Source organism: Schistosoma mansoni, assembly GCF_000237925.1.
Source record: "Schistosoma mansoni, WGS project CABG00000000 data, chromosome 1 unplaced supercontig 0010, strain Puerto Rico, whole genome shotgun sequence".
Taxonomy (NCBI): domain Eukaryota; kingdom Metazoa; phylum Platyhelminthes; class Trematoda; order Strigeidida; family Schistosomatidae; genus Schistosoma; species Schistosoma mansoni.
This window is the reverse complement of record NW_017385987.1, coordinates 285,560-357,648: the sequence shown is the minus strand read 5'-3', so window position 1 is coordinate 357,648 and position 72,089 is coordinate 285,560. Positions and strand designations below refer to the sequence as shown.

The 72,089-nt window shown below is 33.7% G+C and overlaps 5 protein-coding genes across 5 annotated transcripts; 4 read left to right on the top strand and 1 right to left on the bottom strand.

The window, feature by feature from the left end:
- Positions 1-17,846: 17,846 nt before the first annotated feature.
- On the top strand, positions 17,847-17,879 carry Smp_084690 (DEAD box ATP-dependent RNA helicase, putative; the record flags this gene model as incomplete). The annotated part of the gene is made up of 1 exon (XM_018791935.1): positions 17,847-17,879. The coding sequence occupies one exon, from the start codon at positions 17,847-17,849 to the stop codon at positions 17,877-17,879; it is 33 nt and encodes a 10-aa protein (XP_018644845.1).
- Positions 17,880-19,321: 1,442 nt separating this feature from the next.
- Smp_168070 (tumor necrosis factor receptor related) lies at positions 19,322-46,597 on the top strand (the record flags this gene model as incomplete). The annotated part of the gene is made up of 8 exons (XM_018791933.1): positions 19,322-19,324; positions 20,838-21,044; positions 21,397-21,539; positions 24,007-24,212; positions 43,030-43,470; positions 43,856-43,957; positions 45,074-45,178; positions 46,575-46,597. The coding sequence occupies 8 exons, from the start codon at positions 19,322-19,324 to the stop codon at positions 46,595-46,597; spliced, it is 1,230 nt and encodes a 409-aa protein (XP_018644843.1).
- On the top strand, positions 33,729-33,998 carry Smp_188320 (hypothetical protein; the record flags this gene model as incomplete). The annotated part of the gene is made up of 1 exon (XM_018791934.1): positions 33,729-33,998. One exon carries the CDS (start codon positions 33,729-33,731, stop codon positions 33,996-33,998), a length of 270 nt encoding a protein of 89 aa, XP_018644844.1.
- Positions 46,598-52,469: 5,872 nt separating the features above from the next.
- On the bottom strand, positions 52,470-54,667 carry Smp_168080 (hypothetical protein; the record flags this gene model as incomplete). The annotated part of the gene is made up of 3 exons (XM_018791930.1): positions 52,470-52,960; positions 53,035-53,121; positions 54,545-54,667. 3 exons carry the CDS (start codon positions 54,665-54,667, stop codon positions 52,727-52,729), a joined length of 444 nt encoding a protein of 147 aa, XP_018644842.1. The 3' UTR covers positions 52,470-52,726.
- Positions 54,668-62,081: 7,414 nt separating this feature from the next.
- On the top strand, positions 62,082-65,801 carry Smp_195140 (KRAB-A domain-containing protein; the record flags this gene model as incomplete). Its single annotated transcript, XM_018791929.1, has 1 exon — positions 62,082-65,801. The coding sequence occupies one exon, from the start codon at positions 62,082-62,084 to the stop codon at positions 65,799-65,801; it is 3,720 nt and encodes a 1,239-aa protein (XP_018644841.1).
- Positions 65,802-72,089: the final 6,288 nt, after the last annotated feature.

Sequence of the window (72,089 nt, the reverse complement as noted above, 5' to 3'; positions counted from 1 at the left end):
CAGATTAGTGGCGACAAGTTCAATATGAATAGTAAAAACGACAAATTGATATTATTAATCTTGGTGGTGAAAGAGATGGTAGGGTAGAAGTAGGAATGAAAATACGATCAGTGATCATTGTCACTATGATCAATCATTAACAATAACATAATGGTAGGAAAGTGAGTCTGGAGAAGTTGAGAGAGTATTTGTTTGAAAAAAAAGTCCAAATAATTTATTCCAAAGTTAGTTTTACCATTACTACTAATGCTGTTTAATATTGTTTTATTCAACACTAAAAACGCATAATAAAGGCTAAATAAATTAATTCTCAAATTGGCTAATGATAGTGCCACATCAAAGCGGCATATATAAATCTATATTTCGTGAATCAATTACTTTAAATTCGTTTCTGTTTTGTTTTCGTTTTTATTTCCGAAACGGAAATAATCCATTCTTTGCATAAATTTCTATCTTCAGTACTTTTTTCTCCTGAACTTTGTCGGTAAATAATTAGATAAAATAAATTGTAGCTACTATCATGAAATTATTATGATCTATGGAAAGGGGGACTGACAATATCGACTAGTGATACTCATTTGAAAGTATTCAATTTTCAAAAATCTTCAAGATGGAAATTTCCATTGTTAGTGATAAATAAATGGCTTAATGAGAGCCAAAACTCGAATTGTAACTAGTTACTTAATAGTAATTTTGACTAATTGGTTTGTAATAATCTCACACTGAAATTTGTAAGTTTTAAATTGATTATTATATAGTATTCAATAGATCTTTTTGTGGTATTGTCGAATTTTTTAATAACATAGTAGAAGTCTGATGTTTTCATCAATTCCAGAAAATTGTCTTTGGGAAGATAATCACCGTCGATTCATGTTTAAAATTATCTTGAAACTAGCCTATATATTACTGTTATGTGATGTTTACTAGTATAGAGTAATTTAAAAATAGTCGTCGTTATATTCAAACTTTTTCAGTGGGAATTATTTTTGATTTCTAAAGTTGTCCTTTAATATTGTTATTCATCGGCAGTACTTACATATGATTGTTATATTGAATGGTGAATAGAGTTAAAAACATAATTCTTCACTAGTTGAGATCATGAATCAACTGACGTTAGACCACAATGGAAAACCTGGAAGCACTGGACGGTCGTTCCATCCTGTTGCGGGACTCCTCAGCAGTGAGCATCCACGATCCCGCCTCGCGAGATTCGAACCCAGGATATAATTCCTTAACAAAATAACTTAAAACAACCAATGAGATACTGTTTACTATTATTTCTCTGAAAAATACTGTAAAGAATATTCTACGAATTGCGACAATAAATAGTCTTCAAAGTAACCTAGAAATTTTAAACAAGAGAGCTAGAAATAATGATATTGGTTGAGAAATGTCAACAATGTTATTTTATTCTTTATCTGTATATACCTTAATCATATATATTATTCTTATCTTTTAGAAGCTGATTTTGAGAGTTCTCTTTGATAAAATAAAAATTAACCTGAATTTTATTGAATTACTTTCGGTAAAGTTAATCAATGATATGAATAGAGATTACATGTTTATCTCACAACAATTTATGATAAACTGTTTTATATTGCTTATTTATATCAATTGGATTTTGTATTAGGCCATACAGTCTAAAGACTATGTCCCCACCTTCGCTTCAAATAATGCCCTTCTGGTCAGACAACATCGAAGCCTGGTTCTGCTACGCAGAAGCCGACTTCTATGAGCACGGCATGACGGATCCACGTGCACAATTCCTCGCAGTAGTTAAGGCACTATCACACGAATTCAACAGGTACGCCACACCTAGTATGTTTACTAGTGATATTTCGGAACAGTATGAAACCTTGAAACGGTCCATTCTGAAACGCAGAGATCGAAAAGATCGAAAAAGAGTAGATCAACTCCTTAATATAATAATCATCACTCCCTTCGGTCTCTACGAATTTTCGTGAATGCCTTCCGGCCTAAGAAGTGCTGCCCAGACTTTCCAAAGGTTAATAGGTGACGTTTTTCGAGGTCTCAACTTTGTTAGTGTATATGTTGATGAATGCTTGATAGCAAGTCCGGACAGAGAATCCTATCTCCAGCATCTGGACATTGTGTTCAGTCTAAATAATGTCCTATCACCTGTTTAACACTAATCTAGAATTTAATTCTCAACTTTGCCCAATACATCAGGAAATTATCCAAATAACTCAATAAATAAGTCAATATTCACATGGTTAACAAGCTATACACTACAGAATACATACATATCTATTTGTGAAATAAATTTTTTAATGCACTTTCTAGTGACTATATATATAATTCTTCCACTGATGAACAAAATTTTAGATCGGATTAAATTAACATTCCTTAATGAAAATATTATATAATTATATTTATCAACTATCTTAGACCCTGATTGTGAAGATGAACTCAGGCTGTAATCGTGATTAAGATTTAAAATGTAATGACAAGTATCAATTGAATGTATACTTATCAATTTGGAATTATTAGTGTGAGATTAATTGTTTCTATACTAAGTCTATTAGGATATTCAACAACTATATGGATTTTTCATTTTTACTTCAATAAATAAGAAAGTTCTTGTTTTAGTGGCTAGCAGTGGAATCCAAGACGCGCGTTTCCTTCTATTTGGGACTCGTCAGCTGGATGTATATGCATTTCAGAGTTGATGTTCACTCTAGGACTTGAACCCAGTACCTTTCGCGTCAAATGCCATCGCGTTATCCACTCGGCCACTGAGTCCTGATAGCCACTTGCTTGTGCAATGGGGTGAAGTTTAAATTCACTTAGTATTGTTTGTGAATTTAGACTATATCGAGGCAATACGCACAGTATGCATATATGCCAATTAGTGACTGACCAGTTACAGTCCTAAAACATCAATGGGAAGATTCAAACAAACAATACTAAGTGAATTTAAGTTCTTGTTTTGTTTTTTTCTAGGGACAAATATGTGATTTATGATCTCGTGTAATTTTCATGATTAGATAAAGTATTCCATTTTATTCTATACGTTGAAAATAAGTCAATTGTAAAATGGAATATTATATTTAATTTCATTCATTCATTAAATTTGTAACAATAGCTCACATTAATTAGTTCTTACAAAAACAATAAAAGATTTACTATTTATTGTAAACTGGATGGCCATTTTGTCCTAGAGTGAGTCTCCTCAGCAAAGCGCATCTACGATCTTGCATGCAAGACTCGAACTCAGGACCTTCGGTTTCGCGTGTAGGATTATGGATGCTCACTGCTGAGAAGTCCCACATACTAGGACTAAACAGGCATCCAGTGCTTCCAGGTTTTTAATAGTGGTCTATCTTAAATCGATTCATGAATTCAACAATTAAATTACTACAATCTCCACAAACCTCTATTCTGATAATATTTATTGTAAGTAAATTTAACTTGTAAGAATGTTGAAAACATAAAAATACATAAATAGGAACTGGTATTTCATAATGAAAGGAACGATAATTACAATTATAAGAAAATTATAACTTCATTTTAATTTACTAAAATATAAATGCCTATAATAAACTTTGGGCATTGTTTACTTATGTATCGTATGCCATTTGACCCTGAAGTTTTTACAATAAATAAACCATTATTTATTGTATTGTATTGCGGTTAAATGAAATTAAATATTTTGTAGACAGTTTTCTACTATCATTGCCAATTTCCTGATTTTTGTTTTTGTTCCTTAAAATGATTGATTTGATAAGCAATTTTAGTTATCAAATTCATACATATTCGGCGTATCTTATCTTTTGTAAAGGAACCTTCATGTTCAGTGAATCGGAATGATCGATCATATATGTACTTACCCTATTTAATAAATTCGTGAATATGTCAATTAACATTGCTATTTGTTTATAGTATTAGAGTATTTGCCAATTTTTTAATTTAAAGAATCCTATAACTCTAAAGTGGAAATATCAACAGGCTGTCCAAAAGACGGTTCGTTGTAATTTAAAACAGATCGACATTACTCATATCTTGTGGGGCGTCCGACTCTATGATCACCACATACTGAAGACAAGGATTTAAACTCAGTTGGTTTCAGTGTATTGAGTATTAATTAGATGAAACTAATATAAGTGATTGATTTATAGTTAAATATTTATAGTTATTTGATTTCCGTTAACTAGGATTATTATAACTTAATATAAGAACAAATTAGGTAAAAACGTCAGTTAAATGTCATAATCTGTGGTAATTCTGTAAAATATTCCCATCCTTGACGAATGCTTCCAATTTTTGTCATAAGAATAAAAGACTGTCTAGTTCCTCTTTGAACAAACTACAACTAACATGATTTTGATCATGTAAGAATTGTTCTGTCACATAAAAATGAAGCGCGCTTATGATGTTGAGAACCTTCAATAATCATAGCATAGTTTATGAAATATTCACCTACTTCATTAATAAACAATTTATAATCTTCTTTCGTTGTTTAGTAGGACTTATCTGTAATGTAAGATTGTTAGACATTGATAAACATATATATATATATATATATATCAGGAGGGGGTTTTGTTGAGATTTAAGTAATTTAATGGTTGAACTCATGGATCGATTAAAGCTAGACTACCATAGTAAACGTGGAAGCAATGAATTGTCTCGTCCTAGCATGGGACTCCACAGTAGTGCTCACACACGGTTTCGCGCGCGAACGCTTAACCCATAGACTACTGAGACGGCATCCAACAGTATTAATATCTAACTTCAACCAATCCACGAAATCGCGTCAACGTGAATGAGTGCTGCTGAGGAGTCCCATACTAGGACAAAATGGCCATCCAGTGCTTCTAAGTTTTCCATGGTGGTCTAGCTTTAATTGACTCATGAATCCAAATATTTATATATACTCTTATGAAGATAGTATAGGCTAATAACACACCTAAAATACTATATATATATATATATACTTCCTAAAATGTTGGAAACAAAGTGAATCACTAGAAATGGTTTATTCGAAATAAAAATTATTTATGTTTGAATAATACAATTTACTTGTACTAAGCTCTTAAGGTGATCAATTAGGAATAACTAATTGAAGATTTAACCTGTAATTGTTCACTAATAAATAAACCATTTATAAGTAGTAGTAGTAGTAGTAGTGGTAGTAGTAGTATTAATAATAGTAATAATGGTAAAGAACTTCACAACAACAACATAAAGGTTTCGTGCATTTACTATCTCCACTGTAACTGTATAAAGATGAACTTGATTAAATATTTTAACTTCAAATAGAATAATTTGATTCATATGATAAATTCAACATGATATTAGATTGATTTTATATTGAAACAGTTTTTTTTTCTTTTTCCAACCATATTTATCGACTAAATCCTTCGAAAATATTCAGTACTCATTGATCAACGATATATTTCCAAAGAAAAAAATTGATGGGAAGTTTATAAATGAGTAACTATCATTGTGTTGCTATGTTATGTTCATTTCTTAATGATAGTTTTGAAATAATTACCTACCTCTAAAATGTACAAATTTATAACTATTCATCCGTTCTTTTATTCGCCTCGCTTACATCTCTCTCGTTTTTACATACTCACTTCCAAACTCACTTACTTACTTAGACACACACACACATTCTCTCTTTCCAATATTCATCGTCATCAAAAAAATTTGGCGGTTTTTGTTATTTGATCGTTATTATTATTTTATATTTTTAAGTAAAGAGACTAAAAGAAAAAACACATTCATAATATTAATAGTAAAATAAGAAGAAATAATCACTTGGGGGAATAAGTGAATAGTTTTAGTCAAATATTAAGTATTGTATAGACAGATATGCATGCATAATATTAGAAAAAGATAAAACTTAGTTACTAAGAGAATGATATACAAACGATAGAAATAAATTTAGATAATGCATTGTGAATGAAGTAAAAAGAAATAATTTTGATAGGGGGGGTAGAAGAAGTAAATACTACTATCGTCCTTTAGTTTTTTTAATCCTCAAAGATTGAAACAAGAGACGAAATGAGGATATTTAAAAATTAATCAAAAAAAAACAAACAAAAAACACATCTTTGAATAAAACTATTGATACTACTATCAATGGGTTATTTTTTCTTACTTTGAAAACTTTTATATTCGATCGGAAATTTGGTTTATTTAACATCAAATAAAATTTGAAAGAAACAGGAAAAAACATATACTTGGTAAATATATTGATTGTATTCCTTGGTTTATACATAAATATAATTAAATAAATACCGGTAATAGAAAAGTTTAGAAAGAAATAGTAAATTTTATTTAGTTGAGATCATGAGTCAATTGAAGTTAGATCACCATCGAAAACCTGGAAGCACTGGACGGCCATTTCGTTCTATTATGGGACTCCTCAGCAGTGCGCAGCCATGATACCACAATAGGACGAAACGGCCGTCCAGTACTTCCAGGATTTCCATGATGGTCTAGCTTCAATTGACTCATGATCTCAACTACATAAAAATTACTAAAATCTCCATAAAACCCCCTTCTGAAAATGATAAATTGCTTTAATTTATTTTTATTTGGTTAATATTACTGAAATTTATAAGTAGTCAAGTCTATAAGTAAATTTATTGTTTGAAACTTATCAAGTCAGACAATTCCTATTTTTTAACTAAAAAATTCAAAAAATGGTAACTAGGATTTCTTTGACAGTTAGGACATTATTACTATAAGGAACAGACGTCTAGAGATCTTATATATTTAGAAAGCAATTTCAACTAATTATTGGAACCATTTGTAAGTTGTCAGTTTCATCTAGTGCATAATATTGAGTCAACACTTCAGTGAAGACCTAAACTAGGACATGACACCTATCCACTACTCTGTGGTTTATAGTACCTCTACAGATATACCATTCAGCGATGAAATGAGGGAATTCCCAATTTGTAACAACCTTTAGTTAAACGGAAAAAATTATTCAAGTGTTGCAAAAATATGGAATTATGAATGATTTCTGTGAGTCCTTGTTTATGCTGATTTGAGTTCAAGAGCAAAACACACAGATAAAGACACCATGAAATCGACAGTAACCAAAGTATTATTTATTTGCTACAATTTTTCGATAAAAGATTCTGACTTCCCCTCAAACATCCATAGATTAGTTATTATCTGATTACTAATATTGAGAATACAAATTAAAAACAAACTTGGAACGTTAGGATAATGTTTACAAAGTAGTATCAGAAAAGAATACATGTTATATAAGCTATTTTCATTAATTACTTAGTCTATCCAACAAATACACAAACTGGGTTATCTAAATAAAATATATAAACTATTTTCAAGAAGTCTACAAAATGATGAGGGTTATTTATATAAACACAAAACTGAAGAAAACAGCACATTTCAGATACACCACTGTTCGGATGACTGTTGTTAAAATCAATTCACGAGAGTCATCTGCGTAAATGATCCTAACATTTAAATCATATAAAGACAATAAGACATAAAGAAAAAAGACCAACAGTCAGTCTGAATTTTAAGTCCTTCTGGGGATATCTTGAACAACGGGAACATAAGCAAATGAGAAGTATTTGAAAAGGAATAATAACGAATTCAAATAAATACCGATAAACTCAATGATGCATTGAATTCTTTGTTATTACATCCATAAATTATAATATTACTGATATTTTGCCTCTATTACTGTTATTATTATCAGTATTGTGAAACACATATTGTTTTGTCTGCTGATCTTTTCTTCTTAATTCTTTGTTTATTTATGCGGTCCCACTTTATCAAAAACATGTATACATATATATATATATATATATATATAAACATGCACACAAGAGGACCCATCTAATTTACCTCAATTTATGTTTACCAAATCGAATAAATATCTGAACTGTATGTACTACTACTCTTTCTTTCTTTTTTCTTTTGCAAAAAAAAAACATTCACAAAGACATATCATTTGATTTATAGAACCATATGCTTGTGTGGGTGTGCTCTATTTTCATTTTATTTTTCTCGTCATTGTTTCCTTTTTCTTTCAGATTTATTTTTCACCGCCTTATCTTCACTTTTTTAAATTTATTCATTGTTCAATACATTCCATATTGTTATGATTCTATTGTTTCTTATTTCTATCTTCTACAATATTTATATATTAGTTTGCTTTCTGCTTTTTCTCTACCAACCTTGTTCTTTATCTTAATACTACCATTAAAACTATTATTACTGATTGTACTTAATGTAATACTACTATGATGAACTGTTCAATCAAAATTCATTTCAAGTATGAAGCACACCTGTTTCGTAGTTGAACTAAAAGACTGACCATGTATATATATATATATATATATATATATATATATCATCACCAATAAGATGACTGGGAGATTAGAGCAGTTCCCCTTCACTTATTACACCTGATATGCAACCAGTAATCTTTGAGTGCTTTTGTTTCATTGAAAACTTGAAGCCATTGAATTTTTCTGTCATCTTTTGTTTAAATTTTGTTGATTTTTAGTGAGGTACATCTCTGTATATAAAGAAGAAGAAAAAGGATAATTATAATAATAAAATCACATGTAATAAATAAAGTTGAATAGTGGTTATAAGTAGAATCTAAGATGTCTGTTTCATCTTGTTTCGGACTCATCAGCCAAATATACCTATATCTATATTGATGTTCACAACGGGAATTGAACGCAGTAGGTTTTGCTTCATTCACACAACGTATTATCTACTTAGCTACTGTATCTAGATAACCACTCACTTTTACAACGGAAACGAATGTAATGTGTAACTAGGTACCCTAAATGGGACAAAACTGGCATCTTAGATTCCATTACGCAACTGTACTAAGATGAACATGAATATATGGGAATATAAAGGCAAACCACTGAGAATGCACTCATGTCAAAATCAAGAGACTAAGTCTAGTTCTTAATATACCGATTAGAAGATATAAAGACCTACAAACTAAAGAGAATTAAAATGAAAATACTAAACTACATAAAGTTATATATATCAACAATGCATATTTTCTTCGTAAAATTAAAGGAAGGAACAATTTTCGGCATCATTCACGGTATTAAAGTTAGAAAGAGTCAGAATATGTTTAAAAGGAGAAATAATTCTTGTATATATATAAATTATTGAAATTTTCTTATGACTGAGCCTATTGTAGACTTAGAGTTACTCTATAGGAAAGTAAATTTGTAGTCGTTTATTTTGGAAGTATACACTGAGTGAATCCATAACATTTTAGATTAAATCCATCTTTCATATTATTCAACAAAAAATTTAATATTTGTAACCATGTCTAATATCTTAACAATACATGCGTCAATCTCCTATGAAATATTAGTTAGATATAATGTTACAGACGTTACCAGTGAACTGTCCGATCATTGGTACATCTTCTACATAGTTGAAATATTAACAGTGATTCATTACTAATGAATAACAATGATGATAATTTACTAAATTTGTTGATCACTATGCAAAATCGATCAAGTTGTTGTCATGTGAATATGTATAATGAACAAATAATAAGAAATTTTTCAAGTAAATTTTAATAATCATCTTGAATACAATATTTTTGTCATTTTAATATTGACATTTTAAATTAAAAGAACATTATTCATATAGAAATTATAAGACATTATAAGCAAAGATGGATAGTGGCTAGCAGAGGAATCCAGGACGCGCGTTTCGTCCTATTTGAGAGTCGTCAGCTGGATGTATCTGCATTTCAGAGTTGATGTTTACTCTGGAACTCGAACCAAATAGGACGAAACGAGAATCTTGGATTCCACTGCTAGCCACTATCCATCTTTGCTTATAATGCTTGTGAATTAAGGCTATATCGAGGCAATACGCACAGTATGCATATATGCCACGACCAAACCATCCAGCTCAGAGAACAAAACTCCATCAAAATCATCCACCTGAGCTACAAATCTTCTCCACTATCTGAAAATGTGTTTTTTTTTATCAATTCAATGAAAACCTGTTATTATGAGAAATTATGATTTTTTTTGTGAATATATTTAACGTACAAGATTTACTGAGTAAGTTGTAGTGCAGTGTTTCGCTAATCGTTTACCTCGATAACCGTTATAATACAAATCTTAACGGTGTATGAAATCAGAAGACAAAGAGAAGCTGCATTTACAATTTATTATCAAATAATGCCGGCCACAAAGCTACAAGCACATGGGTAAGTATCAGCGAGCAATCGCGAGCAATTACGTAGGCAAATTTATAGTCAAATTGTATAAATACGCAGCAAGACAAAGCAAAAGCTGATAGTAGGATTTGAGTGCATACATATTTGAGGAGGAGGAGGATGATTCATCGAATATTATGTAAGCAATCAACGTTTTGGCTAGAGTCCGTCATGTGCTCTAGTGATCGTAACAGTACAAAGATATACGCGACTTGTTACTATCCAAAAGGCAATGTCTGTTAAGTTAAGTAAAAGGGCTGAACTAAAATTAACCATAATTGAAATTGGGTATAGAGTAGTTGCAATAATGTTTTCAATTGTATTATTGTATTTAAATAATCTTGAGAAAATAGATTTCTGATTTTTTTTCCGAATAATAAAATCCCATAGATACAATTACAAGTAGAATTATTTTTATTGAATATATCTAGAATGAATTTGATATTTTATTTACATGATTGTTTCAACCCATTAATTTTCTTCTAACATGTTTTATGACCAGATGTTAGTGGTTAAAAAAATACAGTAAATGTCCTGTTTTCCTGAATTACTGACCTATTAGACCTTAGCCAAGTTTTTTTAAACATAGATATATATATTAACATCAGAAGGGCTTTTTTTCGTAGATATAATGGTAATTTTAATAGTTGAGATCATGAATCAATTGAACCTAGACCCCTAATGGAATACCTCAAAGCATTGGATGGCCGTTTCTTCTTATTGTGGGACTCCTCAGCAGTGCGCGTTCACGATCCCGCGTCGCGAGATTCCAACCCAGAACTTATCAATCTCGCAAGCGAGCGCTTAACCTCTAGACCACCGAATCAGCATCCATCGCTGTTAATGTCTAACTTCAAACAATCCACGAAATTGAATGACACATCCACCAATGTCTTCAGTGAGTTACTATCTCACAACAGACCTAGTTGAATCCCGCTGGTCACTGCTTCTCATTAGAGCTCAGGAAATACTTCTTGAAGCCAGTCACTAGTGAGCACATGTTGATGAATATCAGAAGTTCTTTCTTACCGGTCTAGCTTGAATTGACTCATAATCTCAACTTTTAAAGTATATACACTAATTTAATTGATTTTGTATAGTTCATTGTATATGTATGCTTTATTTTATATCTGTTATTAATTAAATAAATCAGTTATCAACTTCAATTAATATCACATTTGATCTTAAATATATTAGGAACTTTACTTAAAATTACTTATATTTGTCATATATACACCAACGTTATAACCATTTTGAAGGTTAAATTTTGTTTTAGTTAATATTTAATAATTATACTTTAACTACTCACTGGTTATTCTTGTTTACTGAAAACAGATTTTCACTTTCAAATCCATTTCAATATATTTATATCAATCTTCTTAAATATTATGTAATTTTATATAGTTGAGATCATGAGTCAATAGAAGCTAGACGACCATCAAAAACCTGGAAGCACTAGACGACCGTTCCGTTCTATTGTGGGACTCCTCAACAGTGCGCATCCACGATATTATGTAATTTGTCATATGATTCATTGGGAAAAACTTACTAAATTTTCAAATTTCTTTATGAGTTAAATTATTTCAGTAGTTTTTTGAAAAAAAACCATGACATAAAATAATCATAGATTTTAATCAATTTCTTCACTATTCATTAACTAATACAATTTTTCATTAATAATGTTTTACTCCTCATAGTTACAAAGTTTTATTATTATTATTATTAAAAACTTTCTTAAGATAAAGTGTTATATTTAAAATTTGTTTTATTATAATTTTAATTTTGATTTTATTGATAATGTGGTATGGGTTACTTATATTCATATAAGTAGTATATAATGATAGTCGCGCATTGAATGTATTTTAGTAGAAGATTGATAAGGAAAGAACAGAAACGAAACGAAATCAGTATGAAAATACATCAACAATCGAGGACTGATATTTGCAGAAGGAATAGTCAAGATTGAAACAAGTTAACGATAGTTTGCGTATTAACTATTAACTGTATGATTCTCAGATTTTAGTGAGATAGTCTGTAATTCCGTGCTCAACTACATTCCATTGTCCCTACTCATATTCTTGTTCACCACAATAATGCTTGATTTTCTATTGTTTATACAATCAACTTGTCTTATTTTTTGAACATTAGTTAAAGTGTAAATCTAAATCATTTTCCTTTACTTTCATTTAATTTACTTCTATTCATTGTCATTATCATAGAAAATGTTGAATATTTTATAATGAGTTTTTTTTTACATAAAAATAATAAATTTTTTTCAATATTTTTCATTTATTTTCAAAATACTACTTCTTAATTTAGCATCGATTAACCTAACCTATTCAATGTGTATATTCTATTTGTTATTTTAAAGGAATCAACCCAATTTAATAAGGATTTACATCACGAAGAGATAGAAAAAAAAGCAATATTAGTCATAATGCAATAGACAGTTAATTTTATTCTGTGTGTAACCTGACAATACTAAACTATTCAAAATTACCAATTTTGTTCTTTCTCGTTTGACAATCCTTAATTTACATGCTTTAAACGATGTACTTTGCTGACCTTTTTTTCGGATTATTAATTTAGATTTATCAGAGTAGAACTTGAAGAGAATTTATCGAAAACAAAAAAATTCTTAATTCAAATATTAGTCTTTTAATATGATGAGGATCTTGTAACGACTATTCAAGTATTCAATACGTAGAAATTTCATAATGAGTACAATATATCTCATCTTTGGCATATTAATATATATAATTTTATCAACTAATATTATAAATTTATCGGAAGGGGGTTTTATGGAGATTTCAGTAATTTTATATAGTTGAGATCATGAGTCAATTAAAGCTAGATCACCATAGAAAATCTAGAAGCACTGGATGGCCATTTCGCCCTGGGTTCGAATCTCTCGAGGAGGGATCGTGGATGAAGAGTCCCACAACAGGACGAAACGGCCGTCCAGTGCTTCTAGGTTTTCCATGTTGGTCTAGCTTCAATTGACTTATGATCTCAACTATATAATATTATAGAAGATAAATTTTTACAATAATCTCTAATAACATTTTCACTGAACATTATTATTATTATTATTTTATTTCATCAGGTAACTTTTTATAATACCGCCAGTTGTTTGTTAAACAATAATTCTTCTTCGTGCTATTATCATTATTATTGAATTCTTTTTCGTTTTCACTATAAAAGAAAAGTAATTGAAATCCGATATCTATATACATCAATGGTATGAAAGTTCATTGGTTCAAATTAATTATTTTTTTTAATTATATCAAAAATCACAATTTAACTTTTACAAAAAAAAACATGCTTAAAACAAAAATTTTTTTAATCAATCTTCAATAACCGAGAAATTTGTATAGGTGACCTCTTTTTTTATTTTACCTTAGTGATTAAAATGTTCCACTTTTAATTTTATTACATTGAACAGTTTTAATTCATTCTATCTACTTTGATAATTATCTCTATGAGCTTTTAAGCAAAATAGATAAAATTGTAATTGATGAATGAATAACAATATCACTATTATTATTATTGTCACTAACTTGTATACGTCTATACATGCCCAAAATCATATATCAATAGTAGATATCTTACTTTATATTAAAATTACTAATTTTAGAAAATAAATTAATGATCAACTACATATTTTGAAACGATGAAACTATCGAGTATATTTGAGTATTGACTGTGTTCGTCGTCTATTTTTTTCTATGTTTCATTTGGATATTGACTATTTAGCCTAGTCAATATTACAATAAATAGTTTTTCATTTTTAATTTACGATAATTGTTTACAGGTGTTCTTAAGAAGGAGTAGAAGCAGAAAAAACCATATTGAACATGATAATTTGATTTAGAACATATTCTTCTACCCTCTTTCTTTTTTCATATTTACCTCATTTTATGAATAATTCGGGTAAAATTTGTTAAATCTAATCCATATCAAGTAGAGATATGTATCTACTTCAGTACAATGGAAAATGGTCGCGAAATTTCGTAGATTAATTGAAGTTAGACATTAAAACCGTTGGATACCGGCTCAGTGGTCAAGAGGTTAAGCTTTCGCACGAGAGACCGAAAGCCCTGGATCCGAATCGCACGAACAGGATCGTGGATGAACACTGCTTAGAAGTCCCACAATGGAAAGAAACGGCTATCCAGTGGTTCCAGCATTTCAATAGTGATCTAATATTAATCGATTCATGAACTTAATGAAAAGTTCTATAATTACCTGCGATTACGTTTTGCTACAATAAGAATATAATATATTACTTTAAAATCTTTAGTAGCATTATTGTAGGTATCATTATCAAGTTTCGATCTGATAATTTTGAATAAATTGGGCATTGGGTAGATTGTTATAAATAAATAATATATTTGTAATGTCCCAATGAGTAGAAAAAATGGGTTAGTGTTAATTTGGTTATTTATTCTCTGAAGAAGTAGCTTACACTGAGTTACGATTTTTTCTACTCATTGAAGTATCAAAAATATATTGTTTATTTATAACTTTATTATTGCTTATAAAGCTTGTGACTTAAGGCAATATCTAGTCAATCCTCACAAGGTCCACATATACCAACAAGAGACTAATCAATTGTAGTCCTAAACAGTAATATGAAGATTCAAGTAATCAATAGCAAATGAATTTAAACTTTATTATTATTATTATTTGATAAGAATTTGTTTTGCTTAACTAATAACAAGTATTATTTCAATATGAACTAAATAATGCTAATTGAAAGATAAAACAAGTATTACATAATAGAATGATTCTATTATTATTTTAATTATTTATCTAATATAATCAGTTGAATAACATTGCTTTAAACTATAAATATTCTGAGGGGGTTTTGTGAATATTGTAGTAATTTTAATAGTTGAGATCATGAATCAGTTGAGATAGACCACCACCACATCGTTGGATGTCGGCTCAGTGGCCTAGAGGTTAAGCGGTCGCGCACGAAATTGATAGGTCCTGGGTTCGAATCTCGAGAGTTGAGATCGTGGATGCGCACTGCTGAGGAGTCCCACAATATAATGAAACGGCCGTCCAGTGCATCCAGGTTTTCCATTAGTGGTCTAGGTTCAATTGACTCATGATCTCAACTATTAAAATCACTATAAATATCCTACTGAATATTCTTTTAAATGAATTATAAATGTATAATTATTCATATACAATTGAACGTAGATAGATAGATAGATAAATGGTAGCTTTAAATGAGATTTTAATTGATAAACAATCAATCAATTTGTATACCATGAATAATTAAAAACATATTAAATTCCTTTTTAATATTTATTCTATTTACCGTCAATGAATCCTTTTTTTATCTCTTATGAAATATAATTAGTTTTTTTTAAATAAAAAGTTAAGTAAATAGAAACAATATATTGACTATTGCAAGTTTAGAGACAATGATCAGCAATACTAATCATTTATATACTGTTAAATCTAGTGATGAGATGATAACTTCATGGATATAATTTAATCAGTTCTATTACCTAGACATATATTTATAACATTGATTATTATCAAAGGATTAACAAGTATATGATACACCGTTTAATCCCAACATCTAACAATCTATGTGGATAATATATAGAAAAAGTATACTTCAAATGAAATTGTTTATGATATTAATGTAATGTACGAATGTATGAATGATTTAACTGGAAAATTTCCATTATTATTCTAATTGTATATGTAATGGCGTTTAAAGATTTTTCCCATAATTTACATATCAATTTGGTTTCATCAATAAACTACATTAGAAGAGTTTGTTGAAGGTCTGAACATCCGTTGTTTTGATAAATGATAATGACTAGTAATTAGAAAACGTATGATATTAAATAACTACACATGAGATTATTAGTAATAATTATGTTTAAGAATTAAATTGAAAGTATAAATTTATGTTCTAAATGACTTAAGAACGTTCGTCTAAATTAGATTGAATAGTTTCACAGTATTTGGACGCCGAGTTGATGTAAGACATTAAATAGCATTAATAGATATGTAAAATCTCAGCGAATGAATTTGAAGTAAATCCAATGTTTCGCCTGGCAATCTGGTCCAAACTTTTACAAGGAAATAAGGAAAAAGCTTGGACCAGATTGCCAGGCGAAACGTTGGATTTACTTAACATTCATTCGCTGAGATTTTAAAAATATATTATTCCTATTTAATAAGTATGGATGTGGTAATATTTATATTAAAATCTATTAAATATCTACTGAAAGCATATTTCTAATAAGAAATATTAGTCTTTTATACAGTTTTCTTAAGAAAACTCTTATATCTCAATCATGATGCTCATGTTCATAACAAATAACAGTTTGATATAAGGCAAATTTAAGAATTAAGTTACTTTTAGTATGGTCTCAATTACTCTTATTAATTTTTGTGTTTAGAGATATATTTGAGACTATTTTCAGATGTAAATTGCTTAAGATACTATTGTGAGATAAAACCCTACAAATATATGTTTCGTCTTTGTATAAGACTTTGTACGCCCCAAATGCCCTGGTACGGCCGAGAGTGGGGAGAGTCCGCTCTCCCTCTCCAAATGCTCTCACATGGTCACGCGTATATAGCCTCTACCAGGAAAGTCCTGAAATTGAGAGGACAAAAAGCGAATGTCCGGCGCTTTATCTAGGTTAGTGGACACGGAAAGTCCACCTAGGGGAGTTGGAAAACCCTGATTCCAAACCAATGGTGCATATGGGCTCCAGTATCCTGAGGAAACAAATGGCGTATAAATCAATCGTTGGTCACCGGCTACCATGGGCTGCATCTCCTTACGATGCTCCACTACCTTGTGGATCACATCTTTAGGCCAAAGGCTCCGGGTGTGAACCCCTAAGAAAACCATCTGCTTCAGTTTGGGCACCTGGGCAGTATCACAGCCCTCACACAAATCAAATGAGATTTGTTTGGAGCATATGTATCTAGTTCTCCTTTGTACCAATATTTATGTGTTCAAATAAATAAATAAATAAATAATAAGGCTTTGTATCAGTACGTATCCACAACTCTATTAGGTCTCAAATTCATGCTTTTTCGATTTCGTAGTATGAACCCTCTAAGCGTAGAATTACAGTCAAATCCTAATATAATGCAAAAATCATCCAAGGCTATCTGTAATCCTTGTGTCACGATCGGAATTGGCTTTATATTAAAGTACAAGTCAAGAAATTTATCATTCTCTCCTTGTATATTTTATCAAAAAAGTTATTTCCTTATCATAGGCATATTTATGTACTTTTATTAATAGACAAAATATTATATAAATTGTCTCCTATAAAGGAATAATATAACAACATATCTACAATAATAATAGTAATGACAGCATAGTAAAACTTGAATTACTTACTGCAAAAAATTCATTTAAAGCAACAAACAATTCATCTTTATATATATATATATATATATATATATATATATCCGCTAGTAGTTAGTTCATTTAGACTAAAGTCAATCCTAAAAGGGGTTGATTAAGAATTCATCAATGAAATAAACTATTCCTACCACTACTTAACAATAATCTAAAGTAATAGTCATAGTATTAATTATAAAATGTATATACTGATCAAAAATGAACAAAACATACTGTTTTTTCATGAATTAAACTAAAGATGAGAAATTCATCAAAGAGATTTGCCGACAAAGTATTCAAAGCCTTCAGTCTACCCTCCTGAATATAATTGCCTCCCAACCCCTCATTTTTTTTTTAATAATCATCAACCTACACTAACAGAATATTTATACTTAATTGTATGAATATAATTTTTATGACTGTCATTATTATTCATAATCAAATTATTCATACTAGCTATCTTAATCAATGACTCAAAAGAATAGTTGAAAAACAGAATGATTTCAATGGTTAAGTTGATTGCCCATTCAGTTTTTATACGTAACGTATTACGAATACTGTTACTGTATTAAATTATGAGTTAATAAAACATTTGTAGTTAATAATTTTATTATTATTATTCCTTTTATTGAAATTTACAAATTATTAACATACAAAAAGGAATAATATTCAGTTAGTAACTAATTTTTCAGGAAATAATCTGTACTTTTCAATGAATGTATAATTGAACTCATTAAATAATTTATTATATAGAACAGTTAGAAAGAAATTAAAAATGAACAATTCTATTTAATAATTGAGATCATGAATCAATTGAAGCTAGACCAATAATGGAATACCTCAAAGCACTAGACGGTCGTTTCGTTCTATTTTGAGTCTTCTACTATCCCGCTCCATGGGATTTGAACCCAAGAAATCTGAAAATCATTACACAAACATAATAAATCTTTTGCATCATCTTTTGTATTACGTAAAATGTATCACATAAAAGTTACACAAAAATACTAGGTAGCTCTAAAATAAAACACAATTCAGTAATCCGTTGACTAATTCGTACTCATTTAAGGTTGGTAATATGTGACAAAACGTATTAAGGTTACGAGTACATGTCAGTTAATATGCATACAAGACTATTTAATGCATATTGAATTTTTAGATTCTACGTTATCAGAACATGTTAAAAATTTATCAAACAGAATGCATTTTAAACTGTAATATCCAATAACTTCAATTGTATGAAGAAGTGTATACTTGCTTGACTGAGATTAATAAAATAATAAGAATCATTTATTAGCTACATTAGTTGATACATTCAAAAGCTAAAAAGGGATTAATGCACATTCAGTAACCTTTTATTTTTATTATTTTACCACAGCAAAACTATTGAACATTGTACTATGTCTTTTGAGACGGTGAAGATTTGTAGCTCAGGTGGATAATTTTGATGGAGTTTTGTTCTTAGAGCTGGATGGTTTGGTCGTGGAGCTTCCATCGTCTACTTCTACCCGAAGGTTTTGCTGATGATGTCATTCAGAAGGACAATGAAAGCTCCACGACCAAACTATCCAACTCAGAGAACAAAACTCCATCAAAATTGTACTATCCTATTCCAGTCGTTTTTTTTGGTGTTTACTCTTGCTAAAATCTTTTTTCCTATACCGATGAGAGTTGTGCTAATATATTGACGGTAACTAATGGTTGTTTCATTCAACCAGTTATGTATTTTATGACCAAACAATTACATCAAATAATTCTTCGTAGTATTTTACTAATCTTAATCTAATTAATTTTACCATTTAAATCAATTTGAAGCATCATGATAATCTACTGAAAAAAACAATGTTGTTCATATATGTATCCTGTTATGATTTGCATAATATTAAGATTTGACAGGGAAAATTCACAAAAGTTCATCTGAATATGCTTAGAATTAAAGTTTGTCATTGTGAATGAGTTATAAATTACTTCTACTCAACTGTAAATCACAAACTTGTTCATAATTGTTTGTAACAAGTTATTTGACTATAGAAATCAGTACATATCCATGTATACATTAAACTTAGTGCACTCTTTTTCCATTAATGAATAAAAGTTTTGATTTATAATAAACGCTGGTTATTTGTTAATGTAGGCTGCAAAGTTATGGAATTTTGTTTGCCTACTTATAATTTGTAAGTAGTCAAAATATAAAGATATATTTTTATGATGGCAGAGAGGTGTATGGGAAATTAGTTATGCCACTGTCTTTATTTAAGTTTTCCATGGTTGAAAGCGTGAGTCAATTGAAGCTAGACCACCATCGAAAACCTGGAAACACTGGACGACCGTTTCGTCCTACTATGGGACTCCTCAGCAGTGCGCATCTACGAACCCGCTCTCGCGAGATTCGAACCCAGGACCTACCAGTCTCGAGCCGAAGCCCTTAACCGATAGACCACCGAGCTGGCATCCAACGGTGTTAATGTCTAACTTCAACTGATCCACGAAGTTGAGCAACCAATCACCAATTGTCTTCAGTGAGTTCCTATCTCACAACAGACGTGGTTTGTTTTGTATACTGTATGTTACAGATTTTCTGTATCTGGGGTGGAAACCCTTTACACTATAAGCACTTAGTAACTACCATGTGATCGAAACAACATTATGAAGGCTCGTTCATATGATAGTGAATTTTGTGAAAACACTTTAGGAATATGATTAGCGTCTAAATTCATCATATATACCTAGTTGAAGGTAAGGAAAATGATTTTTTCCAGATTAAGAGTAAGGTTTATTTATTACCCTAGTAAGCATTCAATAATGTTCATAAGTAAATTTCATTAGAACATTATTTATTCAATTCAATAGTTTTAAATCTTAAAATAAGCATAACTAAATTTTTAAGTTCAAGATGAAAAATTAATTGAATTCTAGGGTTTAGGAGTTCACAGTAGATTCTTGTGGTGATAATAACTTTAGGAGATGGAGTATCTGTAAAGATTGTTCATATCAAAGTCTAATTAATATCATACAGTGACATCAATTGGTGGTTGTCGAATCAGGTCTATTCATTCTGGATCACAATTAGTACAATGTTTGTTTTTACAATCTTTCATGTATCAGTCTTAGTATCACTTCTTAAAAGAGCTTTTACCAAATAATATACAACTATTTTCTAATTTATCATAACATTAGTGATTAAATTTAAAATCTGTGTATTATTTATTTCAGGAAACTTGTGACGACCCATTGGAAGAATTTGTATCTCCTGTACGTGGTACACCACGTTGTTGTCGTAAATGTGAACCTGGCAATGGTATGTTACGTTTATGCTCAAATACAGAAGATACACAATGCCGACCATGTAAACCAGGTTTTGAATTTTCGCCTTTTAGAAGTGCAACAAAAAAATGTTTACAGTGTCGACGTTGTGAAGAGGTTAGTGAATAGATAATAAGATTAATGGTCATAGGTACTTTTTGTTTAAGTACTTCTTGTTGTACTAAAATTTCAATCATCACTAGAAATTTTTATATTCACATTATTACTGAGAAGTTCTATTCTATCGAGTTTATCAACTACGTACTAGTTCATACTTACACTTTATGTGCACAGCATATCGAATAAGGTTGTAGATGTACATACGTGAAGATCCCTACCCAATATTCAAAATCAAGGAGTATATGAACAAACAATAATAACTTAATCATCCTCAGTCATAAGTCCACGATTATTTTATAATAATGAATATCAAGAACTTATATGTTAATTTTTTATACTCTCTTTTTAGCTCCATCCATTAGCGAAAACACGCAATGAATGCACTCCCGTAACAGATACAATATGTCAATGTGAAAAACCATACTATATGTCAGAAAAGGAACAAACATGTAAACCATGCACTGTTTGCAAGCCTGGTGAAGGTATAGTACAGTAAGTTTAAGTTAATAGTGTTATCCTACTTATTTATTATCTAGTAGTATAGATTTGTAAAAGTAAAAAACTACCGAGATTCTCTACCAGCTCATTGTATAGACGTATTTTATATAAAAATCCATACAAGACGCATGGAAATCAGAAATTCACTGTTAATAACCGTTACCCATTCACATAAAAAGACGAAAACGTTGTATGTACTGTCTTGTATTTTTGTATTCATCTACTTCGGTATATATAAACATACTTACATTAATGTTTCTTTGATCTATATAGAATTCATTTACTTTTTCGTATATAAAAAGTTTTACGTGTTTCATTACTTATTGATATTATTATTATTAATATCTACAAATATAGTGATGTGTGAATAAATGTGAAATGTTTTGCTTTACGCAAAATACACTGTCGGCTTTAATAAACTAAATAGCATTATTACATTGTGTACCTTTTATGTATGTATAGTTCAATGTTATTTTTTATTTCTATCAAATATACCTACACATACATATGTATAGATAAAACCAAACACAAATGGTTATGTAAAGTAGGAATTTCATGAACAGCTGTAATGATATCAGTAGGTGCTATGAAGTTGTTTTCTTTTTAAAAAAAACAAAAAACACCAGTAATTCAAGTTCATTGTAATGTGAATATGAAAATCATGTGAATTGTATAAAAATGAAATAAAGACTTTTGTAGTTGAAAATCATTCAAATGGATTACGAAACTGAATATATATATATATATTGGTTTTACGAGATTTTAGAAATGTGTTTAATCCCTAAGCAACTAAAACTATGGACATTTTATTATTAAATCAATGAAAGATTTAAACGTGAACGTAACATTTACATGAATGAATTCAAACTCTTTCAAATAGAATCATTCTCTAACATTATTATTTTCATTTCATTTCATTTGAGAAAAAAACACAGAATAGTTCATAAGGTAACTAATTTGTAAACTATTCCATATAGCTTATTAATATATAACACAATATTAATAATTAAATATAAAACTAACTCTATTGTAAATCAAAATAATATATTTGTAATATCTCAATGAGTAGAAAATTTAGATTTTTTTTACATTTCCCCGTAACTTAGTATAAGCTAATTGGTTATTTATTCTCTGAAGAAGTGGCTTACACTAAGTTACGAAACATCAGAAAATCTAATTTTTCTACTCATTGAAATATTACAAATATACTATTTATTTATAACAATCTACCCAATGCTTAATACATTCGAAATTATCAAATCAAAACTTGATAATGATACCTAATAACTCTATTGGTTTAATTGAAATTTTTTTTACATTTATAAACATTATCACTTAAATGTCTTTAGAACACATTACAATAATCAATGGTATATTTTCTGTAATTATTTTAGTGACTATCATTTCAACTAAATTCTTTTTTGTTATCTAATAATGAACTCAATTTTTGATTGAACTACATTCTCTAAGCTGAATGGTTTATTTGAGAAGGTTTCAATGTTTTTCTAAGCAATATATTAAATATAAACTATAGATATAATTTTTTCCCTTAAATAATATAAATTTATTCAAAGAATTTCAGAGAAATTTTAAAAATGCAATACTCAGTTCAATCAGATATCAATAAACATAAGTAATTGGTTGAAGTTAGACATAAGCACTGATGGGTACCGGCCTAGTGGTCTAGAGGTTAAGCGTTCAAATAAGAGACCGAAGGTTCTGAGTTCGATTCTCACGTTCAGGATTATGAATGCGCAATGCTGAGAGGTCCCATACTAGAACGAAACGGCGATCTAGTGCTTCCACGTTTTCAGTGATCGTCTAGCGTTGATCAAATCATGATCTCGATCAGAAATATAACTGAAATAAATCTAATTTATGATGTCAGACAAGAAGACAATTAAAATAAATATATAACTAATCATATAGCAAGTATCAATAAGTCCAGTGTTGGAAGAACAACCTGTCAGTCACTTATAAATAAGTTTTAACAGCTTATTTCTATCTTAAATTCATTCTGATGATGTTTAACGGTATAATTAAAGTTTACAGAACTCAACACTCAAATTTAATCAACTGTCTAATTCAACTTAGTGATTACATAATTTTGAGACATTTCGGTTAACAGAGCTGAATTGTCTTAATTGAGACAATCTGCAAAATATAATACAGGAATTTGTTGAAGTCAGCACATTCCAATGAATTCTGTTGTTAAACGTGTTTTCTTGATTACTTTAATAACTTTTGGCGGAATGATGATATTAAAACGATAATTAATTAAGCTTAGCTCAACAAATAGCTTAAAGTAAAGTTGTTTTATATCTACATTTCACCGAATTGGTACCATTCGATTTATTTTCCCGATTACATAGTTAAGTTCACTTTTGACAATCTTCACATAAATAGTTTCTTATCCTTATTATTATTATTTTATTTTTATAATCACCATCATTTCTTGAAGGGCATGTGGTTGGAACTCGGATACACAATGTCAATCATGTCCAGCTGGTTTCTGGTCTGCACAAAGTATCGATAATGTAAAGTGTATACCTTGTCAATCATGTGGAAAAGATCAAATTTTAGTGAAAGAATGTTCATCAACATCAGACACTCTTTGCTGTCCAGTAAACAATCCCAACTGTACACACGAATTGTCAATGTATTTCGGTAAGATAACAAAAATAATCTAATATAAAATTTATAACAATAACTCATGTAAAAAACATTTATTATTTCCTTATTTCAGTATAAAGTTAATGATAAAACCAATGTTAAACAGTATGTCATGATTTATTTTATTTAACTATGTTAACAGAAAAAATTTTAACAATTGAATTCATGAGTCGATGTAAGCTAGACCACCACTGAAAACCTGGAAGCACTCGATCGCCGTTTTATTGTAGCATGGGACTCTTCAAAAGTGCACACCCACGATCCTGCATGCGGGACTCGAACCCAAGACCTTCGGTCTCTCGCGCGAATGCAAAATCCATGATCTTCCGTAACCATTCATCCATTGTCTGAGGTAGATACCTATCTCTACCCGAAACATGCTGGGCTCCAGTGGTCACAGCTTCTCACTAGAAAAAATTTTGTTCAAGATCTGTATTATTCTACTAAATATAATTCATAGGAATCAAACAACATTTTAGGAATAATTGTTTTGCATTATAAATTATATCTTAGTGTAGTTGATTGTTAATAAATTTTGGATTTCTAATGAGTCTATAGGTAATCATATAACTATAATACTGTGAGACTCAAAACCTTTATATTTCACACTCCACATGATCACGATTTCTTGTTCTTTAGTAATCTTAAGTCAGAACAAAATAGTTGCGCCAATTGTTCTTGGTTTTGTAATATTCGATAAATGGAATGTATTATTAACGTGAAGTATATTCATTGAAACTCTTTCGTCTTGATCAAATATGTTTCCTGTTTAATCAATTCTAATGACTAGTTAACTCATTTATTTGTCAACTCTATAAATTTCAATAGGAATAAAACGAAAGAATAACTTTATACAATATATATATATATATAAACGTGATCAGAGGGAAAAAGTTTTTAAGCATGCAATCAATGTCAAATCAATAATTCATAAGTCGAAGGTTTGAGTCCGACCACCACTTTAATTTCTTTGAACTTTGTCGGACATTCCTATCTATACGTAATTACATATAGATATTTTTTCACGGCTTATAACATAAAAAGAAATTTTCGGTTTTTCGAAAGTTCTTTGAAGTAAATCATTAAACTAAAGAAGGGAAGTACTTTAAGAGAAAGGGAGAGAGGAAGAATAATTGGTGAGTGTACACACGGTAGAAAACATGAAAAACAACAACAAAATAATAAAGAAAAAATCAGAAATGACCTTTGATGTAAGTTGGTGAAAAAAGGAGAAACCCTTTGTAAAATACTTTTTCTTTACCTCATTTATTTCTCATTGTGTGATGGCTACTTTACCATACAATCATGTTAATGCCATAATAATTCTTAATAACGTTAATATAAGCTTATTATTGACCATTATTTCCTTCTAAATTATGTGTACAAGATGCACATAAATTTAATATATATAAATGTATATATACCGTGTATATGTATGTAATTTATGTTCTACCCATTTTAGTCAACTGTTGGTTATTTACACAATTTTACGTTATTTGAAATTGTTACAGTTTTTCATTTCGTTTATTTTTTTTGTTTTTTTTTACCTTTTTATTCTTGTTACGGTTAGTGATGTTGTTTTTTATTATTCCTTATTATTATTATTATTATTATTATCATCTTGTCGGGGAATAATCTTTGAAGTTTCGCATATACACTTAATGCGCCATCAAATAAATCATCAAATGACCGTGTAGCCGGAACCATTTCCTTTTTGTTTAACAATAATAATAGTCATCGTAAAATATTTAAGTGCATTTTTATACATCCATAGATAGACATTTTATATATCTATGAATGAATACTTCAATGTGTATATATCTATCTATAATGTGTATGTACGTTTGTGTACATGGATGATTATTAGCTTAGTGTATGTCTTGTATGTTAGTTACTTAAAATTCATTTAACAAAGTGTATTTGGACAAAATGAAGTCATAAATTCATGTATATCTTTATATATATTTGAACTTGGATTGGTGTATGTGTGTTGTGTTGTCTCTGTCTTTACAAAAAAAAAATAGGAAACACATGTAGATACAATTATGTTATGTGCTTATAAATTTATTCATGAATCTTATGGCAACAAAAATATAGAAAAAAAAATACGATAATAAAATCAAAAAATAATCACTTACAATGAGAAAAAAGGGGATTCTTTGAATATTATGCCAAAATTATTTCAAATAAATAACAAAGATTGAAAAATTGAACTTACTCTAGAACAGTAAAACAATGTATATGTATATAAGACAATAAGGATGATATATGCATACGCATATAAATCTAACTATGTAGACAAAATCAAAGAAGCTACTAGAATTTAACCGACAAGATTTATGGTTAAGCAATAAGATTGAAATGAAAACACATGAAAGAGGAAAAAATAAGAAAAAAATTTTTCTTTATTCAGACTAAAAAATGGTTTTAAAAAATACACACACACACACAAAAAAAACAATAAGAGAAAGAGAATGGTAACTAATCTTTAGAAATCCGATTTTTCATTTTATATAAATTGAAGGTTAATAATAATTTCGAATTCCTTTTTTACTTCAATGAAATAATACATTTCCATAAGGTGGAGGATGATAGTGGCGCTTATTTAAATGAATGATTTACAATACTACTGTAGCATTATGATTGGTAGTAGTGATGATAATAGTAATAGTAGTAAGAACTAAAATCATTAATATTATCGATAAATTACTATGAAAGCGTAGAGAGAAAGAGATAAACAAGTGAAAGACTTCTTTCAATTTTCAAATTAAAATAATAGGAAATTCATTATTTCTTCCTATGAAGGAACTTATTTCATCCTTGTAAAAATACTTGTTTCGGGAATCTTCATTTTTTTATTTGGTGATTAGTAAACTCATATATGTTGCTTTGTTATAGTTGATGAATAAAAGTCGAACAGTTTTTCATCATTTCATTTCAATTCTACCTTTGTCGTAAAATTATTTGGATTATATTGGTAATCAAATGTAGTATGCATACGTATACATGTAATCTTCAGCTCTTGAGTTCGATCACTTAGATCATTGAACTACGATCCAAAGAATACTGAATTCAACCTTGTATGATATCTCTTATAATATCTTGAAAATTTAGTCTAGGATGAAACCTTATCTGGGGCCCCTCTGAATGCCCTTTAATTCCCTAGTTCTATATGCAAAAAACTATATGAAAACCCTCATTCCATTTCGCAATAAACTGTTAGCATATTCATTGTTATTCCAGTATTTTCTACAAAATTTTTACCACTAACCGATATCATCTGGAGAAATATGAAACACTAACGAGTGCTCAAGAGCTACTTATTCAAAATAATTCATTATGTCTATTTCATCTGATCAAGCACATGTTCGGTATTACTTACTTACGCCTGTTACTATTAGTGGAGGAGCATAGGCCGCCCACCAGTACTCTCTATCCAACCATGTCCTGAGAAATCCTTCCCATTTTTCATATCTGCTTCTATTTCCCGGTATAATATGTTCTTTGGCCCTCCTCTTTTCCGCTTCTCTTCAGGATTGCAAGTTAGGGCTTGCCCCGTGATGCAGTTTTGGTGATTTCCTCAATGTATCTCCAATCCACTTCATGTTTGGTATACCTCCTCTTTATATCTTAGATTAATGCCGTATGGTTAAAGGTACTACTACCACTGCTACTGTCTAACTACCAACACAGGTGAAACGGAGATCAAATTTACAACCTATTACTTAAAAGTCAAGTCCTTTTTTTACTGTTAAACTATAATTCAAAACATTTATTGAAATGGACCATATGTATCTAAATATATCTATGCATAAATAACTTTCCACTGGTACTACATTCATTGAACTATCCATTTCTCCTAAATAAAAAGATGGGTTTTTTTATGTTCCGTCCACACCGTGTGGAAATTTTTTTCTATATTTCTTCCATTATTTTATTTTTCTTTACCTCGCCGCAAAATGTTTTCGTGATGAATTATTTGCTTAGAAATAGATTAAAATGATAAATACGCCCTTATCTGTATCATAAAGAGAGAAGGAGGTTAAGATGCATAGTATAATAAACATATGTATTATTCCCATATATATATATATATATATATATATATATATATATATATATATATATATATATATATATATAATTCGTGATATCTCATAACAGGAGCCGACATATTCACTGTTCTCCATCTTAGATTGTCTTTAATTAAGACCAGTATAGAAACAGATTAAATTTCACTTATTCACAATGTTCGGATGTAATTTTAGGTTTGTTTGTTCGCTTATCTGTTATCTTCTTTCCATTGTTGTTGTTTTTTTGTTAAGAAAAATTATTATTTTACGTTCTAATCAGGAGTAAAATTCAATTAGGAAAAGAAATGATCACCTATTTATTGACTAATTTAAAGAATTTGTAGGCCATTTTTATCATTGATATTATTAGTAATGCTAATGATTGTCGATGTTTAGCTTTGTGTTTCTCTGTCTATTTGTCCCTTGGATGAAAGGAAACAAACATGTATGTATACCCATATATATATATATATATATATATATATATATATATATATATATGTAACACATATTTACAAAATCTAAAATGAAAATGTTGCATAAGATCAAGTAATGGATCAAATATAATTTGCATGAACTTTTCCAATTGAAATAAGCGGAATAAACGTAAATTTTTTGATACAACTGCTAAGAAATGAATAATGTAGGTAGTTTGTTAATGATCAAACGGATAGATTACTGAATAGCTGTTTTATCACAGTCTTAAACTTTTATTTAATGTGAACTTATAACTTTCAGGTATTTCAAAGAGTTTAATTCCATTGAGTTATAACTACAAACAAACTCTCCAAAAGAGTTGTTTTACATTGGTTTCCGAGAGAACTAGACACTGTCCAACTTTAGATAATTCGTGGTATAAACAAAGACAAAATTTTATACGATTATAAAAATGATATGTATCATATAACTTACTTACTAAATCCAAGTTTGAGAACTCCGATTTAAGCCATTGTATTTATGTGAGAATCATTGTAATGCCACCCGTTTGCACATATTGAAACAGGTGGAGTGAGCTATGAAAGCGTCACCTTCACGCTTAATGTCCAGTTTTTTATCGTTTAATCCCCTCTTAACTGTTTTACTGTAAAAGTATTTAGATGTTGAGCGAGATGAAACTTTTCCAACATATATATATATATATATATATATATATATATATATCAGGAGCGGGTCTCGTGGAGATTTTAGTAATTTTATGTAGTTGAGATCATGAAGTCTATTGAATCCCGCGAGGCGGGATCGTGAATGCGCACTGATGAGGAGTCCCACAATAGGACGAAACGGTCGTCCAGTGCTTCCAGGTTTTCCATGGTGGTCTAGCTTCAATTAACTCATGATCTCAACTATATAAAAAAAAATATATATGTATAGTCTTTTGATAAGTCGTTTAAGGCTTCGTAAACCAGTAGTACTACTATGAATTCATTGCTTCCCATACATCTAACCATAATTTATGAACTAATACTGTATAGCTAGAACATTAATTTGTATATAGTTTTGTTTTTCAGTTGAAGTTTCCTTTTGATTTCATATGTATATATCACAATTTTCTCTGTATACCCTTATTACAAAAAAACACTATCGACATTATTACGCTGTATAGACAAATATGTGAACGAGTAGTAATTAAACGTTACTAGTCGACGTCACAAATATACAAACAAACTACACATTTATCAAAAACATCTATATATATTATACCTATATATGTACACATAAAGTATCAAAACAGAATTACTAATTTAGTTGTACATGTATAGTTTATATTATTTGTAATATTACTGTTTACATTGATGAACAATGTAAAAAATTAATGATTGATGAGATTGAGCATCAAAAGAATGAATTTATCGAATGTAAATTTATTTATTTCGTTTTGATTGTTTCCATTTACGTCTGAACTACACTAATGATAATGATAATAACAATAACGGGAATGATAATGAAGAGAACAGCGATAAACTAAAGAGAAAGAAGCGAAAAAGAACGCAAAACAAAAACAATGTAAGTATACAACACAAACATATACATTGACATAGCTTATTCTTATTTATTCTTTAAGAAAAGTGGATACAGGTTGAAAGTAATTTTCGCTCCCATTTTCACTTTATCGCAATAATTTACTAAATTAAGGCTAAAAGTTTCTGTATACACGTATATATGGTACCTACACTTGACAATATTACAAAGAATACATGTAGGTAGAAACTGTTTGTTTTAAGTTCTTGTTTATAGAGATAAAGAGATAGGTGTTGTTATCAATGAAGTGTAACGACTATAACAACAGGAAATGACGATAAAGTTGACGATGTTATTAACTACTTACTTTTATGATCCCTTGTCAATTTAAACATTTAACTATATCTATTTACTCATATCCTCTTTGAATATATCATTATTATTATTTGGTTATTGTTTTTTGGTAATTACTAGCACTTTCGTCATTCTGTTCATTACAATTTGCATTTTTGTTGTACTCGGTTACGTCACGATCTATCTCTCTCCTGTTCAATTATTTCAACTATAAATTGAATTTGTATAAAAATGGAAAGTATTTGTAATCCTTGTGTTGTTAGTGTACTGAGGGATTTTAATATATACAATGCATAAAATTACATTTGTAATATATTTTATTCATTTGTACAAGTCATTACGTATGCAAAAGAATTAAAGCATACGAAACGCCATGAATTCACTTTATCCTCTAATTTATTGACTCATAAACCGTCATGATTGGTTTGATGCTTTTCATATATCCATATAAACATTACTGTATATTAGAGTAAGGGCTGATGAAGATGAAATTGAAACTGATGTTGTACATTTATGTGTGTTGTGTAAACTAATGATTCCCAACAGTAGAATTTTATATTATTGTAGATAGACAGAATTTCTTTCTTACTTATCAGTTATAGATCAGAAACTAAGTTCAATTTTGTTTGAAAATATATTAGACAAAATTGTTTTTTTTTAAAAAAAAAGAGAATTTTACACTCCATAACTATGAAACTATACATTAACTTTCTAAAGCCTTCAAATGTATACATTTGGTAATCAGAATCAACAATTTTACGCATTTAGTAAATTTAGGAGCTGAAATATTCATGTTACATTGAAACAATCAATGTTATATTTGTAAAGTTATCAAAAGACAGTTTATAGAATTGTTTAAATCACTGACAAGAGTTTCATAAAACGAAGTGAATAATGGTGTGATAGATAGGATCGAGTTGATTCACGAATACAATTGGATATCCCATTTGACCATCGTAATAAAATGTCTTATGACTTCTGTAACTAATATGGGTCCTTTGAAGAGTGTATTTTACTATGTGAGTGGGGTTCTCTTTACTCAAGCTTTAGGAGTTTTAATTATTGAGATACATTATTCCCACAAGTTTGACCTCAGAATGTAACCTTCACATTGAGTAGTGTATTGCTAAGTGATAAGAATTTCATAAAACTATTGACATATTTGTTTTCTATGGTAATGAAAATATTAGGAAATGATAGGCTTATTAATGTGGTTTCAAATATTCAATATATTGGTAATTTAAAATGTTTGGAATCATGGGATAGTGAAGACAATCTTTGGTTATCCAACTCAATAAAATATGACGAATTCAACTACACTGTTGATGGTCATGTCGACTTAAAGGAGTGTAGAAATTTTCTCGAACACAGAAATTTATACAATTTGATGTGGTGTAACTACTCAAAATAAATTTTGTAAGGTTTTAAAAATTGATGGAATTAATTAATTAAATCTGATTAATTTGTAATTAATTTTTTAATACGAATTAAGAGTACAGTTAGTTGATCCCTGAGTAGTAATCAATGTCACGCATGTCTAGTTCTGAAATCCTGATTGAATTCTCTTGATCGAATTGAAGTGTGACTGCTAGTCTAAATGACTCGACCTCTTGTGGACTAATGTTGAGGTGTTATATGGTAGGACCACTAGAGAAACATGAGGTCGATTACTACTCAGTTACCAATCAATTGTAAATAACTCAGTCCTACAGGAGGTCAGTTACAGATCGATTAATTCGACGGTAAATTATTAAACTGTTAAGCTGGTTGATATGGGTTCTAATCCGACACCAAACATCGCCTCCCTCAAAATTACAGCAATATCTTATTGGCAAGTACCAACCTCAAAACAAGGATGAAACATTTATGCAACTGATGTTAGTTTGTGATGAAGATTACTTTTGAACATGATTATTCACTAAGATCCTAAACCAATCTAAGTTAGAGCACCATTGAAACCAGGAAGCACTGAAGTGTCATCTCGTCCTAGTATGAGACACCACAGTAATGCACACTGACGACCCTGAAATTAAGGGCCGAAACCAAGACCTTCATTATCGTATGAGAACGCTAAACCTAGAAACAATGGAGCTGAGGTCCGAATATGTACAAGTCTATTTTCAATCAATCTGAGACATTATGCGATTCTCTCCCATTATCTCTAATGAATGCCTTCCTTCCACTTGCCACAACTGAACTCTATTGGTCATGGCTCCTCGTCAGAACTCCGACTGTGTTTATTCTACAAAACATAAAATTCAGCTTGACAGTAAATTGGTTCAAAAGAGATTTCTTAGCTAAATTTTATGTTTTTAGCCTTATAATCAGAGTTGTTATCTGAGGTTTCATTTGTACTGGAATTATATGCGTATAACGATAAAATCTGGGAAATAAATTTTTATTCACTTATTATGAAAAGTACAATTAAAGTCACTTTGTTAATGAATGTGTTTGGAAATGTTTACCAACTTGTATTCTAAATAATTTTAATCAAAACGTTAAAACCGGGATATCTAAGTTACTAGTGTGCATCAACTAAAGTATTTTAAACACAGTTTAGTGAGAGTACCATAATTTACCTATTTTTTTTAGAATTAAAGTGTGACAGACACTTTTTAAAAAAAATCATTTCGGCCTCGTAAAAATTACCAAACAAAGACCGTTTTTTTTTTCATGACGATAAAGTAAATAAAAAAAACAAACATTTTTGTGTTTCTTATCCGTATATTTTCAAAATGTTGTCTTATTTCACATGGTATTGTTGTGTTTTAACCATGTGAAAAAGTAACCCAATAATAAATGATACACGTGGCCATATGACTTTGTAAGTACAGACAGGTATGTTTTTTTTAAAAAAAAGGGGGTAAAGATATATGGCTCATGCATACAGTTTCAAATTGTTATGTCGTATGAACATATGTCTATCTTACCATCTTCAAGCATAAGATATTAAATTATCAAAGTGATATTTATTTACTTTTCCAATACACATGATTCAAAGTCAATTCCATTGATAAATAAACTAATCACCGCTTAATTTACATAATTTTATTCGATTTTTGGATGTTTAATAAATTTAATTTTTAAAGAAAAAGAGAACACACTATTTGGTTACAAATTTTAAATGGCACCCTTACCAGTAACAAATAATGTTATAGTATCAGATACAACAATAAGACCATCTGAATTATATGTTAAAAACTCGAAAGAATACGATAAATTCGATGAAAATGAAATGAAAGTTTTAAATTGGCAAACTTTACTACCAAGATCATCATCTGATCAATTAGAGAATAGAACATATCCAATGCATATACAAACAGTATTTCGTATTGATGGTAAGTATATTGTTGTCTTTTCTTCACTTAAAAATAACTATCTAAGAGTTTTATGAGATAGTGGAGAAGATTTGTAGCTTAGGTGAATGGTTTAGGTGAGATTTTGTTCTCTGACCTGGATGGTTTTGTCGTGGAGCTTTCATTGTTCTTTTGGAGAACATCATCAAAACAAACTACAGGGCGAATTTCGTACGGATGATATTATTCAGAAGAAAAATGAGAGCTCCATGACTAAACCATTCAGCTCAGAGAACAAAACTTCATCTAAGAATTTTATGCTTTACTTCTTTCTTTCTATATGGATATTTTGATGATTATTTAAGTAATATGTACTGATAATATTTGAAACCCTGTCGAAATTCAAGCAGTGCTAGCTACATATGTTTATCATCGTTAAGACCTTTACATAGTACATGCCCATGACCCTAAACAGTATCAAAACTCAGAACTTTTATATCTTTTGATAAATGTGATACAGTATTAGATCAGTCAATTTGAATCCAATGATTAACATTTCAAACTCCAGTCTGTTTATAATAAAACATGAATATCTACCAGGGAAATTAATAAACTGTTCCCAAAACCTTGACTTGAATGTTCTTGATGTAGGAAAATAATTATTTCATCTCATGCAATTTTCAATGATTCTCCGGAAAACCTAAGTCTATGATGAAAATCACATTAAAAATGATAGTTACTACGATAAAATCATTATTTGATTGTTAACAGCAAATTCTTTTACTATTAGATAAATCCCCTTAAATTACCTATACAAATAAGATATTTGACTGGAATTTGTTAAATTCGAATAATATCCATTAATTGTAATAATGAATGTCAACATTTATGTATAATGAGTTCGTCAGAAACTTTAGCTGAATAAGTGATACCATTCAGTCGCAACAGTCAGTTGTAGATGGATTCAATGATAAAGACTACGTATTAGTGAAACCACTGGAACACAAATATATACCCACAAATTCTGTCTTAGCAGTCAACCAGTTATTGAAATATTTTTTTTCAGAACATATTTCAGAAGCATTTTGTTAGTCATCACTAAAGTGAATATGCACATTGGTCATTAAATATTAACAGTTTTTGGTACCTCATATGCTGACTATATTTCACTAATACATATGAAGAATTATCGAACTGATTTCAGATACACCAGTATAGAACACAGGAGACTCACCATACTCTATGAATATACTCTATACCTCATCCATTAAAGTTTGACTAACAAGAAAATAATGGTGTTTTTTCTACTGTTAGAGACTAACAAATCAGAGCCTTGATCTGGGATAGTATGTTTAAGAAGTTAAATAACTTTTGAAGCATCCACAGTTAGAAATATACTGACTCCAAATACAGTACTAATGAATGCTTAGTATATTTTTTACACAACCTATATTTTGTATAGATTAAGCAAAGTGAAATTAACCCCTACATAAATAAATAACGTTAATAATTAATGAGGCTACAATACAACACTTTTTTGTTAGCGTCAAATTGTTTATAATATAATTCAACACAAAAAAATTAAAAGTTACATTATAAGAACCATTAGTGTTTATTACAAAACAACAGTTTCACAGTTATTTAACATGAAAAACAAAGTCAATTACTTAAATAATCAATTCATTACATTAACTGTATTGATTTATTGAAGTGATAGATTGAAATCAGTGTACAATAACTATTTCTACTTTAATATTGATATCTCCACAGAAAACTCCCTTAATATTGATAAGTTAATTTTTCAAACAAACAAACAATCAATATACCGACAAATTACTGTGCCAAAAAAAAATAAAGCAACAAAACTTGGAATTAATGTTGAACCAATTTCATAAATATAAAATATAATTTTTACTTAAATATATACATTTTTTGTTTAGTTGGCTTTACATAAGGAGTATTACTTCGTAATATATAGTCGAATGGTAATATGTTTTAATTTAGGATTCTTCAAAAAGGCCGACAATAGAAGAGAAAAAAATGTAAATCTACGGAAAGAGATGAAAAGAACAGTAACATGATGATAACATTTTCGATGTTGAAAGTGACAAATGATTCCATTATACAATTATATATATTTATAATCATATGAAATGAAAAATAACAATGTATACAACGGAATTAAAAAAAGTAAATAAGGTTTTTATCGATCGAGTATATTATCCAAACTGTTACTTTATAATGGAAAATTTTATGTTTTGTTCATGAAATGGATTGTCTCTTTTGTGTACTTTTTTTAACAATCAACAATATACATGTGTGTTTTGTTTGTGAAAGCGGTTTATATGATTATGAATACTATTATTAGATATTGACAATTTTCATATAATGAGGAAAGATATGAAAGAATTCATGATATGACTACTAAATAGTATTTAATGGAGGAATACTTTCTGTGATTATTTATTTTACAAGTTACATTGATATTGTAATCTATGCAAACAATAATGAAGATGATGTTAATTTCTGCATGTGAAACATGGACTTTGAAAATAGAGGATATTCACAGGTTACTAGTATTCAGTCGTACGTGACTTCGACCCATTACTCGTGTATTTAAGGACCATTAGGTTTACCATTCTGAAGTGAGACACAGAATACTAGGGAACGATAGAAAACTGGGTGATGAGGTAGTGAATCTCTATCGACTGAGATGCTTAGAACATGTTTAATAGAATCCCATCTACCGACAACCTGGACACGTAACGATGGGTGTTGTAGGAGTAGGTTGGAAGTGAACTAGAGTGTGGAGATCAAGACATGACATCAGTCTGTAAGGAAACTGACTATTAGACTGAGCTGTGTGTGTGCAGACAGACTACGTAGTTGTGGTCGACGTAATTATCATAACTAATGATTGGGGACTCTGAGTGAAATAGCTCAAAATCAATTGGAGTGGTCCAGGTTCATTCACTCATTTTATTCTCTGAGATCGGAAGTCTACCAATGTTTTCACTACACTAATTTATATTTTCCTCTTGAATGGTATCTCGTATTTCAAAAAGTTTCTATTACCACTAATTCTCTTACATGCTTTACTACTATGGGATTTGTGCTGACAATTTCATCTCCATCTCAAGAGATTAGCTACCAATTTCTGTTGGATTGGTTCAAATTGATTAACTTAACAATAGGAAAAGCTAGAAATTCTAATGTTCATTATCATAACAGTTATACAAAGGAAGATTTCAACTTATGTAAACGCATGTACTAACTAATAGTTCTTTTTTTTAAATATAGACATAAATGATCTGTAGAAAATTAATTGTTAAGCTGTTATTGGTAAACTGTTAGCTTCAACTTATTTGTATTTAAAATAATTAGACTTGACAATAATAAAGAAAAGATTCAGATGACTGAACAATTTTCTGCTTCAGTAGAATATTCTGTTCAAGTAATAATTTACATTTCTTAACTTTTCAATACTGAATCTCAAAATAATCTATATACCGGTATTTAAATGATACCGAAAAATACAACTACTCGTAAGTAGTATACATTTGCATTAGGCAATTTTTAACAATGTTTACATGATTTCAAAATAAAACAAAAATCACAAGTGCTATTCAACAATTCGTATCTCCAATAGTTTGTTTGATTTGAATTCTGGTAACTACTCTTTTGTTTACTGTAATTCATACTTTAACTGAAAACTATTCAATTCTAACTGTCAAGATATTTTAATGTTAACTAACTTCTGTTCACAAACATAAATAATTGTGGATTTACCATGTAATCATGTGTCAAGTAACATTATAAGGTGTAAAATATTACAACATCAAAGGTCATTGAATGAAAACTCTTCATCTACAGTATTGTTTATCTTTTTTTCACGGTTACATTAATTTTTATAAATAATCATCAGTTTGTAAACATATCAAAAACATTCCAACCCAAATGTAAATTAGGTATATTCTTGACAAAATTATACTGTTTTTATTGTATTTGCTATTCAGTTTTGTTATAATCATTGTAATATGGTTAAACTTTCAAGGTCATGAAATCAATTTATTGCAATAGAAATCAACCCGATGGTTTGTAACATTTGTCCAATGAATAAACAATCACTTATAGGCGGACATTACATTTTTATTTATTAAACACATAAACACTTCATTACAAAGATAATGTACATATTTCAATATCAAATTATTGATAATAACATACAAAATAATAGTAATTTTATTCATGAAAATTGTAGCATAGAGAGATATATATAGATAATAAACTTTGATCATACCGATTCGGCATGTATGTATACAATGCTATCTCTTTGTAATTATCCAACCAATATATGAGAGATAATGAAGTCATTCTAACTCTGTAATGTAGTCAATGTAATATAGGAATAATTTTTTAAACAAATAAGTAGGTCTATATATATAAGGTCTATAATACTATTTTCTATCAGTGCATTTTCGTGATAAGGATATTAATGTTATCCCTACCAATATTATATGGCAGTCAAAAAAGTACTATAGCGTAAATATTGTAAATATGTACTCCTTTAAAAGTACAATTTCTGAGTTGAAGATGATTTTCGTCGTGAATAAATATCATCAGAAAAAATATCTATAGATAATAAGCATTACATAACTTTCATTATAATTTGGGACTTCTGAACACTATGTACCCATTATCTCTTCAGAGGTTGAGCTTAAAAAATTAATCTAATGATCAAATCATTTATATTTTTATGCGCGATTACAAGTTGATTTTATTTACAAATGTCTATTTTGAACGTATCCAAAGTAGTGTAACCCATCATACTGAATGAAAAACAAAAAGGATGATATAAATCACGGTTTAAAATGAAATCTTCAACGAAAATAACATCCTGTTATACAACACAATAATAATGATAACTATTTTATTGTATTAACAATAATCAGATTGTACATAATCTACAAGTAACTTTAGTAATACCAAAATAAATTCATATCACATTAAAATGTTTACCTTTTACAATGATTGGATTAGGATATTCTACACCTAGTGCTTATTTTATCATACACATATAACACATATATGGTGATATCAGGTGCCTATTACTGACTGCTACTACTCAGTCACAATACATTCAACTGTAACTCTAAGCAGTAAAAATCTATCCATTAAGGAGGACACATGTATTATTATCGTTAATTATTTCAAACATCCTATTTGATAAGTATGTTCATATATTTTTTTTTAAAAAAAAAACAATTTGTAGGTTATTTTACAATCTACAAAGAACAATTCATATACTAAAAATATAAACTTAACAATAACATAGACATAAATAAAAACTGAAAAGCTTGTTGAATATGCAAAGAACAAGTCTTTGAAATAGTTCAAAAAAAAGTTTGTTAACTTGAGATATGTAATAGTTAAAATAACAAGACTCAATTTAAATGAGATGAGAAGTACATATACATATTAGATTATCTATTTTGTATGTTAATACTTCTTTAAAAAAAGTTTGATAAATATCACTTTGAGTTCCATATTGAGAAATTTCAAATTATCAGAATGGGTTTTTTTTGTGGAGATTCAGTATTTTCATAGTTGAAAGAGTGCATCAATTGAAGCTAGACCACCATGGAAAACCTGGAAGCACTGGTCGACCGTTTCGTTCTATTGTGGGACTCCTCAGCAGTGCGCATCCACAACCTCACCTCGCGAGATTCGAACCGAGGACCTACCAGTCTCGCGCCAGAGTACTTAACCGATAGACCAAATTAATAACTTTGAAGTCTAAAATTAGTAGTAGTAGTAGTAGTAGTAATAATAATAGAAGCAAAACAAAAAATAAAAACGGATTAGTGATTAACCTGAAACATGAAAAAATTTAAATTGAATAATCAACCCTAATATAACTCAACCTGTTTCTATTTGTTTTCTAAAAGATGAATTGAGGTCATTATTTATAACAACGATATATTAAAAGAGAAAGTGATACAATAGAGAAGTATAGTCTTTTTATGTTTGTAAGATTGATAGATCTCATGTAATATGAGATGGTTAGGTGACGATTAAACATTAAAACAACAAATTAATTAGTATGAACGGATTTCAGGAGACAAAAGAACAACCAATAAAATATATTTTGGTTTTGTAGTAAACTAACCGATGAATCAACTCAAGATTACTTAACAGAATCATATTAAAAATATCATGACTAGTGATGTTTCACTACATCAGGTTTGAGGCATCGAATGATCATCTACCTGTGTTATGTTGTAAGCGAGATTAAAAATATATAAACTATTAAATTCTAACTAAGTAGTGTAGTTATTTGATGTTCACCATAAAACCTGGAGTTTTTGAATCTAATCCAATGTAAAATCACAAGTTGCTACCATTGAGGAGTATAAAACAACAACAAAGGAGTTGTCCAGTCCGTTTGTTTACCAATGACTACTCAGTTGATGATATGACTGAATTCTACCAGTCACTATTATATTCATAACGTTTTCATTTACCTAAAATATAACTACAGTACAAGAGGTTGTATACTTTAGGTCTCCTTGACATCATCTGTGGGAACAGTTTACTGACTTGAAAATTTGTGTTCATTTTCTCAAAAGAAAACAGTCATCATCATTTTCATACCAATCATATATAAACCTTTTTTCCGTTTTATGTAATCTTTCACATCATAAAAGATATAGATACTATTAATAATAAATTTCTAGATTCCAATATATATGTATATACGTATCTTTTAAATTTAACCTTTAACCTACTTTATGCCTATCCGTGAGAAATATGACTAAATAAACCGACCAAGCAATTGAATTGTTTCATATACAAGTTAATATTGGACTATGAACTATGACTTATACATGTGTCTAGTGTAAATTATATAAAATTGACTCATTCATTTCGTTTTTAAAAAAATTTTTTTCTTTAATTTTTTATCCAAAAGTTTATAAATTTTCATTCACTCACTTATTTATCGTTGTTGCTTTGTTTACCTACTTTGTTTATCATCATTATTATCACCATTTTATTCATTACTTACAACAAAATAATATCCGGTATGAAGAATAATGTTTTCTATAAACACAAAGAAATGATTAATTCTTTTCTGAATATACTGACTTATCTCTTTATCCTGTGTGTGTTAGGTTTTGTTCTCTATTCGTTTACACGCCGTATACATTATGTGTTTGTTAGATATGTTGTTCTATAGTAATTAATAAGAGAAGTAAAAACTCAATAAATGTATTGTATCACGCCATTGAAGTATAAACATTTGTTATTCTTGTTTTATGGTTTATTATCAGCTTGTTTAGTAAAACAAAATAACTTTTTTCTTTCTCATCATTATTAATTTATTCACAATCAAGTTACCTGTAAATAAATGTATATTAGTAATAATAAATAGTTATATTGTCTTTTGATAAATGACTATTATCTTGATAATAATTTATTGTGATGTTAATAAGTAATCCTCTTATCTATTGAAAGTAAATATTAGGATATTCTCACACTGATCAATTTAATAATAATCCATCTAATTTTATTTGATTGATTATTCTCGTTGAACTCTATCGATGAGAAGTTTACAATTTGAAATCATAAACCAATCTTTGTCAGATCATCAATAAAGCCATCCAGTGCCTCCAGGTTTTCAATGGTGGTCTAACTTAGACCGATGCATGATGTCAATGAAATGAAAAGTATTTGGAACTCTGATTCTCTGATAGTATTGAACAGTACAGTGCATCTACGATTTTAAAGATACAGATACAAATTATTACTTACTAAATGTATCTGTGTAACAGTTTATTCACACCATAAACTATACAGTCAAATAATTTACTAGTGCAAACGAAAAACCACTCATCAAAACAAATACATAGAAGAAATATCTCCCAACATTTCTGTGCACACTATACTTGACAGTAAAATACTATACAGATTGTTGAAAGAGATTATTGTTATTTTATTTTAAGCCCATTTTATTGTTATTACCTTTATGTGCGTAATCATCCATTGGTAAATGGTTGATTTGGCACTTATAAGATATTTTCGTTTTTTTTCTTTACACCTAAACAGTCGATGAAAGTGTTATAACAACTAAGATGATATTTATTTTTTTTCGATCACTACAAATATTTCTACCGAGAATTTAAACAACGTATAAAAACCTGGTTTGAAAATACAGAAGAAATATGTGACATTTTAAATATATTGAACAAATAAAATTTGTTTTCTTGAAGTTGATGTAACTGTTATCGATAAATAATACTTTATCAAGCAAACCATCAGGCTAGATGAAAGTAATATCATTGGATTGGTGTGCATCAAAAACAGGCAATAATTGGGCATTCATTGAAAATTGGTAAACACTGGATTTGGGATGCACCCCAGTATGCTACTCTTTAAACGGTATTCACCTTTGTAACTTCAATCACATAGACACCACCCGACAACATCAGTAATGAATGTTTTACTTAAAACACGAGTGAATTCAACCATTCATAAACTTGATCAAGAAGAGATCACTATTCATTGCTCCCCTGATTCTGACACGAAATTTACCTTCAAATTAAGTAATCATCATAGTATCCTTATCTTTATAACATTATTAAGATGAATTAATTAGGATGAACAAGTGATGGAATACAAATAAATTCTACAAAAGAATAGTTCCAAGTACACTGATTTACTTAAAAGCTATAAATAGTGTCATCAAGTGACCTTCAGGAAAACGCAACTTTCTAAAAAATGTAAAACGAAAGTTAATCTCAGGTTATATAACTTTTCCACATACGTTACAACGATGATTACTTCTTGGGATCTTCACTTAAAATTTGTTAAAATAAATGAGATACTTGCTTTCTTTGCTTCATGATAAATTACTACTTATGTAAAGAGATTGTCACCAATAGTAGCAGTGAACAGTTAAGAAGAAACATTCTACCTATCTTAAAATAATTATTACTTTCATAGTTATTTTTTCATATGAATCACATAGATTTTCGATAATAACAATACAGTTATGATTTCGATGTCTTATCATTGAATATTCTAGAATTGATGTTAATTAAATAATTAATCTATGTTTTCACATAATAGACTATTCAGCATACGATCAAGAATCGGATATATCAGACAATAATAACAAATCCAATCAAATGTTGCCAATTTATTGTTCCATCATGGGTTTAATAATTATTTCATTATTATGTTATGTTGTATACAAATTATGGCGACAAAGAGAAGCGTCAAAAAATGCCAAATTAGCTGATTCGTACAATAGTAACAAAACTGATTTATTAGATAGAACATCTTGTCTGGATAATAATCATTTACAACATCGAAGAATTTCATCAGGTTTCGTAAATAATAGTGCTCATTTACCAAATCATTCACCTCAGTCTGCAAATGAACTTAATAACATTGCTGATTCAACACCCGATAACGATATTAACAATCAACTTCAATTTAATGATATTATTTATGGTCATGAGAAAGCACCATTACTTGGAAAATTAGATCATTCGAACAGCTCATTTAGTAAGTTATTATTCCTTAGTAATTTTTTATTTTTATCCTATTCATCTATATATTTTTTTAAATCAATAATAATCTTTATTATTCTGGGGAGATTTGTGAAGATTAAATCATGAAATTGAAATCATGAAATGATCTTAACTAAACCGCTACTGAAAACCTGGAAGCAATAGACGGTCTTTTCGTCCTAGTATAAGACTCCTCAGCTTAGCTCGTAATTGAAACTGACCAAATTCTACAATCGCTAAAAGTAGGACAACTTATTTATGTAACTAGTATCTAATTGAATATAATCAAGAATTTCTTTGGTTTATCTCTTTCTTCCTTTCAATCACTCTCATGTTAAATGATTATTTATTAATTATATTTATTTATACACATATTTTAGATAATTTTGAACAACCAATAACAGTGATCCCAATGAATATACTAGGAGTTATTTGTTATCGTTTATCTCAACATGGATGGCAAGAACTGGCTAGTATGCTGGGTAAGTAGTATTAGATTTCACTATGATTTTTTTTTTAAAAAGTAATAATTTGATGTATACAGATATTTTATATAGTTGAGATCATGAGTCAACTGAAGCTAGACCACCATGGAAAACCTGGAAGCACTAAACAGCCGTTTCGTTCTACTGTGGGACTCCTCAACAGTGCGCATCCACGATCCCGCCTCGCGAGTTTCGAACCCAGGACCTACCGGTCTCGCGCCAGAGCACTTAACCGATAGATATGTTTATTTTTTTGAAAAAGGAATTAAAACAGAGGACCACATGCATAAACTTCCATATGAATAAAAAGTATACTCCGAATATTTCTCATGATATATACCTTAGAAAGATTGTAAAATACATCCTACCGACCAGTAAAAACAAGTAGAAAATTTAATATATAGGAAAATATTTATTGATTTGATCTAATAGATTTCATAATAGCACAATGATATTTAAAAAAAGAATAACTGACTAGATGAAAAGTAAAAATACGTTGAAAACCAAACATATAGAACATAGTTCAAGAGAAAATGGTGAAGTAGTGAACAAAATCAAGAAAAGTCAAAAATAAGAAACAATTCAAAACGAATATATTTAAAGTACTGCAAGGTCAGTTACACTTAACGCAGAACATGGTACATGTGCACAACGGTTCAAGTTCATACAATCTATTAGAACAATAAGATGAAATTGTGAGCGCAGATCCCACAGTAGTAAAGCAAGTGAGAGAACTAGTGGTAATACAAACTATTTGAAATACGAGATACCATTCAAGAGGAAAATATAAATTAGTGTAGTAAAAACATTGGTAGACTTCCGATCTCAGAGAATAAAATGAGTGAATGAACCTGGACCACTCCAATTGATTTTGAGCTATTTCACTCAGAGTCCCCAATCATTAGTTATGATAATTACGTCGACCACAACCACCTAGTCTGTCTGCACACACACAACTCAGTCTAATAGTCAGTTTCCTTACAGACTGATGTCATGTCTTGATCAAAATTATTTCTTTTGGTGCATCTTGTTTATTTACAAACACAACAAACCTTTTGCAATTTAATGGTCTATTATTATTATTGATATTATTCTTACCTCCATCCATTTTAGATTTAGAAACAAGCAAATTTGATCAATTACCTTCAGAAATAACATCAGACTTATTATCAGCTACTATGGAAGCTCAAACAACTGCTGAATCTCATTTAAAACAATGTAATCAAGATAATTCTAATACAATACAACCAATCACTAATAATAATAATAATAATAATAATAATAATAATAAGAATAACTTAACAATGACCGTTTCAATGTTTCAATATATGTGCCTACAAAATACAGTGAATTTAGGTCAACTAATGAATTCTTTACAAAAACTTAATAGTCCAGATCTTGTCGCTTTAATTCAACAACAAATTGGAATAATAAAATCAAAAAAAACTATTAATCAATCAAATGAAGAATATAAAACTAAAACAAAATCAATAAAATCCAAAGAAAATTTTCAAATAGAAAATTAATTCAAATTATTTATTCTTAAATATAAATTAGAGATTAACATTGAATAAAGAAAAAAAAAGTATTTAATTTGTTTTATTAAAATAAGTTCTTTTAATCTAAGTCAATAGTAATGATAGCCTTTCATAAATTACTCTTTTTATCTTATATCTAAATATAATATTCATTTTAAAAGAATGAAAGGATCAATATTCAGTTGTCCAATTCTAAGATCTTTTTTAATACTTTTCAATTCAATCATATTTCATTATTATTGAAGAAAAAGAACCTTCAATAAATCATCTATTTGCTATTTAACTTTAAAAAAAATTATTAAAACCAGTGAATTATTGAAGATTTTTATATTGATGATTTAATGCATTTCAAAAAAAGAAAAGAAAAGCAAAAAAGAAAAAGAGAAGAAAAGCAAAAAAGAAAATCACAATAAAGCACTAATAATAAGTTGAAAAAAGGCAAGAAATACCCATTCTTACTCCTTTTTTTATGTTTGTTTAAACAAATATATCCATGTTATACATTATGATATTTTCATGGTTTCATTTCTGTATATTATGTTTAACTTTCTATTTGTTAAATGTTCAACATCTTTTTTTGTTGAAACATTTAATCAATTGCTTATCTGATCATGTTTTCTCTAATAAGAAAAAACAAACAAACATGTTTAAGTGTTAACTTCAACAATGTAAACAAGAATCCAAATAGTTTAATTTGTATAAAATACAAATGGTTTATCTTTTACACCGGAAATATATTTAAATTAGAACAGTATATTTTAAACAATAGTTATACGGTATATGAAATAATAAGAAAAATATATACAAAGAATGTTAGAAATTAATAAATTCTTTATACAAATTGTTTATTAAGTAAGCCGGTGATCAATCTTTGACATTTGTGTTCAATGTTCTATTGCTTTTATTATAAGTTTCCAATTTCATGTAATCAATATTACAAACAATAACCATGGTTATTATTATTCTCTTTTCTTATTCATATTGCTTATTTGATTATAAACTATAGTTATTTAAAGAATCTTTATACAATTGCTTACCTGTTCTCACTTTTTTTTAAAAATATCTTGACAAAATAGGTGAAGATAATATTCAAAGTTAACTGGATACCATTTATTGGAACATTTTGTACATAATGAATAGCCTTACATTATTAAAATCCATTTCATATTAAGATCTAAACAATAAGTGTTTTGTTTTTTAATATGCTCTATTCCCCCGTTTATTTTCTGTTTTGCTTCTTTTCATATATATAAAATGAGAGAAAAATAATCATAATAAAACATAAAATGATAGCATATATTACTTATTAATTAGGTTGAATTCCTTATTGTTTCTTACATATTACAATTTTTTCTGTACAAATTACAAATAATTTTACTGAACACATATACATGTACACTTTTGCCATTATGTACTTTTTGCTTTGAATAAATTTATGATAATTTACTCTGATATTGATTAGTGTTGTGATTATACCAAGAGATAGTTGATCGTTCTCAACAATTTGCAACAACACAAATGACAATCATCTACAGAAAACAGATTGGCAACCAACTATTAATTATATTATGATAAATGAAAAGATTTCCTTACTTATACCTGTTGCCCCTCGTGGAGAATTACAGGCCACATATCAGTATTCTCCATCAAACTCCGTCCCCAGCAATCATTTCCAGTTGTCATTCATTCTTTTCATGTCTGCTTCCAATTCTCGTCCCAGTGTGTTCTTTGGCTTTCCTCTTTTCTGTTTATTTTCAGGATTCCAGGTTAGCGCTTTCTTCGTGATTCAGTTTGATGATTTCCTTGATGTATGTCCGATCCACTTCTGATATCTTTCCCTAATTTCCTTCTCAACTGGAAGCTGATTTATTCTCTCTCACAGTAGGCTGTTACTGTTGGTATCCGATCAACAGACATTGAATATCTTGCGTAGACAAAAGTTTAGAAATACTTGTACATTTTCGATAATGGTTATGGTAGTTGTCTAAGTTTCCATATCCACCAACTCGATTAAAGCGCCGGAAATTCGCTTCTCGTCCTCTCAATTTCGTAAACAACATCCCTGACGCGAGAAGGCGGTGAGTAGGACTTCCCTGGCAGTGGTTGTATGCATGTGGCCAAGTGAGAGCATTTCGAGAGGGAGAGTGGGCTCTCCCCACCCTCGACAATACCAAGGTATTTGGGGACTAAAAGTTAACAACTACAAAGCAGTTAACAGTAACAAAATGTCTAGAAATCCCAGCTTAATTTGGATTTCACTAGATTTGTACATTATCTATATCTGTATGGACCCATTACCTAAACTAACGACTTATATAGTATTTTGTAAGAGAAGTCCACAACATACCCGTAAGGTTAAATAATTGTAAAGAAACAATGATGTAAATGTCAGTCAGAAATTCGGGAGTAGCTTAAATCCACACCAGTATCACTCAAGTGATTAGTATTAAGTGTGCTCCGAACGTCGTTCTTGGAACTAGATTTTCAAAGCACCTATCTGTTTGATCATAACCGATTCAGAATTTTTGATTTGCACATTCCTATTGTCCAGAAACATATTCCCAGTGTTTATTTCTTACTATTTTTATAATTATTTCAAATGATTCACGACTGGTATCGTTAACTTCATCCCATTATGATTTGCTATGATAATCTTATGATACGCATATTTATGAGTCATTATGTTGATTACGACTGACTGCCCGACCGTTGCTGCTACCTTGACGTGTTGGTTGGGCTTGCCTATCGTGGTGAACCAATCGAGCTATATTGGCTGGAACAATCGTTCCTCAAGGTCCTACCATGCCAGGCAGGTCGGTTGAAGAGCGGTAAGACTAAAAGCAGCAAACCCAAGGTCCGAAGGCGAAGTCGTACTGCTGACTGTACAGAGGTGTGACAGCAGTAAGGTGTTTCCTTCAGACAACCAGCATGACAGCGATGCTGTCTTCCCACAAGGAGGGGTGGGGTTAGAAAAGGTCGACCCTAAAAATACACACCTCGCCTTATCCCACGGATTTCCGTCTCCGGCGGTAAGGTCCTTTAAAGAACGGAGCTAACACAAAAAGGTCGTGTGTGACCGACCTCAAGCAGTTGTCCCTTGGGCACTGCGGTCACGCTCTCAGGTCATTAAGACCACTTCTAACCCAATTTCCTTTTCAGGTACCTCCAGAAGAACCCTTCCACGGTGTGGGCAACCAGGAAGTGATAACTGCCCTCATAACTCTAACAGCACTCAAGACCACTGTATTCATAATCAATCTCCTTCTTCAATTCCTACTATTCCTTCTACCTTGACTTTCAACACTAAACTTCCTCTTTCGGTTTCCTCCTCAAGTGTCACCACGACCAACGATTCTAGTGCGCGAAACGCTGTCCCAGGTCTACTAAAACCTCGCTCCAAACTACACATTGGAGCCTTCAACGTACGTACCCTAAGTCAAATCGGTCAACAGGCCTCCTTGGCTAAAACTCTAGAATCTCGTACCATCGATGTATGCTGTGTCTCCGAAACACGCATACAGGATCCTAGTGTGGTCATTCACTTGACCTCACCTCGCCAAAATGGACAGCCAACGAAATACACCCTCCGTGTATCTGGCGACCCGTTGGCTAGTTCTCGCGGACTTGCAGGTGTAGGCATAGCACTAAGTACGAGGGCAGAACAGGCACTACTAGAATGGATCCCCGTTAACAGTCGCCTATGTGCTGTCCGGCTGAATGGCTCCATAGGAACTCGGAAGGATAGGGACACACGTCGTTTCTGCCTACGCTCCCACTGACTGCAGCCATGATGAAGTAAAAGATGACTTTTACAGAAAGCTCTCTGAGCTTCTTCAGAAAGCTAAGCGCTCAGACATAGTAGTCGTAGCGGGTGACTTTAATGCCCGTGTAGGCAGCTTGAATCAAACAGAAAGACATTTAGGTGGGTGTTTTAGTATTCCGGCTCAACGAACCGATAATGGTGATCGTCTGTTGCAACTATGCTCAGACAATCGTTTATTCTTAGCAAACACTAACTTTAAACATAAGGAGAGACATCGCCTAACATGGCGACCACCTGCACCAAACCAGCGATGGACTCAAATAGACCATATTGCCATCAATCTTCGTTGGAGAGCCTCCATAGAAGATTGTCGCTCGTATTGGAATACTTGTTTAGACTCTGATCACGCTTTAATACGAGCACGCATCTGTCTGCGCTTCACTGGACGCAGGAAAACTACACTAAGAAGACCCATTAGGATTGAACTGGAGGAGGAGAAATCCAAATGTAAATTCCAGGAACAACTGAGTTCTCATCTAGGCAGTTCTGTAAACGAGACTGACCCAGATGCTGCTTGGAAAGACATACGGACAGCTGTGGAAACAGCAGTAACATCTATTAGTTATTTAGGCCATAGGGCTCCAAAAAACCAGTGGATTTCCTCTAAGTCTATTTCACTGATGGATTCGCGTAAATTCACCCCATCAGGCTCTGAACACGATGAAGAGCGTAAACAAATCAAATGTGGACTAAAAGTCTAAGGAACGATCGTGAGCAGTGGTGGGCGACGAAAGCAAAAGAGATGGAAAAGGCAGCGGCTGTAGGCAACTCTTCAGACTAATAAAAGAAACCGGAATTAATAGGTCAAATGTTAGTGAAACGATCTCGGAAAAAAACGAAACCCTTATCTGCTCTCAGCCCAGACGTTTAGAACGATGGGCAGAACACTTTTAAGGAGCAGTTCAGCTGGCCTTCAGCTACTGCACAACTACCCACTATTCCCAGACAGTCTGAATGGGACATTGAAGTAGGTCCCCCAACCCTACCTGAAGTTCAAAAGGCTGGAACTAATCTGAAACGAGGAAGAGCAGCTGGTCCTGATGGATTGGCTCCAGAGGTCTTTAAATATGGTGGCCCGATCTTAGCGACTAGGTTGACTAATATTCTAACTAAAATCTGGATGTAATCCCATGTGATGTGACTGGTCACAATCACTGATTGTCCCAATATATAGGAAGGAGTCCAAATCATCCTGCGGGATTAGTCTGACTAACATAGCATCTAAAATACTAGCCTCAATAATTATCAGGCGCCTAACTAAGACTCATCAATTGCAAACACGAGAAAATCAGGCTGGCTTCAGACCTGGTCGTGGCTGCATCGACCACATATTCACTGTTCGTCAGATTTTAGAGCACAGACATGTTTATCGGCATCAGACAACGATAGTTTTTCTTGACTTAAAAGCAGCATTTGACTCTGTAGACCGAGGGGTTCTGTGGCAGTGTCTGTCATTGAAAGGTGTACCTCAGAAGTACATAAACCCTGTGAAGGCTCTTTACTCGAACACTACCAGTCGAGTGAGAGCTTATGGCGAACTGTCATATGATTTTACAACCTCAAGTGGTGTCCGTCAAGGTAGTCCACTATCCCCATTTTTGTTTAACTTCATTATAGACCTAATGCTGGAAATAACACTCTCGTCGACTGAATTTTCAGGAATCGATCTCCTACCAGGGGGTCCACTAAGCGACTTAGAATACGCAGATGACATAGTTCTGTTTGGTGAAGACGCTGGCAAAATGCAGAGTCTTCTGTTAGAACTGAGTAATAATGCCAGGATTTTCGGGATGCGTTTCTCCCCACCTAAATGTAAATTGTTACTCCAGGACTGGCCTGCATCAACACCTCAACTAAGGATAAGGAGCGAAGTAGTCGAGCGCGTCGACAACTTCACTTATCTTGGAAGTCTGATCAGCCCTTATGGGTTGGTGTCTGACGAAATCTCAGCACGGATTCAAAAAGCTCGTTTGGCTTTTACCAACTTACGTCACCTATGGCGAGGACGAGATATCCGTCTATCAATTAAAGGACGAGTATACTGCGCAGCAGTTCGCTCTGTTCTACTTTACGGCTATGAAACATGGCCATTAAGAGTAGAAGATACTCGTAAGTTACTAGTATTTGATCACAATGCCTTAGAAATATTGCTCGCATCTGCTGGGATCACCGGGTAAATAATAATGAGGTTAGACACAGGGTATTAGGAAATGATGGTAAGTCAGTTGATGAGGCCATGAATCTTCATCGACTGAGATGGTTAGGCCACGTGTTACGTATTCCTGAACACCGATTACCACGACGCGCTATGCTGACTAGTGTAGGGGATGGTTGGAAAAGAGTTAGGGGCGGCCAAACCAAAACGTGGCATCAGTGCTTGAAGTCACTAACTTCTAGTCTGAGCCATGTTGGCAGATGCAGACTACTATTATTATTAATAGCTTTATTACCTGGTTGGGGTCCGCGTGATGATCGTAACCAATGGTTGGAGACTCTAGGTGACATGGCTCATAATCGATCACAATGGCGTAGGTGTATACACTCCTTATCTTCCATTAAACCTTGAGATTAAAATTGTTTCATAACGTTCTTCCTTCCTATACTATATCCTTATATACAACTTATCTTTTATATACTATCATCAATAAATTAACTATTTCTATGAATCCGGTGTCCATCTTGTTGTGCTAACGAGGTATGGAAACTTGGACCGATGCATAAATGTGCCTAGTCCTGCGTTGTAGCTGACTGACTGATTACCAGGAAAGGAGTTGTTTCTACCTACTTAAGATATTATTTGTAATACTAGTTTGGACACAAAAATCTATGACAACTCGCATTTCTTCTGTTTTGAAAGTTTTATTTGATATCAACAACTGAGAACGATGGGGAAGATTCGACTAATTCAAGGAACTTCATGCATATGAACTTTAAGACTTTAACTTATAAAGGAGCCATGACGGAACAGGATAGATTAGATGATGTATATTAAATACATTATTTAAAATGATTTCTTTTACGTAACCTATATACGCATAGGAATCTTATAAGTAAAATAATCTTTTGCATACAAAGCAGAAAAATGAAGGACATTGTACAGCAGTAGTTTGATCCAGATTATCAAATCCACCAATAATACAGAGAAATCCAAGAGGAAACTGCTAACAGGAACCAGTCAATACGGAGCATATAGCTACAATGTGTTTAGGACGGCATACGGCAAGAGGATAAGCGATATATCCTTCCTTAATTATTCACAAAAGCGTGAAGTGAGTATAGTATGCTCACGGACTATTTCGGAAAAGTACGCAATAATTTTGATCATTATATTGACAGCACTCATGCTTCAAGCGACATAGAAACAACCATAAGATTAAATGAGCATAAAATAAGGTTTTAAAAGTTTCATCGTCTTCGTGTAGCATCCACAAATACGAGCGGATTTTTGCCTACAACACGAGCAGAATGTGGTATATTGCGAGGAACTTCTAGACGATCACCAGGACCTAATATAATTTCCTTTCCATACATACTGAATGAAAGCTGACCGCTAACAATACAGTCCAGTTTATCTTCGTCGTGCGTATGTTCCGGAAAATTGGTCCCAGGAGTGAACTTGTACTTTATGCAACTGCAACCCTACAAACAGTGAACAAATGAATTTAGCAACTGTATTAGTATGCAAAAAGAGGATATGGAGCAATTGACGATACCTCTGATTTGAGCTTTTTTAGCATATTTTCCAAGGTGAGTTGGCCATCAACGGATTCATTCCAATGATGGACAATAAAATCGTACATCTGGAGACAGAAGTGAATGCAACAATTTAAAAAGAACTTGAGGGAAAATTAAACTATCAGGACCATGGGAAAATTAAATTTTATAAAAAAAATCACGTTTAATAGCAAGTCGATAAACTACATACAAAGAATGAGTTGTTAAAAGAGTATACAAAAAAACAATAAAATTGCATTTGTATGGACGATTATCAGGTCGTTGGAACACAACCTGCGAAATCGCTCAGTACTCTCTGTAGCACTCAGACAACTAAGGAATACTGAGTGCAGACAACATTCACAAATAGTTTAGCAAACAGTAGCATTCACACAATACAACAGTCGCATTTGTATGGACGATTATCAGGTCGTTGGAACACAACCTGCGAAATCGCTCAGTACTCTCTGTAGCACTCAGACAACTAAGGAATACTGAGTGCAGACAACATTCACAAATAGTTTAGCAAACAGTAGCATTCACACAATACAACAGTCGCATTTGTATGGACGATTATCAGGTCGTTGGAACACAACCTGCGAAATCGCTCAGTACTCTCTGTAGCACTCAGACAACTAAGGAATACTGAGTGCAGACAACATTCACAAATAGTTTAGCAAACAGTAGCATTCACACAATACAACAGTCGCATTTGTATGGACGATTATCAGGTCGTTGGAACACAACCTGCGAAATCGCTCAAAACCCTCTATGGCTCTTATGGAACTAGAGAATACAATGTAGATATTACACCACGTCCTTATTGCTGAGGAAGCGCTGGTTTGGTTAGTTGAGAAATACAAAATTTTACCGGCAGTTAGTTTGCCCGAAGGTTGTTTAGGCTTCCATTACATTTCTTTAATCGTTTTATTGTCTACAAACCGATGATTATCATACAAATAACTTTTACAACTGTTTTCTTATTAACAAAGACATTAGGAATCCATACGTCCTAAAAGTAAGCCATTTGGTTAATCGAATTCCCACCTAGAAAATCGAAGACTGTCAACTGTGGAGAGACTTTACAAATTTTACTAATTACGTACTTATCCGACATGTCTTCTCAAAATGGACCAGCAAGTGAGTCTTTGACTAATGGGGAAAATCCTACGCTTGACAAAGCGACACCTGTTTTGTTTACGTAGCTAATTAATTTCTTGTTTATTTTTACAAAACGAAAAAACCGATTGATTGAAAAACTGTTAATAAGAGAAAAGCCATTAAACGTATTTAATACAAGGATTATATAAAATGTTCTTACAATTTTATTAGAATCGCGATTTTCGACACTTATCATTGTACCTATGAGCACTGACGAGTCAGGAAGAAGCCCATGGCAATTATAAGCATGTGAGAAAAGTTCGGCAGAGTCATAGAACTTTTGAGGACACACGGCAAGAAAACAGTCCAGCTGAAATCCAATGGCTAAACCACTGTCTGTGTATTTACCTTTGGTTTGAAAGCTCCACAATGTGTAATTTGTTCATGTACCGAAAGAAGCCGTGAAGATATAAAACTTATACCACAGAGTGAACATGAGTGATGATGACAAGTTGCATAATGCTGCTCCATCAGTTGTAGATCTTCAGTGACACAAAGGCAAGATAAGTTTGGACAAGAAACACTACTTCGTGGAACATTGTTAAACAAAGCAACTTTCGTACCTGGTACTATAAGAAGTACACCCTAAGTCATTCACTAGTAAACACTTATCTGATGGCAGAAAGTTGTTCATTAAATTAAAGAACCCAAGGTTTGAAGTCATTATCTAGAAGAAACATAAGCTTTTATCAGTATCCAAAACCAAGAACGAAAACTCATAATTTTCTAGTGAAAAACATGTACCTGTATTGAAATCAGAGTATCTTTGATAAAGAAACTCATTTATATTACTCGATATCAGTTCCTCAGAGTTGCAATGTATATGACATCTCTCCGTACACTTGTTAGTGACCAGTGGTCTGATTGGACAAAAGCATATCTAAACATTCGTACACTATGCAAGTAACCAGAATTTGATCCTGAAGCCTATAATGAACAACTAAATTGGATCGGTCCATAGTGCTTTACATTACTAACCATATTCGCTGATATAAGAATCCATTTCTAGTCTGCAAGGGTACAACAGGTTCACTTCGGCAATGAAACACCACAATCATAGGGCATACGTGCAAGTTGATGGAGTTGATGCTCTCCGTGAGATTCATACTCACGCCACCCAGCTTCACAGTTTGAGACGCTAACAACAAACATCACGCACATGTACAATGTGTTGGCGAGTGTTAGCTAGGAACCTAGATCCAAGTGAGTGTAATTTACCCATGTCTTGTTCCCGAAGTAAAGAGTGGCAAAAAAGGAAAATCCTGAAGGTGAAAGTATACCACGCTGATAGCTCTGAATAAACCAACCAATGTTAAGAGTGAGCCACTAGAAATGCAACGAAGGACTACTTTTATGTTATTATGAAAACTGGTAGTGCCTGGCTCTTAATATGCATAGTGGAGTGTTTTTATAGCTAGACAGTATTTTGCCACTCCTACTCGTAACTCAGTATCAGCAATGAGTTTATTAGGTTTGTGAACAAAGAAGTGGTAAACCATTGCTGCACTGTAGTTGATATAAGTTGGTAACGGAAACCTTATAGGACTCATAATACTGACCTGACTACTAACATGTATACGTAGCAACTTGCCTATGTTATGGGGAATAAAAAGGCCGTTAGTCTACCGTTACTTTACACATTTTTATAGTAAATTGGTTTATAACTAAGCACTGCTTCCTAATTAGCTGGTAAGTGCGCTATACGTTGACAAAATTTAGACAATTATGGAAACTTCTACGAGATAAAAAACTAGTTTCACATACCAGACAGTCATACACATTAACCATACCCCCACAATTCGGGTGTATCGTTACTCCCACGCTTACTTACCTGTGACTTCAGTGTTAGGCAGGTTTCAGTTTGGAAAGGACAAGAGGCTTGATGGCCTGTGTTAGTCCTGGCAATGTCTACCCCAAAGGTACTTTGTATGTTAGGGGTGTTAAGAGCAGTAAGATTATACAGAAAAGAACATGAGAAAAAGGACTAGAAGACTCAGTAAACACACAGGATGCACTCACATCTAAAGACGAAAGTGGCTGACAACAACCAGAAGCTACACGAGCATGAGATTGAGACAACCCTGATAATCAAAACAAAAAGTTGACAGCGCGCCGAATGAAAAGGACAGCAGTATTTTTCCTCGTTGAGTTAATTTTATTGTTTCGGTCGTTTATTACGCATCAAGACTACTGTTTTCGTTTTGGTTGAATTTATTTCAGTTAAAGTAGTCGCCAAGATAGTCGTCTTTTTTTGAAAATAGTTTGTCATCCGTGCTTTTGAGTATGTAGTGACCTACTTTTATGAAGAGAACAATATTGATATAACGTAGACAATTATTATTAAAAGCAATCGTACCAGTGATTTTTTTACTGTACCTGTCTGTTTAAGTGTGCCAAAAAAGACACTCTTCCGTTGTTTTGTGACCTTGTACGGACTCGCGTACGCTCAGTAGTCCCGCTTGAAAACTTTTGCACAGCCTCGGTATTATTTCTATTACACGAGATCGCCAACGAATACATCTTACCACAACCTTTAATTGCCTTTTGACATTTGGCCTACGGAGGGATCTAGCTTAGTAATTGGCAAGTAGTTTCCCTGTAGTGGCGACTCGACGCCCACTACAAGTACATCGGTCCTTTTTGTATCTACTTGAACTTTTAATTCTAACAATTTACAGTCTTTCACTTGAGGGTGCCACAGGTGTGGTAGTTTGACAACACTTTACCAGTAGCACTTATAATTAGGTCGTGCTCACACAGTGAAATCAAAAGTTAGAAGCGAGGAGGTTGGAGGATATATTTGATAGCTTATCAATATATCGAGAAGTGAGGGATCTCAACTGGCTAGTGATCGCAGGAGAAACTGAGCACGGCGTTCCCACTCGTGAGCTGGTGCGGATGCATGACTGAGCGCCTTCAGCTAGGAGAGTCCATTAACTTGTAGTGACCCGGATTTCTCGACGATAGCACGATTGGAATAATGGAAAAAATTATGATTATAACCAATTGTACCAGTGATTGTTTTATCGTACTCGTTGTTGTTTAGCTGTATCAAAGTCACTTTTCGTTTGGTTCGAACTTTTGTAACGGGGTTGAAATTGCTATGTATGATATACCAATGCATTCTATTTTCTTTCTATTGCAGGGCGACCAAACATAAACTCTTTAGAGGAAGAACAGCAAGCCCTATGTACACTAAGCTTACAGAATGACTCATAAGACTACTTTGTAAAACTGACTCTTCCCGCTGTACTCTCGCGCACCGCGCTTTTTGATTTTGAAATAAAGAGGCTCGTGATTCCCACTGTGTTCTCTCTTGGTGTGAAGTCCTTGTTTAACATTGTGTGCTGTGCTGTTTTTCAGATCTGTACTGCTGTTCTCTAACTGCTGATTCCATGTGTTACAACTGGTGATGGAGGTGTTCACTAAAAAGTGCGATGAAAACCTGAACGAACCGCCGGTGATTCCAGTCAAGTCAGCAACCGGCTCAGCTCCCCGTCAACCGTCACTCCTGGAAAACTCGTCAGACTATACAGTGTGGAAGTTCAAAGTCACAGTATATCTTCGTAAAGTTCCAGCCCCGGAACGTTTCGATTATCTCGTGTCCTACCTCAGCGACGAAGCTACCAAGAGAGCTATGGTCAACGGGTTTGCGGCGGACAACAATCTCGCTCAGAACTGGAAGATCCTCGACGATTGTTTTTCGGTGCCGGTGGATCCCCAACAAGCAGCCATCCGATTTTTGTCACGACATCAAACACCCGGCGAGAATCCATTAGATTATTTTAATTCTTTGCAACAAATGGCTGTGCAAGTGTTCCCTTGTCTTGATGCCACTGGACTAGATGAATTGATTAAGTCTCGGTTCGTGGAAGGGTTAATATCCAGTTCCTTAAAGGAACACTTCCTACTAAACCCTCCAACAGATATAAATGCCTTAAAAAGAACTACATTCCGGTTCATGACAGCCGAGCAGCTAAAAAGCCCAATTGACATGCACCAGCCAACGGCGATGGCAGTAATACAACCCACAAAAGCGAGCCGCCCAATGAACTCTCAACACATATCCGACGTTACCCAGTCTTCCCACTGGAGCAACAGCCGAAGACAATTCAGTCCCGCTGAGAAGAAGTGGAGATCAACGAGTAGTTATCACGGTCGTCAATCCGAATGCCCGTACTGCCGAAGGTTTGGCAAAAATGCAAAGAAATGTGGCCATAATCGTTCTGTTAACACAAGTAAACCGCACATTTTCCATTTATCTTCTTATGTTAACCATGTGCGCCCCATTACGATTAAAGGCAGAGTACAGGGTATTGATATCGAAATTTTATTAGACACCGGAGCGTCAGCATCCCTAATTAAGAACGAGCTTTTAGGAAGGCTCAACCATAAAGTCCAACAAACGCGATACCCATCCACATTACTCACAGCAAGCGGAGACCCATTGAAAGTGAACTCTAAGGTATGGTTGGACCTAACGATAGATAGACATCTGTTCCGTCATGGATTTTTAGTTTGTCCGACATTGACTTGGGATATGATACTCGGAGTCGATTTCATGTTAGAACATAAAGCTGGTATATTCATGGACAGCTTGGAAGCGAAATTTGGAGAGACTAGAATACGCCTGCATCATACTGACACGTCATTTAAAGCTGTGTCATATGTGGGAATCTCAGACCTGGTGCGGCAAGTAAACGGCAACCGAATACTAACAGAGAAAGATCGACATGCAACGATTGCCGTGCTTCAACAATTTAGTTCGGTATTCGAAGAGAGTATTTCTGGCAATCGAACTAGTACGGTGCAACACACCATTTGCACGGGGGACCACAGGCCACTTAGGCAACCGCCTCGTAGAGTGCCAGTACATTATCAACCACAACTGGATACGATGATAAAGGATATGCTTGACAAGAATATTAAAGTACCGTCATCATCCCCCTATGCATCACCTATCGTCCTGGTTAAAAAGAAAGATTCCTCTCTGCGACTCTGCATAGACTATCGACGCCTTAACGCTATAACTAAGCGTGACTCTTTTCCTCTTCCGAGAATCGATGCTATATTAGACGCTTTGAGTGGCGCATGTTGGTTTTCAATGTTAGACCTAGCATCAGGGTACTGGCAAGTGGAAGTCAGACCACAAGATAGAAAGAAAACCGCATTTGTAGTGCCAAATGGTTTATACGAATTCCAAGTAATGCCTTTCGGTCTAACGAATGCCCCAGCTACTTTCCAAAGATTAATGCAAACAGTTTTACAAGATATAGTACCTCATAAATGTTTGATTTATCTTGATGACATTATTGTGTATGGTAGCACACCCGAGCAACATAATGCTAATCTGAAAGCAGTTCTTCATCTCCTTCAACAACACAACTTAAAAGTAAAACCGTCCAAATGTCGCCTGCTGCAGAAAGAAGTAGTTTTCTTAGGACATCGTAACACTGCAGATGGAGTAGGCACCGATAAAGAAAAGACACGTGTCATTGTTAATTGGCCACAGCCCAAATCACCTGAAGACGTTCGTAGCTTTCTTGGCCTAGCTTCTTACTACAGACGCTTTGTCCGTGACTTTGCATCGTTAGCAGCACCCTTACACCGTTTGACGCACAAAGGACGAAAATTTTTATGGACTGCAGAGTGCCGACAGGCGTTCGATGCTTTGAAGACACGACTAAGCTCTCCACCCATATTAGCTGTTCCGGATACCTCAGCAAGCGGGGGAGAATTTATACTTGATACGGATGCCAGTTCCTCGGCTATTGGAGCAGTTCTATCACAAGTGGCCCCAGATGGGCAAGAAAGAGTCATTGCGTACGCTAGCCGTCGACTGGATAAGGGTGAAACAAGATATTCGACAACGCGTCGGGAAATGTTAGCATTAGTAAAATTCTTACAACACTTCCGCCATTATTTACTAGGTAAACCTTTCCGTGTACGCACAGACCACCGTGCATCACAATGGCTCCGCTCCTTCCGCGAACCAGAGGGGCAAGTGGCACGCTGGCAAGAACGACTACAAGAGTTCGATTTCACATGCGAGTACCGACCTGGAAGCCGACATACAAACGCAGACGCTCTTTCCCGCATACCTCAAACCGCAGGTACTGTTAATGCAGTTCTTAGCACAGCCTTAGAGATCGATTGGCCTTCCCTGCAAGCAGCAGACCCAGAAATGCAGATTATATACCAAAGACAGTTACAGGGAAACAATAAACCATCCATGAAAGAGTTAAAGGATCAATCATTAACAACTCGTCGTATTTGCACTAAATGGAGCAATCTAAAATTATATGGTGACACGTTATTCTTAATTAACGAAGCGAGACAACCTCTATTGGTAGTACCACGGATAAAAGTTGAGAGCATTGTGGAGCAGGTGCACCGCGAACTAGGTCATGCAGGAGAACGAAGGACGGAATACGCTGTCCGCCAGCGCTTTTGGTGGCCATCCATGCATGAAGATGTAGTGCAAATTTGCAAAAATTGTAACACGTGCTGCCGTTTCAAATCGCCTCGACAGACACCTCGTGCACCGTTAACTCCGATGGTGACCACAGGACCACATCAGCGGGTCGGCATAGATATCATGGGGCCATTAACAACAACAAAGAAAGGGAACCGCTACATACTGGTTATGGTAGATTACTTAACTAAATGGTGCGAAGCAGTACCCCTTCCCCAGCAAGACGCTCTTATGGTTGCCCGAGTTTTCATCGATCATTGGGTTTCCCGCTATGGCGCCCCCTTCTCACTTCATTCTGATCAAGGTCCAGCCTTTGAAAGTCACCTCATCGCCGAGATATGCCAGCTGTTGGGAATCAGGAAGACACGAACCACTGCGTATCACCCAGAAGGTAACGGGCTGGTAGAAAGAACAAACAGAAGTATTAAAGCCATATTGCAAGCGTTTGTGAGCAGATCGTCGCAGGAGTTATGGGATGCTATCCTTCCTCAGTGTCTTTTAGCATATCGTACATCGGTACATGGCTCCACTGGGTTTTCACCCGCTATTTTATTATTCGGGCATGAATTACGCCTACAGTGGAGATACAGACGCCCCTGCTGCCCTGCGAAGAACAAGAGCATGTACCATACATACGTACTCTCCGTAACCGCTTAGCTGATGCATACCGCTTGCTCAACAGCAATTTGCGCAAAGCTAGTGAACATCAAAAGGACTTGTACGATCGTCGGGTGCACGGACCAGTGTATAAGGTCGGTGATCGCGTTTGGCTACGTCGTCCCATGACATCGTCAGGGAGTTGCAGTAAATTCCACCAGCCCTGGCAAGGCCCCTTTGAAATCGTCCTCATCCGATCCCCCACTACGTTCGTATTACGTAACTTGCAACAACCCCAGGATGACGTGATAACTGTACACTATAACCAAATAAAACCAGATAGGATGACAGTTTCCTCGGATGCCCAGTTCGCCAATCCACCGCCTGCCACTACGTTTCATGAGGTACCATCAGAAGGGGGGACAGCATATCCATGTCCGAGACCAGGCACTGAGGACAGTGCCTATTTAAGAGAGGGGGCGGTGTAACGGGGTTGAAATTGCTATGTATGATATACCAATGCATTCTATTTTCTTTCTATTGCAGGGCGACCAAACATAAACTCTTTAGAGGAAGAACAGCAAGCCCTATGTACACTAAGCTTACAGGATGACTCATAAGACTACTTTGTAAAACTGACTCTTCCCGCTGTACTCTCGCACACCGCGCTTTTTGATTTTGAAATAAAGAAGCTCGTGATTCCCACTGTGTTCTCTCTTGGTGTGAAGTCCTTGTTTAACATTGTGTGCTGTGTTGTTTTTCAGATCTGCACTGCTGTTCTCTAACTGCTGATTCCACGTGTTACAACTGGTGATGGAGGTGTTCACTAAAAAATGCGATGAAAACCTGAACGAACCGCCGGTGATTCCAGTCAAGCCAGCAACTGGCTCAGCTCCCCGTCAACCGCCACTCCTGGAAAACTCGTCAGACTATACAGTGTGGAAGTTCAAAGTCACAGCATATCTTCGTAAAGTTCCAGCCTCGGAACATTTCGATTATCTCGTGTCCTACCTCAGCGACGAAGCTACCAAGAGAGCTATGGTCAACGGGTTTGCGGCGGACAACACTCTCGCCCAGAACTGGAAGATCCTCGACGATTGTTTTTCGATGCCGGTGGATCCCCAACAAGCAGCCATCCGATTTTTGTCACGACATCAAACACCCGGCGAGAATCCAATAGATTATTTTAATTCTTTGCAACAGATGGCTGTGCAGGCGTTCCCTTGTCTTGATGCCACTGGACGAGATGAATTGATTAAGTCTCGGTTCGTGGAAGGGTTAATATCCAGTTCCTTAAAGGAACACTTCTTACTAAACCCTCCAACAGATATAAATGCCTTAAAAAGAACAACATTCCGGTTCATGGCAGCCGAGCAGCTAAAAAGCTCAATTGACATACACCAGCCAACGGCGATGGCAGTAATACAACCCACAAAAGCGAGCCGCCCAATGAACTCTCAACACATATCCGACGTTACCCAGTCTTCCCACTGGAGCAACAGCCGAAGACAATTCAGTCCCGCTGAGAAGAAGTGGAGATCAACGAGTAGTTATCACGGTCGTCAATCCGAATGCCCGTACTGCCGAAGGTTTGGCAAAAATGCAAAGAAATGTGGCCATAATCGTTCTGTTAACACAAGTAAACCGCACATTTTCCATTTATCTTCTTATGTTAACCATGTGCGCCCCATTACGATTAAAGGCAGAGTACAGGGTATTGATATCGAAATTTTATTAGACACCGGAGCGTCAGCATCCCTAATTAAGAACGAGCTTTTAGGAAGGCTCAACCATAAAGTCCAACAAACGCGATACCCATCCACATTACTCACAGCAAGCGGAGACCCATTGAAAGTGAACTCTAAGGTATGGTTGGACCTAACGATAGATAGACATCTGTTCCGTCATGGATTTTTAGTTTGTCCGACATTGACTTGGGATATGATACTCGGAGTCGATTTCATGTTAGAACATAAAGCTGGTATATTCATGGACAGCTTGGAAGCGAAATTTGGAGAGACTAGAATACGCCTGCATCATACTGACACGTCATTTAAAGCTGTGTCATATGTGGGAATCTCAGACCTGGTGCGGCAAGTAAACGGCAACCGAATACTAACAGAGAAAGATCGACATGCAACGATTGCCGTGCTTCAACAATTTAGTTCGGTATTCGAAGAGAGTATTTCTGGCAATCGAACTAGTACGGTGCAACACACCATTTGCACGGGGGACCACAGGCCACTTAGGCAACCGCCTCGTAGAGTGCCAGTACATTATCAACCACAACTGGATACGATGATAAAGGATATGCTTGACAAGAATATTAAAGTACCGTCATCATCCCCCTATGCATCACCTATCGTCCTGGTTAAAAAGAAAGATTCCTCTCTGCGACTCTGCATAGACTATCGACGCCTTAACGCTATAACTAAGCGTGACTCTTTTCCTCTTCCGAGAATCGATGCTATATTAGACGCTTTGAGTGGCGCATGTTGGTTTTCAATGTTAGACCTAGCATCAGGGTACTGGCAAGTGGAAGTCAGACCACAAGATAGAAAGAAAACCGCATTTGTAGTGCCAAATGGTTTATACGAGTTCCAAGTAATGCCTTTCGGTCTAACGAATGCCCCAGCTACTTTCCAAAGATTAATGCAAACAGTTTTACAAGATATAGTACCTCATAAATGTTTGATTTACCTTGATGACATTATTGTGTATGGTAGCACACCCGAGCAACATAATGCTAATCTGAAAGCAGTTCTTCATCTCCTTCAACAACACAACTTAAAAGTAAAACCGTCCAAATGTCGCCTGCTGCAGAAAGAAGTAGTTTTCTTAGGACATCGTAACACTGCAGATGGAGTAGGCACCGATAAAGAAAAGACACGTGTCATTGTTAATTGGCCACAGCCCAAATCACCTGAAGACGTTCGTAGCTTTCTTGGCCTAGCTTCTTACTACAGACGCTTTGTCCGTGACTTTGCATCGTTAGCAGCACCCTTACACCGTTTGACGCACAAAGGACGAAAATTTTTATGGACTGCAGAGTGCCGACAGGCGTTCGATGCTTTGAAGACACGACTAAGCTCTCCACCCATATTAGCTGTTCCGGATACCTCAGCAAGCGGGGGAGAATTTATACTTGATACGGATGCCAGTTCCTCGGCTATTGGAGCAGTTCTATCACAAGTGGCCCCAGATGGGCAAGAAAGAGTCATTGCGTACGCTAGCCGTCGACTGGATAAGGGTGAAACAAGATATTCGACAACGCGTCGGGAAATGTTAGCATTAGTAAAATTCTTACAACACTTCCGCCATTATTTACTAGGTAAACCTTTCCGTGTACGCACAGACCACCGTGCATCACAATGGCTCCGCTCCTTCCGCGAACCAGAGGGGCAAGTGGCACGCTGGCAAGAACGACTACAAGAGTTCGATTTCACATGCGAGTACCGACCTGGAAGCCGACATACAAACGCAGACGCTCTTTCCCGCATACCTCAAACCGCAGGTACTGTTAATGCAGTTCTTAGCACAGCCTTAGAGATCGATTGGCCTTCCCTGCAAGCAGCAGACCCAGAAATGCAGATTATATACCAAAGACAGTTACAGGGAAACAATAAACCATCCATGAAAGAGTTAAAGGATCAATCATTAACAACTCGTCGTATTTGCACTAAATGGAGCAATCTAAAATTATATGGTGACACGTTATTCTTAATTAACGAAGCGAGACAACCTCTATTGGTAGTACCACGGATAAAAGTTGAGAGCATTGTGGAGCAGGTGCACCGCGAACTAGGTCATGCAGGAGAACGAAGGACGGAATACGCTGTCCGCCAGCGCTTTTGGTGGCCATCCATGCATGAAGATGTAGTGCAAATTTGCAAAAATTGTAACACGTGCTGCCGTTTCAAATCGCCTCGACAGACACCTCGTGCACCGTTAACTCCGATGGTGACCACAGGACCACATCAGCGGGTCGGCATAGATATCATGGGGCCATTAACAACAACAAAGAAAGGGAACCGCTACATACTGGTTATGGTAGATTACTTAACTAAATGGTGCGAAGCAGTACCCCTTCCCCAGCAAGACGCTCTTATGGTTGCCCGAGTTTTCATCGATCATTGGGTTTCCCGCTATGGCGCCCCCTTCTCACTTCATTCTGATCAAGGTCCAGCCTTTGAAAGTCACCTCATCGCCGAGATATGCCAGCTGTTGGGAATCAGGAAGACACGAACCACTGCGTATCACCCAGAAGGTAACGGGCTGGTAGAAAGAACAAACAGAAGTATTAAAGCCATATTGCAAGCGTTTGTGAGCAGATCGTCGCAGGAGTTATGGGATGCTATCCTTCCTCAGTGTCTTTTAGCATATCGTACATCGGTACATGGCTCCACTGGGTTTTCACCCGCTATTTTATTATTCGGGCATGAATTACGCCTACAGTGGAGATACAGACGCCCCTGCTGCCCTGCGAAGAACAAGAGCATGTACCATACATACGTACTCTCCGTAACCGCTTAGCTGATGCATACCGCTTGCTCAACAGCAATTTGCGCAAAGCTAGTGAACATCAAAAGGACTTGTACGATCGTCGGGTGCACGGACCAGTGTATAAGGTCGGTGATCGCGTTTGGCTACGTCGTCCCATGACATCGTCAGGGAGTTGCAGTAAATTCCACCAGCCCTGGCAAGGCCCCTTTGAAATCGTCCTCATCCGATCCCCCACTACGTTCGTATTACGTAACTTGCAACAACCCCAGGATGACGTGATAACTGTACACTATAACCAAATAAAACCAGATAGGATGACAGTTTCCTCGGATGCCCAGTTCGCCAATCCACCGCCTGCCACTACGTTTCATGAGGTACCATCAGAAGGGGGGACAGCATATCCATGTCCGAGACCAGGCACTGAGGACAGTGCCTATTTAAGAGAGGGGGCGGTGTAACGGGGTTGAAATTGCTATGTATGATATACCAATGCATTCTATTTTCTTTCTATTGCAGGGCGACCAAACATAAACTCTTTAGAGGAAGAACAGCAAGCCCTATGTACACTAAGCTTACAGGATGACTCATAAGACTACTTTGTAAAACTGACTCTTCCCGCTGTACTCTCGCACACTGCGCTTTTTGATTTTGAAATAAAGAAGCTCGTGATTCCCACTGTGTTCTCTCTTGGTGTGAAGTCCTTGTTTAACATTGTGTGCTGTGTTGTTTTTCAGATCTGCACTGCTGTTCTCTAACTGCTGATTCCACGTGTTACAACTGGTGATGGAGGTGTTCACTAAAAAATGCGATGAAAACCTGAACGAACCGCCGGTGATTCCAGTCAAGCCAGCAACTGGCTCAGCTCCCCGTCAACCGCCATTCGATCACTTGTTAAAGCTATCTATTTCAACGCGACTTGATTGAACTTTAAAAAATTGTGTTTTTTCTATGATTTCTGTGATTAATCGATTTACATTTAACCAATGTCCTAGTAACTTATTATTACTCGCTTTTTCCCGATCTGTTTCTGCCATCTCTTTTCCATTTGTCTTACAACTCGGCAATATTTGGAGGATTCATATTAATCGTTCGGCAACCTTCAGCGCACAACTGCCTCCAGCATGTTTGGTACCGATTCAAACGGCCACCGAGTCTGTTTGAGGTAGTACAACAAATTTTGTCGGTTGAGATCCGCTGCTCGTGGACCGCTTAAAGACTGTGGGGTGAAGGAGGTCTTGCTAGACAGTTTAAATACTTGGTCATCAGGTGGTCGGTGTTTAATCCTACACATTACTTACAAACGTAAGCCTGTTATCCTTCGTGGAGGACTATAGGCCACACATCAGTATTCTCCATCAAACTCCGTCCTCAGCAATCATTTCCAGTTGTCATTCATTCTTTTCATGTCTGCTTCCAATTCTCGTCCCAGTGTGTTCTTTGGCTTTCCTCTTTTCTGTTTATTTTCAGGATTCCAGGTTAGCGCTTTCTTCGTGATTCAGTTTGATGATTTCCTTGATGTATGTCCGATCCACTTCTGATATCTTTCCCTAATTTCCTTCTCAACTGGAAGCTGACTTATTCTCTCTCACAGTAGGCTGTTACTGTTGGTATCCGATCAACAGACATTGAATATCTTGCGTAGACAAAAGTTTAGAAATACTTGTACATTTTTGATAATGGTTATGGTAGTTGTCTAAGTTTCAGCTCCATACAATGGAACGGTGTTGATGTTTGTATTGAAGATTCTGACTTCGATATTGGCTTGCATACAGTTGTTTTGAGTTGTGTGTGTTCTTCAACAGTAGGAAAGCTACCCTTAATTTGACAACCCTTGTATTTACGTCTGCATCGGATCCTCCTTGTTCATCGATGATGCCGACCAGATAGGTGCTTGAAAGTTTCCACCTGTTCCAAAATCGTTCCATCAAGTGTGATTGGGTTGACATTCTCCGTGTTGTATTTGAGGATGTTGCTCTTCCCTTGTGTATGTTGAGGTTCACTGCTCCAGAGACTGCCACTTCACTGGTCGTCTTTGTCTGCATTTGTTGATGTGTATAGGATAGGTTGGTTAGGTCATCTGTGATGTCGGAATCGTCTAGTCGCATGCAAGCTGTCCATTGTATTCCGTGCTTCTCCTCAGATGTCGAGGTCATCAGGATCTAATCAACCATCAATCGATGAAACAAGTGGTAGAGAGTAGGCAGTCTTGTCTGACACCGGTCCTCACTTGGAATGCACCTGTGAGCTGTCCTCCATCTATGCACCACTCTGCACTGTAGTTCATCATGTCGATTCAGTGTGATGTTGACGATCTTCTCAACTACTCACTCCAAAGTGTCGATGTAGTTCCACAATGTTCTCCTATCCATACTGTCGAAGGCTTTCTCATAGTTAGGAGAGTTGATCTATGGGGACGAGTTGCATTCAATTGATTGTTGAACGATGATCTGTAGTGTATCGATTTGATCTGTACACGACCGATCCTTACGGAATCCGGCTTGTTGATATCGAAGCTGACTGACTACTGAATCATCCATCCAGTTCAGCAGCACTCTGTTGGAAACTTTTCCTGGTACCGGTAGTAGTGCGATACCTGTGTAGTTCTTATATTTAAACATTAAAAACACGAAGTTCAGATAATAGATCTCTTTTCAACGAATTTATTATCAAGCTGTACAATTGTATATATATGAAGAACTTTTTATGTTAAAGTACTAGCTCTATGAGGACATATGAACAAAGAATAACTGTGATGATGCAACTGAAAGATCGCAACACCAGGTTACGTAATATGAATAATAAAAATAGACTCAATAAGTTAGTAAAGAATAATCATGTGAATACAGTAAGATGATTAACATGTTTTTGCTACAATAATTAGAGCTCATTAAAGGTAATAGAGGTGTTAAAAATAAATGAAGTGATACCACGAACAACTAAGAATAAAATCACAAGAATATGAGACATAGGTAAAGGGAAAAATGGAATAATAATGATGGATTAAGGCCAGGTTAACGATAACGATGGAATATGCCTCTTTTGTACGCACAGTTCTGGCTTGAGATCATGGATGGTAACAGCTTCTGCTATTTTGGGGAGTTCGAAACAAAGAAACCTAGGCAGATTTGGACGAATTGTTTACACAACCTTAAAATCAACCTATGAATCAATAGAATGATTAGAGTCGATTAGATGTTCAAGGATGGAACTTCTAACTCCTTTCTTATTACCCTTGTAGAACCACGCTGGGACATGTTCCCGCTTCCGTGTTGAAAGCGAGCGCTGGTTACGGCCATTTTGTTCTCACATTTGCTCGGCTCTCCTTCCCTTGTTATCGTGATAAGATAACCTTCTTTCTAGTCTATCGGTACTTGTAGCTTCCTCGTGTCCAGAATACAGCAGCCCTCCTGAATCTATCCTTTTCTGATTAGCTTTTGTCTAGTCTGTTTCGCTGACTCGGAGCATCACCATGTTATATCTCCTCATTTCCACAGCTATTTGACTATCCTCTCGGTCTCCCACATTTCCTGAACATTCCATGTCCTGTGGTCGTTAGAAAGGGCATGAACCTCGTGACTTCCTAAGGATCTCGGACTTCACCATGAAGCGTCATAATTCTTCTTAATGAAGATCCTTCAAGTCGAAGGGCAGAGTTCAAATCCTTTATTCTGGTTAGTGTCATTTTCCGCGAGACGGGGTTGCTGATCCCATCCCCAAAACTCCTCCTTTACCCTGGCTTGGGATCGACAGTAACCATAGTAGGACTACAGGCAAAGTTTAAAGGAAAGGACGAATTAGGGGATATTGTGATATTTTCTGTACAATGAAGTTAAAGTCATTCAATCAATAAGCGGACTTAAATATTCCTTGTTCCTATTGATGTTTACTAAATAACCGATAAAAATATTGAAATGCTTAGTGCTGAAGATGTAAGTACCTAACTGTAACTTCACAACTATCTTGAAATGGGAACTAATTCAAATGTAGTATTAATATGACTACCCCCGATGATATGTGAAGATTATTCTAAGTAAGGACATACCTATGCAATATTGGATAACGGAATATAGTGAGACAAGAATAAATCTTAGGGCAATGATAGCCGAAACTTACTTACGCCTGTTGCCCCTCGTGAAGGAGCATAGGCCACTCACCAGCATTCTCCATCCAACCCTGTCCTCAGCAATCTCTTCCAGTTCTTTCCAGTTGTTGTTCATCCTTTTCATATCTGCTTCTATTTACCTGCGTAATGTGTTCTTTGACATTCCTCTTAGCAAATCTCACCACAAATCCTCTAGGCATATGTTTTACCCATCTGTGACCCAGTGTCGATTACCAAAAGACTTGAAGACGCTATAGTAACTCCCGTCTTCAAAACAGGTACGAAACATAAACCGAAGAACTATCGACCCTTAGGCCTAATCAGCGTGGTTGTTAAAATGTCAGAAAATACTATTTAGAAGTTGTTTAAGTATTTCGACAGAAACGAATTTCTTTCTGAAACGCAGTGCTGCTTTAAAACAGGCTATTTCTGTCTCACAAACTTATTATTAACCCATGAAAGTTGGTATGCTCTTAAAGACCAAAAGTTACCTATATATGTGGCCTACATTGACTACAGCAAAGCTTTTGACAAAGTTCCTTACGACAGGCTGTTATGGAAGTCAAGTTATATCGGGGGTGGAGGCAATTTAATAACGCGGGTAAAGGACTTCCTAGTTGGGCATTAATAAAGAGTACGGGTAAACCCTACATTGTCTAGCCGGGAAACTGTGTATAGCGGAGTGCCTCAGAGTACGATTTTGTGACCAGTGTTGTTCCGCCTAAGCTTGAGTACTGCATAAAAGAGGCTTATCTCTGCCTAAAAAGAGACAGTGAGATGTTTGAAAGGGTTCAAAGAACTCCAATCAAGGTGATTACCGGAATAGAAAAACTCTCGTATGATGCTCGACTGGTTAAACTAAACCTATTCACCGCTTTAAATTACTTAGTGCGAAATTTTCACCATATACCCCTCACTTTTCTTGTCTTTCAAAACAGAGAATTTACGAGGACACTAAAAGTGTTTGGAAGCCTGGAAAAAACTATCGACTTTCTCGCCAAATAATCAATGAATAGAATTCATTACCTCATTAAGTGATTGAAGCTCCATCTCTCGACGCTTTCAAAAGAAAGTTCGATCGAGTGAGTGACCACCACTGACAGAACTAACACAGGCCGTTTATCTGTCATGATCAGGAGTATTCGGATTATGGTACAAACCAAGAATCTCGGAAACAACGCAATTTAATCAAGAAGAACTATGTGAGGACGAATGAACGTATCGTATTTGTAATTCGAAATCAAGCAGTCATGAAGTACAGAGAAATCATTAGTCCATATAAACACCACATCCTCCACAGCTAAAATGAGGATTCAGATTTCTGCGATCAATCGTGCTTCTTCTCTTTAGGTTCATCATGTGTCTGCCCGATTGTGTAATAGATGTAGGCTCTGTATGATCTAGAATACACTCACTAGTATTAGAATCAACAACCGAAACTGGAACAGACTCACCTGATTCCTGAAATTGTATAAAATAATCATGTCGATTGTGTAATGAAACTACTGATATCTAGAATTTGCGTCATAGACTTTCCAACACTATCCTGTCCCCACGAAATAATGTTGGGTCTTTACGTCGCAATGCTATAACCAATTTGACTTTCTCGATCTGCATTATCTTCTCAAATCTCACGCTTCGGTTACTGTATGTGAGTATTTGGGGATACACACTGGTATATAATTTGAGGTATTCCATCATGTGACTTTGACTTGCATAAAAATTATGAAACATATTCTTCTTTTTTATTCATACTAGAGTACACAGATAGATATGCATTGATATATGTGATTAACACATGTGATTCATCTAGGCTTGATTCACCTGCGAAACAATCGAATGGAAAACATTCATCTGCCTCGTACTCATTAGGATTGGACTTGACTTGAACTCTCTGCCTGTGCAAACTCCATATCTGGGAAAAATTATTCTCTGATTGCTTAAGGAAAACTTGCTATCCCCTCTGATTCATCATACCACTAACTAGGGATTCTATTCAACAAACATTGTTCGTGAGAATATCCAACATCTGAAACAATAACATTAGAAATGTGATTAGAATTCGACTCATTCGGAACATACTTGTCTCATTCATTAGGAATATCATTAGAGATAGGTTAATTGTGAGGGCCACTGGCACTTGATATGATATTTGAATTATAGTATAAACTAATAATCTCTGAAACAACGCAATTTAATCAAGAAGTATTAGATGA